At 29.4% G+C, this 71,300-nt stretch overlaps 1 protein-coding gene across 2 annotated transcripts; it reads left to right on the top strand.

Moving 5' to 3' along the window:
- Positions 1-11,359: 11,359 nt before the first annotated feature.
- Positions 11,360-59,163, top strand: LOC109602157 (homeobox protein abdominal-A homolog). Of its 2 annotated transcripts, none has more exons than XM_020018485.2 (3): positions 11,360-12,363; positions 13,634-13,666; positions 56,038-59,163. In XM_020018485.2, the coding sequence occupies exons 1-3, from the start codon at positions 11,703-11,705 to the stop codon at positions 56,439-56,441; spliced, it is 1,098 nt and encodes a 365-aa protein (XP_019874044.1). In that variant the 5' UTR covers positions 11,360-11,702; the 3' UTR covers positions 56,442-59,163. The 2 variants fall into 2 exon arrangements, with proteins under 2 accessions (XP_019874044.1, XP_019874043.1); XM_020018484.2 differs by having other exon boundaries at positions 13,634-13,678.
- The last annotated feature ends 12,137 nt before the right edge of the window (positions 59,164-71,300 follow it).

Below are 71,300 nucleotides of genomic sequence, written 5' to 3'. Positions count from 1 at the left end.
ACAATATTGATATTTATACTTCTAAAAGTGTTTTAAATTTTACATTTAATCTTAAACAATTTCAATCTTGTAAAATGAGTTGATACCGGAAATATTGAATGTGGACCAAATTGATGTGTAAAATATTAATATTTAGCAGGTGGTTCAAAGAGACCATCTTAGAAGATTTTTTTCTCACTGAAGAAGTGGACATTTTTATAAAAATTGAGGAAGTGCTCAGTTGACACCTTTAATATCTTTGATCAGTCAAATGTAGCATTTCAAAAATCTTGATGTTTATAAAAATAACACCGATAGAAGGTAAAAAAAGTGACAATATTGATATTTATACTTCTAAAAGTGTTTTAAATTTTACATTTAATCTTAAACAATTTCAATCTTGTAAAATGAGTTGATACCGGAAATATTGAATGTGGACCAAATTGATGTGTAAAATATTAATATTTAGCAGGTGGTTCAAAGAGACCATCTTAGAAGATTTTTTTCTCACTGAAGAAGTAGACATTTTTATAAAAATTGAGGAAGTGCTCAGTTGACACCTTCAATATCTTTGATCAGTCAAATGTAGCATTTCAAAAATCTTGATGTTAATAAAAATAACACTAATAGAAGATAAAAAAACTAACAATATTGATATTTTTACTTCTAAAAGTGTGTTAAATTTTACATTTAATCTAAACAATTTCAATTTTGTAAAATGAGTTGATACCGGAAATATCGAATGTAGACCAAATTGATGTATCAAATATAAATATTTAACAGGTGGTTCAAGGAGACCATCTTAGAAGACTTTTTCCCCACTGAGGAAGTGGACATTTATATAAAAATTGAGGAAGTGATCAGTTGACACTTTTCATATCTTTGATCAGTTAAATGTAACATTTCAAAAATCTTGATGTTTATATAAATAACACTGATAGAAGGTAAAAGAGTGACAATATTGATATTTATACTTCTAAAAGTGTTTTAAATTTTACATTTAATCTTAAACAATTTCAATCTTGTAAAATGAGTTGATACTGGAAATATTGAATATAGATCAAATTAATGTGTTAAATATTGATATTTAGCAGGTGGTGCAAAGAGACTATCTTAGAAGACTTTTTCCTCGCTGAAGAAGTGGACATTTAGATAAAAATTGAGAAAGTGATCAGTTGACACTTTTAATATCTTTGATCAGTCAAATGTAGCATTTCCAAAATCTTGATGTTTATATAAATAACACTGATAGAAGGTAAAAAAAGTGACAATATTGATATTTATACTTCTAAAAGTGTTTTAAATTTTACATTTAATCTTAAACAATTTCAATCTTGTAAAATGAGTTGATACTGGAAATATTGAATGTAGACCAAATTGATGTGTCGAATATCAATATTTAGCAAGTGGTTCAAAGAGACTATCTTAGAAGACTTTTTCCTCACTGAAGAAGTGGACATTTATGTAAAAATTGAGGAAGTGACCAAATTGATGTGTTAAATATTGATATATGGCTGGATTTAAAAGAGGTCATCTTAGAAAACTTGTGTTCTCTCTCCTTCCTTATCGAAGAAATAGAACTTTAAAGTCTTAAATTTTACAAAAGATAACCAATGATAGAAGTTAAAAAAATGTCAATGGTGTTCTAAGAAAATTGATAAAATAGGCTCTTATTTAGAACATTTTAATCTCAAACAATGTAAATCTCGTAAAATGACATGTCTGTATAAAAATTAAATTTCCCTCATTAAAAATTCAACGACCAATTGAGAAGTGGTTAATTTTTATGCATCTTATCTAAAATTTACATCGTTAAGTGAAACAGTAATGTCGTTAGAAGTAAATATATTCATCAAACTTTACGAGGCACTTTTTTTTATTTAGCCAGCCATTCAATACTTTACGACAAACTAACAAATTCACCAAACAGTAAAATCACATTAAGAACTCATAACTTTAACACGTAAACCGGCGTTGATTTTATGCCAGTAAACAATTCATTTAAGAGCGCACATAAAATAGGGGCATTGTGAGGCGTTTTCGGTATCATTATGACATTCGACGATGATAAAACGGGCCTATGCCACCTCACTTTTCACATGGCCGTTTGCGAGATAAAATCTGGGCGAGAGGCGGCACCCGAAAGATGTCATAAAACTGTAAATGACCGTTTTGTGGTTATTTTACTAAGTACGGTGTCATCCGCAGCCCCATTGCGTTAGTCATTTGCTGCGTCTGGATGTGACGGATCAAGTTCGGTCGGGGCACGCGGTGTTGGACCGGGACAAAGACAAGGGGAGGCACCTATCGGGCGGAATCGCCTCTCTGAAAGATTCAAAAACTGTCGGCGAACGCTTATTTATTGATCGGTGCACGGCTCTTGGAATTTATGTGGAATTTCGGAATTTTTGGGGTCCTTGTGGAAATCTACATTAATTAATCTTTGGAAAAAAGGACAAAGGAAACGGACAACATATTGCATGGGGCTCAACTATGTTTCACATACAATGAATGATTGATCTTAATATCAAAATTGCATGAACAGAAGTTTATTAACAGACAAAATTACATTCTTTAGTACATATAAAAATTATTATTAATTATTTCCTTAAAAATTTCTAATTTAGCATTTTTTTTTTATTTACAAAAACAAGAAACAAAGTTACAAAAGATGTTCAAATCGCTTTTCTAAACGACATCCTTTCTTCAACCCCCATATTGGTTCGAATTTGTCGACATTTTTTTAAATTTCCTCATAATACGCTTCATCTAACTGTTCTCTAACCACAATCGAAAAATGAGTTGGACCTCCACCATGCAGGAATCTCATTTGTTGTCTTCACTCCAAAGAAATTCCATTTCATTGATAAAGTTCAGTGTCCAGAATCCACTACAGTATGAGATTTTTATCACTCCAAACATGTGTATTCTGAAAATTAACAACACTATATCAAGTGAATCCTGAAAAAAACTTTGGAACGAATATTGGGGTTTTCAGACATCTTCTTCAAACTTCAGCATGATGATTAAACAGATTTAAGGCATGTACTCTGTGAACAACTCATGGACCATTTTCTAACAAGAAGAGGACTAATTCCTCCTTTGGTTGACTCTGCACACTCTTCTCTGTAATTCTTCTTGACTTCTCTAGAAGTGGATACAAACATTTGTCTTTAGGATATATTCTACTGAATATAATTAAAGTTTTTCTTTACTATTTAAATGTTTAAATCTCTTTTAAATATTGAAGATTTTAAATTAAAATAATTATCTTATATTATTTAAATTGTTTAAAAACGTCTCCCTAGAAATATTGTTAGTAACTTGTCCATCTTTAAAATAAACGGATTTTTAAACATTTTGGAATAATATTGATTAATTAGAATACTTTAATGCAGAAGTAATTAATGTTAAATTTAAGTTTGTGGTTAAACTTAAATTTAATTTAAAGAAATGTTTAATAAGGACAGTACTATTTATTTCAAATTTAATATCAGAGGGTTCTAAAATATTAATTAGTCATTTTTTTCTATTAATTCATACCTATCATGAACATGAATATACCCCCATATTATTTTCTTTCATTAAAAAGTTTCAATTATTTCAAATTGTCATTTTGTCTGATTATTTCAGAGGTGGAGTGAACTTGCCAACTTTGTTCATATATTCTGTTCACAAAGGTGTGCTTAATTACAGTCGCTTTTAATTTAATTACCGTTTTTATGTTTATTTTATGGTCGTATGTTAGATAATTAATCACTAACCTTATATTAGTATTAATTTGAATATGTCTTCCTGTTATCAAAATGTTTTATTGCCAACTAAAATGTGGCTTTTGCAATTTCTCAAATATTTCTCTAAAATCATTAGGTTAGATTACTATTTTATGTAACTAATTTAACATTTATGGTATATGTCAAAAACTATTTGAAGTAAATATACAAAGTGTTTCTAAAATAGATGGTCAAAAGTTGTAAGCAGTTAAAACATTTTCTTCTGAAGACAATACAGCCCCTCAAGTATAAATTTCAAAAATATTTCCATAACCTTTAGTCCAATCATGTTTAAATTTGATATGCTTTATACTAAAATACATGATTTCAATTTAATGTAGTCTATAATAATACAGTAGCTTAGATTCTGGGGGTTTATCCTCTTTAATTGGATTTTCTTACACACCACTGAGTATTTTTTAAAATTATTATATTTTATACTATTTATAGTATTTGTATAACTTATAAGGACAAAGGTGCTCGTGAGTAATTTTGATTAACAGAACCGTTTACAATTTTAATGTTTAGAGAAAATTAATATAAACATTAAAACTGAAGTATCTCGAAGACGACTATATTAATCGAAATTAATCAAGAGCATCTTTTCTTACTAAATTATCTAAAGAATATGAGAAGGTTAATAATTTTAAAAAATATTTAGTGGCGTACGAAATAGGACGAAAAATATATAGAACTCCTCATAATCTCATAATCTACGACACTGTATAATTATTGAAAAAGTTAATTATATTGAATTCTAGGTATGTATTTTAAGATAATATATACCAAACTTAAAGTCGATTGGATCAAAAGTTACGGAAATATTCAACCCCCTAAAATCTACCCCACTGTATTATTAAGAAAAAAAATTATTACATTGAATTTTGGGTATGTATTTTAAGAAAGGATTTTTATATTAATTGTATAACTTTTAAGAAAAAAGGTGCTCGTGATTAATTTTGATTAACAGAACCGTTTTTGAGATATTTCAATTTTAATGTTTAAAGAAAATTAATATGAACATTAAAATGGAAATATCTCGAGGACGACTGCATTAATCGAAATTATTCAAGAGCATCTTTTTTTACTAAATTATGTAAAGAATATGATAAGCTTAATAATTTTAAAAAATATTCAGTGGCGTAGGAAATAGGGCGAAAAAAGAGTAGAACACCCCAGAATCTACGCCACTGTATCATTATTGGAAAAGTTTATTATATTGAATTGTAGGTATGTATTTTAAAATAATATATACCAAAGTTAAAGACGATTGGATCAAAAGTCACGGAAATATTCAATCCCCTAGAATCTACGCCACTGTATTATTATGAAAAAAAATGTATTACACTGAATTTTAGGTATGTATTTTGAGATAGGTTTTCTATATTAATTGTACAACTTTTAAGAAAAAAGATGCTCGATATTAATTTTTGTTAAATGAACCGTTTTTGAGATATTTCAATTTCAATGTTTAAAAAAAAATAACATGAACATTAAAATTGAAATATTTTGAAGACGACTGTATTATTCGAAATTAATCAAGAGCATCTTTTTCTACTAAATTTTGTAAAAAATATGATAAGCCTAATAATTTTATAAAATATTCAGTGGCGTAGAAGAAGGACGAAAAAAGTGTAGAATTCCCCAGAATCTACGACAATATATCATTATTGAAAAAGTTTATTATATTAAAATATTTTGAGATAATATATACCAAAATTAAAGACAGTTGGATCAAATGTTACAGAAATATTCAACCTCCCTGAATCTACGTCACTGTATCATTATGGAAAAAAAATACATTGAATTTCTGGTATGTATTTTATGTATATGTCAAATTTAAAGACGATTGTATCAAAAGTTGTGGAAATATGAGTAAAAAACAATTTTTGAAATTTAAATTTGAGGGGCTGTATTTTCTTCAAGAGGAACTTTTAGCAAAAATTGCTTCCAAATAATAGAAACACCTTATATAACGATTTTCATCGTTTTATATATATTTTTATTTCCTATATTCTTGTTTTAAATTTAAAAAAATTGCTATTGATGTTGTTAGATAGAAATAAAACCACCCTTAGAATTAATAAGTGGATTTAGTTATCACAAATCATTATTTTTAAAAAATATATTTTCTTCTTTATTTGTTACACTTCTTTAAAAAGTAATTTGATTTAAACATTTATTCTACACAACACTTTTATTTAATCTAAGCTGAGAATGGAGTAACATCGTCTGTTTTATACTCTGTTTCAGGTTTGCGATGTCCACCAAAACGGTAAGCGTAAATCAATCTCATTCATCCTGTCCACACGTGCACTCTACATGTATTTACATGTATCGTAATGCATATTGTCACGCGGGGTTGTTTGTCGTTGGTCGCATGCATGCTACACGCCGTATCGCACATCAAAGCAAAGCCACCCGCATAGCGACGACAATAAAGCAACGACAATAACAGTATTAGCATGGACGAGAGTATCTCCGTCCGTATTTTGATGATGGAAAAGGTGTGATGCACGACTGTATTCCGGTGGCTTTCGGTCCATATTATGGGCCGTTTAACATGGATTACGTGACGATAACGCCACGCGGATAATGCTAGACGGAGGTCATTTCGTAGACCTCAACTTTGTATTGTCAAGTGTGTGCTGTGTTAAGTGGTCTGTGCAAAAGTCGGATGTTGCTAAAGAGGCTGTTAAAATTATACATGTTTTCTTCCCGTTTTCGCCGAGGAACAAGAAAAAATGGGCTTGTTGAAGTTCATTAACTTCAAATGGATTCAGCTGATTTATTTATTAACAAACCACCTACAGAAACTAAACATCATGATTTTCGAAATACCTTTGGATATAATCACTGAGAAAGGAAACTATTCTACATTTAGTTTAATGGTTATCGTTAGTGATCATTAGTACTGGATCTACAGTACTACTGGATTGATGAGACAGAATGTGTCTAGAGTCTATAAGTCTAATAACTTGTTTATTTTTTTTACACACTACACTTTCAGGCACTTTTTAAATGGTATAATATTCTAATTATCAATAACTTTTTTCTTTACTTTTACTTTTTTGACAGTACTGTAAAAACTTTCAACAAACACTTTTTAACTAATTTAAGATACCTTTTTATTTTTTTTTTAATTTTGAGATAACATGAGCCAATTTTTTATCTTCTTAAATTGATGAGACAGAGTCTTATGGAGTCTATAAGTCTAATAACTTGTCTATTTCTTTTATAGGCTGTAAAAATTTTCAGGTACTTTTTAAATGGTAAAACAATCTTTTTTTATAATTCTCAATAACTCTTTTATTTATTTACTTTTTTGACAGTATTGTAATAACTTTCAACAGACACTTTTTAAATAGTAAATATACCTTTATTCTATCTAATATATCTAGTCTATAAGTCTAATAACTTGTCTATTTCTTTTATACACTCTAAAAACTTTCAGATACTTTTTAAATGGTAACACAACCTTTTTTTATAATTCTCTATAACTTTTTTATTTATTTACTTTTTTGACAGTAAAAACTTTCAACAGACACTTTTAAGTAGTAAAGATACCTTTTTATTTTTTTTTTTAATTTTGAGATAATATGAGCCAATTTTTTATCTTCTTAAATTGATGAGACAGAGAAAAGCAGCCTATCTAAAGTATCTAGAGTCTATAACTTGTCTATTTCTTTTACACACTGTAAAAACTTCCAGATACTTTTTAAATGGTAAAACAATCTTTTTTTCTAATTCTCAATAACTTTTTTATTTATTTACTTTTTTAACAGTATTGTAATAACTTCCAACAGACACTTTTTAAATAGTAAATATACCTTTTTATTTTTTTTCTTAATTTTGAGATAATATGAGTCAATTTTTTATCTTCTTAAATTGATGAGACAGAGTCTATAAGTCTAATAATTTGTCTATTTCTTTTACAGGTTGTAAAAACTTTCAAGTACTTTTTAATTCGTAAAACAATTTTTTTTCTAATTCTCAATAACTTTTTTATTTATTTTCTTTTTTGACAGTACTGTAAAAACTTTCAACAGACACTTTTTTAATTTTGAGATAATATGAGTCACTTCTTTTATCTAAATTATTGAGTTAATATAAGCCACTTTTTTATCTCAAATATAACCCATAAATATATGTATTTACCTTTAATAAATAAATATATTAACATTTGAAATTCATTTATGCTAACTTCAAATTAATTGTGTTTTTTTTTGAACTAGTATTTTCTAAAACAAAATTTACAAATGAATTATTATTTTCTAAAACGAAGTTTCCAACAAAAAATTAACATTATTTTAAATACATATTTTTTAAATTTTGAGTTAATATGAGCCACTTTTTTATCTCAAATAGAATCCATAAATGTATTTACGTCTAATCTGATGAAAAAACAAGCTTTATGATACAATAAATTATCTATAAAAACATTTGAAATTCGTTCATTCTAACATTAAATTAATGTCTTTTTCGAATTATTATTTTCTAAAACAAAGTATGTTACAACTGACAATCAACAATATTATTAAATCACAACATTAAATATTTAAAAAGTGTACAAATTTAAAATGTTTTACTAGAACTGCATTAACTGTCCAAGGTCTAAATTCAGTGTCTATCCAAAGAGGGCACTACATGTCTTTCAGTCCACAATTTTCTCAATTTTGTACTTCTGTGCTTCCTGTGAATTTATAAAACGTGATAAAATTCAGACACTCTTAGACGTTCAGCTGTAAATTAATTTTTAAGGTTAAAATTTAAAATATTGTTTAATTATTTTTGAAAACTATTTACTAGTTTTATAAAGAGTCAGAATAAATTACATTTATTAAAACGATAAATATCATTTGTAAATTTATTTCATATACTCACCTTGTTCCACACTGATCTAAAGGTATTCGCTTAAAAATACTTCATCGAATCGTTCACCGAAATCTCTGGCCGGGCACACAAGAATTTTCGAATTAATTCAGAATAATAACCCCCCCGATTTCTATCGCGTTTTGTTAGAATAATCTGAAAACGAGTTTGAAGTAGCTTCATAAATATCTCTCGGAACGAGTTTAGAACGTCCCATCGGGATTTTTTCTTATTTAAATGGTTCCTTTTATACTGACATCGTCATTCACATAATTGTTTTTATGGATTGTTAGTTATAATATTAAACACTAACGCGGTGTTCGAAATTGTCCAAATGAGGAATAATCGACTGATTTTATAATGGACAACTTGTTAAATAATTTAAATAAAACTGGATATGTAATTTTTATTAAAATTGTGGTTCTAAACAAAAACTGCTTTATTAAGTTGAGTGCATTTCCTGCATTTATTAAAATCAAACAATAAATTACATTAATGATCAATATTTATTTGGGTTTTTTGTCCCTTTGATATTTTGCAACACACAGTATCTAATTTATAGACCCAAACATAGTTTTGTGCAGCATCTCGTCACTTAATCAAAATTTTTATACCTGGCAAGGCAAACACCATAATATTTCAATAAACTTCGCTAAACAGCATTTATTTCTCCCTTCTCAAGTCCTTCAGTGTCCTTCAAACGGTCCATGGGAAACTTATATTAGACGCAATCTTTTGTGTCTAAATTAGTTCTCGGTTTAGTTTATACTTTCTTTTTTGTTCTTTTTTATTAAAGAGACGCATCTGAAACAAATTGGAAGAAACCCTTTAAGGTTAATTTAATACATATACAATAAAATCAATATAATTTTTTGAGGAAGTTTTTGAAACATAACATAGAATTTATTTATTTAAATTAATTTCACCATTTTTCTTGTAAAATATTTCATCAATGAAATGAATTTTGGAGATTTGTTTTAATTTTTTTTTAATATTCTCCAAATCATTGAAATATGAAATAGTTTTTAAAAGGATTAATTCTACACTAATTTTTTACTGATGTTTTTTTCGGATTTGTTTTATTAATGATTTTTTAAAAATACTTTTATTTCATTAGTAAAGTCAGTGAGTAACAAGAAACTTTTGAAAAATTGTTTCTATATTTTTACTTCTTAGTAAAATATTTCATCAATAAAATCACTTTAAAAATTATATTTGTTATTTCAAATTTAAAAAATATATTTGTATATTTTTTTTATGATTTTCTGATTTATTTTATTTAAATATGACCAATTAATGGACATCAAAACTAAATAAGAATGTACTGTAATAATTCACAAGTAAAAAACAATTTTAAAATTTGTTTTTTAACTTTTTTTTTTAATTTTCTTCACAAGGAAATAAAATTTATTAATATTAAGGTTTAGTTCTACAGAAAAAAGTAACCTTCATCATTTTTTGTATTTTCTAACTTTTGTACAAAAAATATATTTCCTAAGGTTGAATTTTTATTTAAGAAATATTTTACAAGAAAAGCAAGAAACGATTTATTTTTTTAAAATTAATTATCACAAAATGAGCATCTTTCACTATTTTTTTTAAATGTATAATTTATTCTTCCTTGTAAAATATTTAATTGAAAAAATCACATTTTTTTTATGATGTATCGTGTTTTTCTTATTTATTTTATTTAAATATGACCAATTTACTGACATTTAATTAAAATACACAATTAAACAAAAATGTTCTTGTCGTTTCTTAATAAAATAATTCACAAACAACAAAACAATTTTAAAATTTAGTTTTTATCTCTTTATTTCTTAATTTTTTTCACAAAGAAATATTAAAGTTTGTAAAAGGTTTACTTAAAAAAAAATAACCTTCATCATTTTTATATTTTCTAACTTCTATATCAAAAATAAATTTTCAAAGGTTGAATTTTTATTAAAGAAATATTTCACAAGAACAGCAAGAAACGATTTTTGTTTTAGATCTGAATACAAAATGTAAATTTCAAAAAAATGGGGCACTGACTCAAAAAGACCGATTGGACAACTTTATTAGACTAAAAATTCTCTAAACAATAATACATAGTTAAGTATTTTCATGTTATTTAGTTAGTTTTAGGCGATTAATCAATGTTTAATGTTCATAATTACATTACAAGTAATTAAAAGGCAGAAAACATACTTTAATGTATGTAGGTGATTTTGAGAAACACCTGTAGTAAATGAAAATTAGTTGCACAACATTGAACACCGACAATTAATGTAATTTTTTAATTAAATGTTCACTTTAAAGAAAAACATGTCATAAACATCATTTAACTTCTATTAAAACACCTTTAATAACATTTCTTAAAATACCAAAAACATCCTTAATTACTTTTTTTTTAAATTCCATTTAATTATGGGATTGCATGTCTTAAAGTTTGTTGACCTTTATATTATTATAGCAGGGTAAGTCACAACTTTATCCGTGTAGATCACACAGGTGTGATCACACAGATAAAACCATCGTTAGCACAAAAAGTGCTCGTACGTAAGTTCTTAGGGTTTTTGGCAAGAGCAACGCGAGAACGGACGAGAGTGTGTTGCGCCAGAGATGCGCCGCAGGCCGGCCAGGAGGAAGCAAGCCAGCATCCTCGGCACGGAGCATCGGAGATGAGAGACGTTTGCGACATGAGGCCGGCTTTTGTGAGAGAGCGTGAGCTGGTGTCGGAGGGACGTGGTGTATCGAGCGCCGCGTGCCTTCCGCGGCCGCCCATTGGTCGGATCCGCACCTGCTCGGATTGGCACGGTCGTGGAGGGGCGCCATTAGCTCTCTAGTACCGTGGATAAGGCATAGAGGGCCATAGACGAACATACATGGGTCATAAAGGATTCGAAGAAGTAGAGGAGAAGGACGCGTAAGAAATAGTCCGCAATAGGGTTTAAACGACGTTGTTGTTGTTTGTTGATATTGCTGAGTGGCCGCCGGTCGTAAAAAGCGTGTGCTACAGTGATCATTATACCGACGATCTAACCGGACTATGATAAGTGCGCGACGGTACAGTGACTGGAACCTTGCACGTCAGCAATGAGTTCCAAATTCATCATCGATAGCATGCTTCCCAAGTACCATCAACAGTTTCATCATCAGCAGCTGTTCCAAAGTCCCGCCAGCACCTCGTCCATCGAAGCCAGCCTCGCTTCCGTCGTAAACTACAGCTCATCGGGCTCGCCGACCGGCTCATCGCCACAACACTCCAGCAGCAGCGCCTCATCCACATCGCCCGCCTCCAGGATGTATCCGTACGTGTCGGCGGCCACGGCGGCGGCCCACCACCATCACCAGCAACAGGCCGTGGCTGCGGCAGCCTTCAACGCCGCCGCGGCCACCGGTTCCATGGTACCCGGTGCGTTTCCGACCAGTGCCAGTACCGCCGCATTGGCGGCCGCCGCCGCCGTCGACGCCGCCACCGACAAGTCCTGCAGGTACACGGCCGGACTGGCCGGCAATGTGGCGCCCACCGATTCCATGGTTAACTACACGTTGGGCCACCACCATCAGAACGGTGCCGCCGTGTCGGCCGCCAGTTCGGTGAGCGCCGCTTCCGCCTCCATGGCGGTGGCGGCTCAGTTCTATCACCAGGCCGCCAGTGCCGTTGTGGATCCTCTCAACTCGTGCTCCCAGCCGACCGCTCCCGGCGGACAGCCCATACCGGACATACCCAGGTATCCGTGGATGTCAATCACAGGTAATCAACGACTTTTTTTGCTCGCATGCCTTTGCCTCCCGGGTAATTGACGCAATAACTAGAATACGGTCACGTTGTCCGATTTCAAGGGAAGCGTTTTTATTTTTATGCTCCCATAAAACCTTTTACAATGTCTAAACACCTAATAATCATAATCGTTACGACTGCATTATTGGTGATAATAGGCGATAATATTTTTATTGCATTCACCAATATTTATAATAATCATATTTTGACGGGCCTCAAATTTTCACACACATTAACTAATTTAATTGTGCAATTAATACCTAATTTAATTGGGCAATAACTATTAGGACAATGCCATATTACAATTATGACGACAAATTATCGACGATAAGACACGACATTTTAACCAAACATTGCTACGAAGAAAAAACATGATTTAATTGCACAAATGCAACAATTAAAGCTTTAATTAATAATATAACCGCCATTAAGGTTAATTTAATAGTTATTATACATATTTTCTATCTAAATCAATGATTTAATGGTTGTTTGCAAATAATAATTACTTTTTTTATATATTAATGGGGCAAAAAAGCTTCTAACTCAGCATACAATAAAAAGCTTTGCTTTGTGTCATATTTAAACAGAGAATTATTCTCCACTTAAGTCAAGTTTTATTTTATTGCGTTCATTAGTAATAAATCGGGACAATGGTTTAATTATTCTACTTTTAAATAAATACCGAGCTTAATCCGGCCTGTAATTATAATATAACGATGAAAACGCATGCGTGTCTTAACTGCTGAAGTCAATTATGGGCTTTCGAATAAAATTTATGGATCCACTAACAATAAAATTAACCGGCGGACGGACAAAACGGGACCCGTCCGGAGTCCGACGGTTTCCCGGTTCACAAACTTGGTACAGAAGCCCGAAAAACGTTTGTTGTAAAAACAATGCACACCGAAGTCGATTAATTGTCATAAAACGGCTTTATGACGTGTAAATCTGGCCGCGTAGCCGTCGGCCGCCGGCAGCCGTTTTTTCCGCCGATGCCTCCGTGAATTTTAAGAATCCAATTGCTGAAAATATGGCAATAAAACGACACTTAATGGCTACTTAGTGGCGTATAACAATAAAATTTAAGCCATAAAACTTGTGTTCTACAATTTAAATCAGATATTCCATCAATTGCAACTACGCGGGCTACGTGAACTTTATATCAAAGAGGCGGCTTGCATGAAAAAAAGCTGCGGCGCCATTTTATTTCAATATTCATCGTTTTTCTTGTGTTTTTTTTTAGACTGGATGAGTCCCTTTGATCGGGTCGTCTGTGGTGAGTACAATGGTAATTTATTCAATTTTTTATTTATTTTATTAGCTTAGGCCACTAACTTTAAGTTTAAGTACCCCTTAGTAGTACTAACTTTGGTTTAATTGTTTTCGCAATGCGCATTGAAGTTTATTTTAATTTCTGTTGTTGCTGCTACAATTAAATCAGTCAATTTAACTGAGATATCAAAGAAAATCTTTACGTTTTTATGAATAAGTTGAGTGAAGTTCGGTACCGTCGGAAACTAGTAGTACAATAGTACGTATGTAAATTAGCTTTTTTGTAAACAACATTGGAAGGTTTGGAAGCGTTTTATAATTCAACAAACAAAGACCCACAAGGTGAAAAGAACAAAATGGTTTTGGCCACAAAATGGTACTTACTACTCAAACGTAATTGACCTCTTCCAAATTGATTTGCTTTTGGCCCCCTTCTAGTTAGTTGATTTGACTTCTTGCCACCACCATGTGTATAATAACCGTTATCAAAACGTACTTGTAACATAAACGATTTTGTTTGGGAAAACAATTTTTTGTTTTTGCCTTAGCTATACGTGACTGACCTTGTAGAATTTATGCACATTTAATTCCATAGTGCAACAAACAAGACTCTCTTAATCTAGCAAAATGAATTTGTTTATGCTCGTTGAACTGGCCATTCTAAAAATATATTCAAATTGAGTCGCACTCTGGGTCAAAAACCCCCTTCTTCACGAACCACGCAGACTACACACTTCGGGGAATTTACTAGACGAACGAATTGGAAAAAAAGTCGGGGCAGATTAGTCGGAAATTATGTAGAGACGCGGGACTTGACGCTAATCGTCTCTTCGTATTTTGTTCGCTGAACCACCGTCGAAATAATTCTCATTTCTTTAACAAAATCCTCTGTGTTTTTTTTGGGTTAGCCTTTGGTCACGCTTTCGAATTGTAACAACCCTTTGTCAGTTTTAGAGTTACGAACAAAAAGGGTTTTTTTAGAAAGCGTGGATTTGAAAGTTCAGGTAAAAAGTACGATTTAAAAAAATAGGGTGAAAGTCACTTTAATTTTGCGGTAAATTGGTCACTTAACAGTTTTATGTTGAATTATACTTTTTTGTAACACTATTTTTCTACAAATTTTGTGATTTCTGCGTCTGAAGATGAATTCGAAACTTATTGTAAACGTTTAGATGGCACCTGAAAATGTGAAAATACAACAAAATTATATATTAAAGTTTTAAAAACAGTTTAAGCTTTCAATTAACAGAATTTGCTATTGAGTCTTCTAAACAATATAAAGTCTTTTTTATCATTCTTCTGAAGATATTGTAAACGTTAAAATGTAAAAATAGACTAAAATTAATCAAATGTCCTTTGAACTTAAAGGCAACTTTTAACACAAAATAAATGTGAAATTTAACTTTAATTCTAAAGTCTGTATAAAAATAAATTATAAAATTGGACGTTAAGTTAGTAAATTTGAAAAAGTAGAAGGAAATATTTAGATATATCTTTAAAATATGAAAATTAAACAAAATTATAAATTAAAGTCATAAAAGCACTTTAGTTTTGAAGCAGCAAGATATTGTAAACGTTTATACAGCTCTTAAAAATGAAAAAATACAACAAAAGTCAAATCTTAAATGTACTTTAAGCCTTTAAATGAATTTGTCATTTTAACTTTAAAGGCACTTTTAACATAAATCTAATTGTGAAATTTATCTTGAACTTTAAAGTCAGCTTTAAAATAATTTATGAAATTGAACGTTAGGTTGGTAAATTTGAAAAATAGAAATATCTTTAATCACTTTTAAATTTAAAGAAATCGTATAAATATGTAGGGGGTTTTATTTTGAACATTTCAGAATATAAAATCAATTAAAATATGAAAATCTAACGAAATTATAAAACAAAACCCCAAAGGCACTTTAAACTTTTAAATGACAATATTTGACACTGTAGCTTTGAAGGAATAAAATAATGTAAACGTTTATACAGCTCTTAAAAATGTAAAAATACAAAAAAATTCAAGTCAAATCTTAAATGTTCTTTAAGCCTTTAAATGACAGAATTTGTCATTGTAACTTTAAAGGCAACTTTTAACATAAAACTAATTGTAAAATTTAACTTTAACTGTCTTAAAATTATTTGTAAAATTGGATGTTATGTTGTTAATTTTGAATAATCAGAAGTAATTTAAAATATTTTTAATAATTTTCGTTAAAAACAACAAACCGTTAAATTTAAGAAAATAATATAAATGTAGTGGGGGTTCGTATTATAAACAATTCAGGATATAAAATTAACTACGTTTGAAAATGAATACTAAAATGTATTGTAAATATTTAGATGGCCCTTGAAATTATGAAAATGCACCAAAAATATAAAATCACTTTAAAGCTTTCAAATCAATTCGTCATTGGAGCTTTAGACATCAACATTTCAGGATATAAAAAAAACTACATCCAAAATTGAATTCAAAAATGTATTGTAAATGTTTATATGGCTCTTTAAATTATGAAAATATGGCAAAAATATAAAATATTCTTAAAATGACTTTAAAGCTTTCAAATTAATTGGTCATTGGAGCTTTAAACATCAACATTTCATGATATAAAATAAACTACATCTGAAAATGAATTAAAAAATGTATTGTAAATGTCTAGATGGCCCTTTAAATTATGAAAATACAGCAAAACTATAAAATATTCTTAAAATCACTTTAAAGCTTTCAAATCAATTGGTCATTGGAGCTTTAAACATCAACATTTCATAATATAAAATAAACTACATCTGAAAATGAATTCAAAAATGTATTGTAAATGTTTAGATGGCCCTTTAAATTATGAAAAATAGCAAAACTATAAAATATTCTTAAAATTACTTTAAAGCTTTCAAATCAATTGGTCATTGGAACTTTAGACATCAACATTTCAGGATATACAATTAACTACATCTGAAAATGAATCCAAAAATGTACAACAAAATTACAAAATGATCTTAAAAGCACTTTAAAGCTTTCAAATGATTTTGTCATTGGAGCTTTAGACATTATGAAACCAATTGTGAAATTTAAAGTTATTATAACTTCAAAGCTTAAAGTTAAAAGTAATATATTGGAATAGTCTGAATATTGTGGGGGGTCCTATTTTGAACATTTCTGGACTTGCCCGACGAAATTTATTATTACAAAAGGGTTCGATTTGCATAAAAAATAATACGTCGTGCAAAAAGGCGTCCGTTAAAACTAAAAAGCCGTTTTAATTTGTTGCACCGATGGCTATCGGAAAAATTATTATTCCTCCCTCGTAGGTTCTCCGGTGTCCCAAACAAGTCTCCGGCACAAAAAATGCGCTTTTTTACGTTCGACATGATATATGCACGCTGTGTTGTTCATTGTCGAAGACTTATGCACCGGCGGACAAAGGCCATTGGGCCGTTTCTTCGAAATTAATTATGCAGTTAGTGTCAGACGTCGTCTCTCCGCAGCGAGAAAAAATATTCATTCCCCACGTTTTGTGTGGCTCCGGTACGTATTTATTTACTAAAGCGCGGCGGGACCTTGAACCGGGTTCAAAAATGTTTTCAAATTATTTTATTATATTTATGTGTCAACGGGTTACGGCATTTATCTTGCATTATTGCCGTTAATTGACTATTTTGATAGGCAAATTGCTTATAAAACACCGTAACGGCGCGTTTTATTTCTCCTAATGGCCAATTCGGTTTCAAAACATGTAATTTTTGCTAACTTCACGTGATACACTTCGGAGTTTCTTCTTGAGTTATGGCTCGAAATATTTTTAGATTTCTTCATTCTATTTATATTTCCTGAACTTAAAAATATCTCAAAATTAATTGTATAACAACAAACGTATATCTTAGTCACAACAACTTTTTTTTGTTCTATAATTTAAAGGTTATAAATATCTATTTTATTATCCTTTATTTAATTGAAGTTATTCATGTTACATAATTTTTCAATTTTTACTTACAAAATCAAATTTAAAAACTGTTTATTCATTCCTAAAACTTGAGGATTTGAACTATTTGATTTTTAAAAGCTTCTCAAGTTTCAGGTTTTCAGCATTTAATTAACCAAGTTATCCCTGTTGCATAATTTATCAATTTTTACTTATGAAACCATATTTAAAAACTGTTTATTTATTTCTAAAATTTGAGTATTTGAACTTTTTAATTTTTAAAAGCTTTTCAAGTTTCGAGTTTTCAACATTTAATTAACCAAGTTATCCATGTTACATAATTTTTCAACTTTTACTTAAAAAATCATATTTAAAAACTCTTCATTTATTCCTAAAACTTGAGGATTTGAACTATTTGATTTTCAAAAGCTTTTCAAGTTTCAAGTTTCCTTCATTTAATTAACCAAGTTATCCATGTTACATATTTTTTCAATTTTTACTTACAAAATCAAATTTAAAAACTGATCATTCATTCCTAAAACTTAAGAATTAAGAAGTTCATTTTCAAGTTTCGATTTTTCAACATTTAATTAACCACGTTATCCACGTTACATAATTTTTCAATTTTCACTTCCAAAGTCATATTTAAAAACTGTTCACTCATTCCTCAAATTTGAATATTTGAATTTTTTGATTTTTAAAAGCTTTTCAAGTTTAGAATTTTCAACATTTAATTTATCAAATCATCCAACTTATATAATTTTTCAATTTTTACTTACAAAATCATAATTAAAAACTGTTCATTCATTCCTAAAAACACATGAATATTCGAACTTTTTGTTTTTTAAAAGCTTTTGAAGTTTCGAGTTTTCAATATTTAATTTACCAAATTATCCAAGTTACACAATTTTTCAATTTTTACTTACAGAATCATATTTAAAAACTGTTCATTCATTCCTAAAATTTGAATATTTCAACTTTTTGTTTTTTAAAAGCTTTTGAAGTTTAAAGTTTTCAATATTTAATTTACCAAATTATCCAAGTTACATAATTTTTCAATTTTTAATTACGTTATCCAAGTACATAATTTTTCAGTTTTTACTTACAAAATCATAATTAAAAACTGTCCATTCATTCCTAAAACATGAATATTCGAATTTTCTGTTTTTTAAAAGCTTTTCAAGTTTCGAGTTTTCAACATTTAATTAACCAAGTTATCCATGTTTCATATTTTTTCAATTTTTACTTAAAAAATCCTAATTAAAAACTGTTCATTCATTCCTAAAACTTGAATATTTGAAGTTTTTGTTTTTCAAAAGCTTTACAAGTTTCGAGTTGTCAACATTCAATTAACTAAGATATCCAAGTTATATAATTTTTCAATTTTTACTTACAAAATTATATTTAACAACTGTTCATTCATTCCTAAAATTTGAGGATTTGAACTTTTTTTGATTTTTAGAAGCTTTTCAAAAAGCTGTGAGTAAAAATGCATTTTTTTATTTATTTTGCCGACAGACGTCCCCAATTATGATTCAATGACAACAACTGCGGCAATTTTCACCATCAAGATGCGCAAACGAAATTAAATTTAGTGTATTACTTGAAATAAAGTAAAGCCAAACTTTCGCATTACATTACCTAAATGCAAACCGAGAGAACTACATTAACTGTAACTTATGGATCGTAAAATATATTTTTGACATTTCATAAATTGAGATTTGTGCATTAAAATGTGCGGCATATGTTTAATATAAGATCTAAGCGGACTTGTATGGGAAATGGTGCCAATGAAAGATGGTTAATATGTTTAATTGGTGGATTAAAAATTGTGGGTGGTAGTCGTTCAATGAACTGGAGGACTTGCCAATTAATTAATAATCTAAAATATTATTTTCTGATGATCTTTCATTGTTGTTGTACGTTATTAACGTGAAGGCATTAATCTATTTCCTGATAAGAATGTAAATAGAGCCAACTAAAAATAGTTATAACGTGAAAACTACCATTGTAACAAATTCTAAATATATTGCCCACACGGAGAACTATTTATAAAATCCAACAATACTGAAAACAACTCGTTGTAACCGTGAAATTTAATACATGATTGTAGAGGCGCATTTTGCGTAGGTGGTGCGTAATTGGAGAAAAATCACGTGTACGGGGAAGTGTCATTATGTTTTATATTATTTATACCAGGACACCACATAAATAGCTCGAAAATTTTTATAACAATTAACAATTAAATATTCTCATTTGTCCGTTAATTAGGTGCTTTGAATGTTGTAATTGAAGAGAAAACACTACAAAATAATTTATGTTCATCAACAATAATACATTTACATAACGTAACTTTTCATCCTTCAAGGTATAAAAAATGAATTTATTTATGTTTCAAAATATATAACCTGTATATTTTTAAAAAACCTTATTACACATTCACTGTGTGATTAAAATTGATTGATCGAACCTTTTCTTTGAAAATTATTGATTGTAAAACAATAAATCTCTTTTACACATTGAACAAGACTGAAGTAAAATAAATATTAGCTTTTATTACATTTTAAATTATTCAGAAACAACTTCTTTCTGAGTTGTTATGACATTTTTATAATCGAAATTTTGATTCTTAGATTTTATTACATTTGTTTTAAATATATTTTGACACAATTCATTTAAATACTTATTTAGAATATTATTATTTTCAAATTATGTACAAATTATATATTGTAAAGAATAAAGAAATCTGTTTGTGAGACTATTTATATTTCTATTCAATTTATGATATATTTTAATTATAACTAAAAAAATATACTTAGCGATTAAAAATGATTAACAGAATAAACTATTTCTGACGTTGTATCTCATTTTTAAATTCAAAATTTTGAAAGTTACCTAATAAAATTATTAATATTTATTACATTTAGAGGAGATTAAACTTTTTAATATACATTTTGACAGAATACAGTTAAATATTGTCCAATATTTTGGGAATATTATTAATTTCAAATTGTGTACAAATTATATATTGTATAAAGAATCCCGTTTCTTTTATTCTGTGACAGTATTTCTATTTTTATTCAATTTATGATATGTTTTAATTATTTAACAAAAATATACTTAACGATTAAAAATGATTAACATAAAAAATACTCTCTGAAATGTTATCCAACTTTTGGAATATGCCTAATAATATTCTTAGATTTTATTATATTTTCATGCCAATTCAATTAATTTAATTAATTTCAAATTTTATTCAAAAAATATATTTTATAAGATTAAGAAATCTGTTCCTATGTCTAGTGAGAGTATTTCTATTTCTCTTCAATTTGTTAAATAGTTTATTCAACAAAAAATACTTAAAAATGATTAACAGAAAAAGGTGTTCTCATCGTATATAAATATTCAAAATTTTGAATATTTCAAAAATATTGGACACCATATTTAAACTAATACTATCAAAATATGTTAAAAAATGGCATTAAAATATAATGTGTGAAAAGTATTTACTGTTATTATTTTTTAAGAGAGTAGTATGGTCAATCATATTTAATCACACAGTAAATTTTAATAATACGTACAATTCTGGGCAAAATAAAGAATTTTACTTGTATTATTTAACTTTTCTGTATATGTGTTGAAGTTCATTTTATTTTACAAATGCACAAAAAATATACTGTGATATCAAAACTGATTGACAGAGAAATTACTGTCGGAGATGTGACGTCTCATTTTTAAATGTGTATAGTAAGTATTTATAACATTATTAGGTATAGTTCAAGATTTGAAAATGAGAAAAGTAAAACTTCTTCTTTTCTTTTGAACATTATATTTTATAATAATATAAATTATAACTCTACAATTATTATAATTATTTATTATAAGTTTACTGTGTTTACAATTATAACGTATCACTTTTGACAAATGGTGGCTTAAAATGTTCTAGGTACAAGTTAAAACAGTTGACATTTATTTTTATTCCCAAATAATCACTTTTGATCACACATTTTTTACAGGCTACATAAATCAAACAGATAAAAGGCATATAAAAATAGATTTATTCATATTTTATAATTTATGATTTATACAAAATTTAAAAAATATCTAAATAATTACTGTGTGATCAAAAATGATTGACTAGAACCTTTATAAAAAGTAATTTATTTATGTATTTAGGATATTGTAGGAATAAAACAAGCAATAACAGCTTGATTTATGTTTTTTGATGCCATTGAGGACACTTATCTGGGAAAGCAGTGTTTTCGGTCAATCATGTTTGATCATACAGTATATTTTTTATCGAAAGGTTGACATAAAATATAAATTGAACAGGAACGGAAGCGTATAACGATTACTTTATCTAACTAACTAAATTCTGTCATGTGTAAACGAGGAAATTCATTAGAGACGTAGAAAATTTAAATCCGTGCTCTAATGCAAAGTGGTGATTATCTAAAAAAATTAGAAACGATTGCCAGGATAATGTTTATTAATAATACAAACGACATCGTTGCTCTATTTGTTTTTCCACTCAGTCTAATGGTCTGTTTATTAGTATAAATTATGGCGTTTTATGTTACAATTAATTTATGTAGTATATAAATACGGTTCGTGCGTGTTTTTTGCCCGTTATCCCCCCACAATAAATTATTTGGATTTTGCTTAACAATGAGATAATCGCCTGTCTAAATTATGTTTAGTGTTTGTCGTTTCCATTTGTTTAGTTGTAATTATTTTGAGTACACGATCAACCACCGACTTAATTAGAATGCCACCGTTGCCATCAACGTTTCCAGAAATGACTGTTTATTCGAAAATTATGCGCCGATCGAAAGTCTAATTTATACGGTTCAGCTAGCTGGGAATCTGAAGTGAATAATAAATTTTGGTTTATTGAAATTTCCGAATTTTTGTTAAATCGTTTATCGATCACATCCCGCCATGTATAATTCAGAGGCTTTGATAATTATAAAATTTGGCTAGACACTGAAAATTTTAAATTTTAATTCCCCCCAGTAATGATAATAATAATAAATGATTGTTTGTTGAGCTTTAATAAATTACGTAGTTGCTGCTAACAAGCCGCTTGTTTGGGAAGGGAAAAAAACAAAATTGGACATCTAATTAACGAATGGCAACGGGCAACGTAGCGGACAATCGGAGAAGGTGAAAAACACAATTCCCAATTTAGGCGGGATAAAGGAGAGAAATGAAACATGGCCAGCTTCAGCCGTACGGCCGTGGCGCATGAATCAAGCCGGGCGCAAGAGGCGGAGGGAGGAGGGTTCAGTAATTTATACCCCGGTTCCTGCGATCAAGCTTGTTCTGTGTGTGCAACGACGGCGCGGGGGGGATGGGCGGGGTGACGGGGTTCAGGTGGCTATAAAATACTTTGAAGAGGGCTCGAGAGACGTCCCTGGATAACGTTGCCGTGGAGGGCTTCGCACCGCGTGCATCTAGTGCACGATGGCAGATTGATGCCGCCGGCCCCATCGACGCACTACTCGGCCGATTTATTTTCACTTTACCGGCCCTACTTATTAATTCTAGTTGGGTGCGGATTTTTTCTTTACTGTAAATCATCGATTCGTTGCTCTTGCATTAGACGATAACGAGTATTTATGCCTTTTAGACGGCGGCCATTAAATATACACGGCGTATCCACTTGAATATTTTACGGGCGACTTACGGTTGCTGGGGTAAAATGTTAAGATTCAATATTCAAGAAAGTTATTAATTTCTGAGCGGTGTGATAAAGTCATTTTATTGGTTTTCTTTCTTATACTTTTCTGTTTAAATTACCAATATTAATGTGTAATGTAAAGCAAGTTCATTGATACTTATCAGTGATCATTCATCTTAACAATTTTCAATTGATAATTATATTAAGATTTATCTTAATATTTAGGTATAACTGTTTATTTGTTTATTTTCTATCTAACACCTTGTTTTAATATTTCTTTAAAATAAGCAAAAGTAACAATTATCTCTGGATGATTATAAAAAAAATGATTTACATAATTATATTAATTAATAATTACGTTAAGATTTCTGGAATAAACCAAATATAATACAGAAAAATTGTTTTATTAAATATTAAATTAAATAAATATATTATTACAAGTCAAAAAATTCATTAATCTGAGCAGTTAAAACATCTTCAATAATGAAGAAAATCTAAATGACTGTTTTTTTCTAAAATATATCCTGAAGAATAAACTCTACATTTAAATTTTAAAAATTGTTTTTAGTCATATTTCCGTAACCTTTGTATCTTGAAATATATACTTTTAATTCAATGTAATAAATTTTATTTATTACACACTCCATTTTCTTCGCCACTGACTATTTTTTAACTGTTAGTCTGTTGTTATTTGCACAATTTAGAAGAAAAAAGATGCTCTAAATTAATTCTGACAAATACATTTGTCAATATTTACAATATTTTTTAATAAAGCTTAATAAAGCTTTTTATGTTTTTTGTACAATTTAGAAAAAAAAGGGACTCTAAATTAATTTTGATAGATACAGGTTTTTTGAGATATTTTAATTTTAATGTTTGAAGAGGATTAAAATAAACATGGAAAATTTCTAGTTTAAAAAATATTCAGTGGCGTAGAAAAGAGGACAAAAAAAATTTCAATATAAATTCTTAAATTAAACTAATTATTAGAATTTTCTTGAACACTTTTAAAACTTCACATTTCCTATTTTATTTGATTGTATCTTATTTACTAAAATTTTAATAGATGTATGTATATTGATCAATTACAAGAGACAGAGATTTTGAAAATTGTAAAATAATTTATTTTTATTTTTTAGCCAGTTTTTGTTCTTCCAAATAGGTTAAAAAAAATCTTACAACTTAATATTTTTTAAAACTATTAAGCTTTTTATGTTTTTTGCACAATTTAGACAAGAAAAGGACTCTAAATTAATTTTGATACATACAGCCGTTTTCGAGATATTTTAATTTTAATGTTTGAATAAGATTAAAATAAACATTAAAACTGAAATATCTAAAAAATGGTTGTGTTAATCAAATTTAATCAAGAGCACCTTTTTTCTAATTAGTGCAAATAATATGGAAAGCTTAATAGTTTAAAAAAAATAATTTCAATATCAATTCTTAAATTAAACTAATTATTAGAATTTTCTTGAAAAACACTTTTTATTTTATTTTATATTATTTTACATTATTTACTAAAATTTTAATACATTTACAATAAGCAAACTTCAATAAGCATTAGTTATGTATATTTATCAATTACAAGAGACACAGATTTTGAAAATTATTAAATAAAGGCTAAAATAATTTATTTTTATTTTTAACCAGTTTTTGTACTTTCCAAATAGGTTAAAAAAATCTTACAACTTCCTTACTTGGGGGAATTTAATCATTGTGAAAAAATGTATATTAGTATAATTATTAGAATTTTCTACAAGAGATAGATAATAGATTCTGATAATGTAAGATAATTGAACCCATTTTTATAAAAAAAACTAAAAATTTTAAAAACCTCTCATTTTCTATATTTTTTTATTCACAGCATTTAATAATTTTAATATTGATTTGAATTGATAATATTCAATATAAAATACTAATTTTACATTTAGTTTTACTAAAATTGTAATAGAATTGACGGAAGTCAAGTTCAACAAATATTGTGGAATAATAATAAATAATATAAAACAATATAATAATTCTGCAATAAATTTATTATATTATCTTTAAATGTACATATTTACAAATTGGGATAGATCAGTGTTTTATATCAATGAGTTTGGTCAGTGTTGTTTAGTTTTATTGCCTTTATATTGACTACAATCGCCCATAAAAATAGTAATAAACTCGTACGCCGTTTTCATATTGAATGCAATGTTTAATAACAATGTCAAGCAATTTGTAAATTTTATTTTGAGCACGTCCTATTAATAACAGCCGTTCCAAAACGCCGACAAAGGCTTTTACATCAGCCTGTGGCCATTCAAAATTCAAATCTATCTCGCTTAACTTGCTTATTCAAATAAAATCGGTTTTTTTGAATAACTGAATTTTTAGTTTAATATATATATATATATATATATATATATATATATATATATATATATATATATATATATATATATATATATATATATATATATATATATATATATATATATATTAAAAAAAATTATTTGTGATTTCCAACCTACCATTTCTACTAAATTATGTGCTTGTGTCGTAATTAACTTCTGAGTGTTAATATAGGTCACTGGAACTAAAACGCGATAAATAAAACCGTACCGTCTGAAAGTGAAAACTGATACCACACACAGTCGTACTTAAATAATGAGTTAAGCGCCTAACCCAGTACTGATTTACCAGAAGTGTTCCGTACTCATGTTTTTCGTCAGCAGCAAATTTTCGGAAAAACAAAAGCTCACTATGGCGGTCTGGTTTATAACAGTTTGACAAGACAATTTGGGTTTTATTGCGCCAATATCCATTTTGTATTATTACATTGTACTTTTGATTAAATTGTTGAAATTATTTTTGAGGCAATTTGCTTTTATGCGCTAGTTGTGTTCGGGCAATTCGTTAACAATGGGGTTCCGAATATTTCGCCGCGGCGTGCCGTTTAATAACATCGTCATGGCTTTTAAAAAAAATAACCGTTCGGCCCAATACCGCAACGTAATAAATCTACAATTTATTAAAATAGACCGCATAAAAACATAAAATGACATAACAACTTTGGTTGACAGTAGAAGAATGATTTTACGCCCCTATAAAATTCGCTGTCAACATGCCATAAAATGCTCAGAAGCACTCCGTTCAGATAATTGGTGAAGTATACTCCCATAGAGTTGACCACAACCGAGTCTAAAGGGATGATGAGTTTGACATTTAATTACTCTTTAATTTAAAAATGCCAATAGAAAAGAAGTTAACCTGAGGTCAATAATTAGGTGGGATTTAATGTTTCTCTCTGGACACTGTTTAATTTTTGTGACAATAGTAAAGAAATTTAACAGTTCTTTATCTGTGATCAATAGTTAGGTTGGATTTAATGTTCTTTCTTGATAATCTTTAACTTTTTCATAGTATCATACTCCCATCGAGTTCACCAAGTCCAAATATAAACAGATGGTGAGTTTGACGATTAATCTCAAAATTAAATGTGACAATGGAAAATGAATTAAATAGTTTTTTATCTGTGATCAATGGTTAGGTCATATTTAATGTTTTTTCTTGATACTCTTTAATTTTTCCATAATATGATACTCCCATTGACTTGACGAAGTTCAAATATAAATAAATGATGAGTTTAACAATTATTCTTAAATTTAAATGTGACAATAGAAAAGAAATTGACCAGTTCTTTATCTATCATCAATAGTTAGGTTAGATTTAATGTCCTTTCTTGATAATCTTTAACTTTTTCATAGTATCATACTCCCATCGAGTTCACCAAGTCCAAATATAAACAGATGGTGAGTTTGACGATTAATCTCAAAATTAAATGTGACAATGGAAAATGAATTAAATAGTTTTTTATCTGTGATCAATGGTTAGGTCATATTTAATGTTTTTTCTTGATACTCTTTAATTTTTCCATAATATGATACTCCCATTGACTTGACGAAGTTCAAATATAAATAAATGATGAGTTTGACAATTATTCTTAAATTTAAATGTGACAATAGAAAAGAAATTGACCAGTTCCTTATCTATCATCAATAGTTAGGTTAGATTTAATGTCCTTTCTTGATAATCTTTAACTTTTTCATAGTATCATACTCTCATCGAGTTCACCAAGTCCAAATATAAACAGATGGTGAGTTTGACGATTAATCTCAAAATTAAATGTGACAATGGAAAATGAATTAAATAGTTTTTTATCTGTGATCAATGGTTAGATCATATTTAATGTTTTTTCTTGATACTCTTTAATTTTTCCATAATATGATACTCCCATTGACTTGACGAAGTTCAAATATAAATAAATGATGAGTTTGACAATTATTCTTAAATTTAAATGTGACAATAGAAAAGAAATTGACCAGTTCTTTATCTATCATCAATAGTTAGGTTAGATTTAATGTTCTTTCTTGATAATCTTTAACTTTTTCATAGTATCATACTCCCATCGAGTTCACCAAGTCCAAATATAAACAGATGGTGAGTTTGACGATTAATCTCAAAATTAAATGTGACAATGGAAAATGAATTAAATAGTTTTTTATCTGTGATCAATGGTTAGATCATATTTAATGTTTTTTCTTGATACTCTTTAATTTTTCCATAATATGATACTCCCATTGACTTGACGAAGTTCAAATATAAATAAATGATGAGTTTGACAATTATTCTTAAATTTAAATGTGACAATAGAAAAGAAATTGACCAGTTCTTTATCTATCATCAATAGTTAGGTTAGATTTAATGTCCTTTCTTGATAATCTTTAACTTTTTCATAGTATCATACTCCCATCGAGTTCACCAAGTCCAAATATAAAGAGATGGTGAGTTTGACGATTAATCTCAAAATTAAATGTGACAATGGAAAATGAATTAAATAGTTTATTATCTGTGATAAATGTTTAGGTTATATTTAATGTTTTTTACTTGATAATCTTTAATTTTGCATAATATAATACTCAGATTGAGTTGACAAAGTTCAAATAAAAACAAATGATGAGTTTGACAATTATTCTTAAATTTAAATGTGACAATGGAAAATAAATTGACCAGTTCTTTGTCTATGACCAATAGTTAGGTTGGATTTAATGTTTTTTCTTGATAATCTTTAATTTCTTCATAGTACTATGCTCCCATCGAGTTGACCAAGCCCAAATATAAACAGATGGTGAGTTTGGCAATTAATCTTAAATTTAAATGTGACAATGGAAAATAAATTGAATGGTTTTTTATCTGTGATCAGTGGTTAGGTCAGATTTAATGTTTTTCTCTTGACAATCTTTAATTTTTCCATAATATAATACTCCCATTGAGGTGACTAAGTTTAAATATAATCAAATGATGAGTTTGACAACTATTCTTAAATTTAAATGTGACAATGGAAATGAAATTGACCAGTTCTTTATCTGTGATCAATAGTTAGGTTGGATTTAATATTTTTTCTTGACAATCTTTAATTTTTCCATAGTAAACTACTCCCATCGAGTTGACCACGACCAAATATAAACAGATGGTGAGTTTGACAATTATTCTTAAATTTAAATGTGACAATGGAAAAGTAATTGAACAGTTGTTTATTTGTGATCAATAGTTAGGTTGGATTTAATGTTTTTTCTTGATAATCTTGGTATACTTCCTCTGAATTGGCCATTGCCAAATATAAATAGTTAATAGGTTTGACATATAAATTTTCATCTATAATTGTTGTTAAATTTTAAAATGATAACAGGAAACAGTCCCAGTATGCTCAAATCTTATCTGACCACAACCAAATACCTAAATATACCTAAAATTACTTAAAATATCTAATACTACTAAAGCAGTTGATGAGTTTGACCTTTAATTATTTACACATAATTGTTGTTAAAATTTAAAACCACAATGGAAAAGAAGTTGAACAGTCTTTTATCTGTGATTAATAGTTAAGGTTGGATTTAATGCTTTTTCTTGATAAACCTTAATTTTTCCACAAATTTAAATAATTTAAAGGTTTGTATTCTTCATTAACGATAAAGTTCACATAAACACAAATATCCAGTAATTAGGCATTTATAAGCTGCCTTTATGCGTGATATACATACGTACAAACATTTTGTCTCTTTTCTCCAATATGAATTGCAAATTTCCATTAATGTGTTATTGGTACTTTACTCATTTAAAATTATATAATTATAATACAACCGAAGTGCTTTTGAATACATTAAATATTGCAATTTATCAAATCTTATCCTCGTTGTAGATTTAAAAGGTCAGCCGTCACTCTTTTAACTTTATATTTTACAAGTATGCTTGATATGTCAACGAGTCTGTTGATGAGTAATAAATTGTTATGTTAATTATTACTAAAGCTCTAAATTTAACATGTCATAAACGTGTAACGAAGGAATATGTGGAGAAATAGTCTCACATGTTTTGTTGGGTTCATGTATATGTGGCTGTCATACAATTATAAAAATGGAAATCAGTAAAATCCGTCTGTTTATGAAAAGCTTTAATCGTTTCACATTTAAATACAATGCAATTAATAATTAGTTATTCTTATCTTACTTAATTATTAATTATTTCTTTATCAGGTATCTCCGATCTATAATTCGATATACATTTTAATTAATTATTCCAGTCCAACACTCGCGCATAAATTCAAGTTTTATATCCATGTTGAATAACTAAGTAGATGTTCTCACAGGAAAGGATTTACTATGTGTAAATGATAAAGGGACGTACTTACAATAAATGCATCAAATGACCAATCAATATTATCTGTATTAAATCAACAAAACGATCCCGAAATAAATAGCAAAAAACACACAATATTATATTATAATTTTTGTATGTGTGTGTGTCCGAAAATGATACGAAATGAGGTCCAAGACCCGAAAGTCGCGCTTCCTGAAACGGTAGGAAGGGATGGCTGTCATAAAACCCGATTTTTATGGCTTTTCGATGGCCTGGCAATAAAAATTAAACTACTGTGGAATAACAGTACAATGATTTACAAAAATGAGACCAAGGCCAAAGGACCGCAGAAAGGAAAACGATCGTCTTCTTAAATTAACATTTTTTATTAATGTACGGTGAATTTTGCATACCTTTTTTTACTACTCGATGACTATTTTTCTTAAATTAGCGGGAGTACGTATAAAAAGCATTTAAAAATCCATTAAACCGACAGAAAAGTTGCAAAATAAATATATTATTATTATTTTTTTTTAAATTGTTAAAAATATATTATATATTTTTTATTCTAAATGTTGTAGTCAAAAATAATTTCTATTTGTATGTTTTTATTTACTTTTTACTGTTTTAGTTATTTCTATGAATATATAACACATTAAATCAACATAAATTTTCATAAATAACAACAAACAGTTGATATGTAACTCCTTTTTTTTTAATTATTAAAAAACTACTACATAAAAGAATTATTTTATTTTATATGTATTTATCTTGTTTATTCTGTTTTATTTACTTTTATAAAAATATAACACATTAAATTGGCCAAAAAGTTTATGGAATAGACAGTTGGAAAATAAATATTCCATTTTCTTGTTAAAAAACAGCTAGATAAAAATAATTTCTATTTAATTTTAATGTTTTTATTTTGTTTTTACCGTTTCAACAATTTTTATGATTTTATAGCTCTATAAATCGACAGAAAAGTTTATGGATACACATAGTTGGAAAAATAAATGCATGATTACTTTTTCTTTTAAATTTTTTGAAAAACTACCATATAAAAATAATTTTTATTTTATTCTGTATGTTTTTATCTTGTCTGTACTGTTTAAATTATTTTTATGACATGACATTAAATCTCCCAAATGTTTATGAAAACACACAGTTGGAAAATAAACATTAATTCATCTTTTTTAAATTGTTTAAAAAACTACTAAACAAAAATAAATTCTATTAATTCTATTTATATGTTTTTATTCAATTTTGACTGTTTTATCTATTTTTGATAATATATAACACATTAAATCAACAGAAAAGTTTATAAATGACAAAAAAAAGTGGGAAAATAAATAAATGATTTCTTTTACTTTTGATTTGTTAAAAAACTACTCTACAAAAATAATTTTTATTTTTTTATTCTATATGTTTTTATCTTGTATATACTGTTTTAGTAAATTTTATGACATGACACATTAAATCGTCAAAAAGATTATGGATACACATAGTTGGAAAATAAATATTATTACATTTTTTATGAATTGTTACAAATTACTAGACAAAAATAATTTCTTGGAAAATAAATGCATGTTGACTTTTCCTTTTAAATTGGTTAAAAAACTAATATATAAAAATAATTTTAATTTTATTCTATATGTTTTCATTTTGTATATACTGTTTTAATAATTTTTATGACATGACACATTAAATCGTAAAAAATTTATGGGTACACATGGTTGGAAAATAAACATTATTCCATTTTTTTATGAATTGTTAAAAAATACTAGCCAAAAATAATTTCTATTAATTCTATGTATATGTTTTTATTAAGTTTAAACTAATTTTGATTATATATAGCAAATTAAATCAACAGAAAAATTTATAAATGACAATAAAGGGTTGAAAATAAATACATGATTTCTTTTGTTTTAAATTTGTGTAAAAACTACTATATAAAAGTAATTTTTATCTTATTCTGTATATTTTTATCTTGTTTATATTGTTTTAATTATTTTTATGAATATATAGCACATTAAATCGACTAAAATGTTTATGGTTAACCGACAGTTGGTCTGTTTTCTTTTGAATTGAAAAAAAAAAGATAATTTCTATTGTATTTTCTAACATGTTTATACAACTCTTTTTATGAACTTGGAGCACATTAAATCAACAAAAAAGTTCATTTATAATAAGGCAGTTGGAAAATAAACATATTATTCCATTTTATTTTGAATTGTTAAAAAACAGCTATAAAGAAATAAATTGTTTTTTATACAATATTGTTTACAATGCTTTAATTAATTTTTTGAATAAATTTTAACTCATTAAATCAACTGAGAAATACATAAACAACTATTTGAAAATAAATATGTTAGTATTCCAATTTTTAGTGAATTGTGAAAAGAAATCTTTATAAAAATTATTTCTATTTTATATTTTTGTGATTTTTTATCTTGTTTTTGTAATAATTTGTCTATATAGCACATTAAATCGATAGAAAAGTTCATAAATAAATTGTTTAGAAAGTAAATATATGATTATTCCTCTATTACATAAAAATTAAGTAAAACGTTATTAGCAAAATTCAGCACCCCTATCTATAAAAAATGGCGTTAGGTTAAGTATAGATAAAACTAGTTCTCGGAAATCTCCACTACCTTTTCGCCAGTATGTATATTTAAAGTCAATGCCGCCGTGTAAAAAGAAACAACGCTTTGTGTTTGTATATAGCCATTACTTTTCGAGTGTAAACGTGATAAAATTTACAACAGCACCGCCGTTACGGTAAACATCTTTCCGGCGCAGCAATCGCTTTCAGATATTCGACGGCGGTGCACCCGTATCGGGAGAGGAGAGAGAAAAAAATTGATTCAGAGCCCGGTGTTTATTATGCCCGAAAAAATGTTTAAATCGCACCGATAAATGTTTCATAAATGAACGTTTCAAATAAGCGCCCGTAAATCACGGCCCTCGGGCGTAAATCTGTCCGGCGAATTTGTTTTTTTATTTAAAATTTTCGCCCGTTTGAAGATTTCAATTTACAGTTTACAAGGAGGAAACTGCGCCTCGCGATCCGGCTTTGACCGTCCTAAATAATCGGACGGTTTGTTTAATAGATCCCAAATTTCTGTTTGATTTATTATCGGATTTATGCGTTTGTGTGTTTAGTACGTATTTGAGTTTTTGACCAACCACAAACAGTGCGTTAAAATAGACGTAGAATACAAGTCTGTAATTAGTTAATTGGTTGAATTTGCCAAATGGTTACAAATGCGATCGTAAAGTAGCGCCATAATTTTTTTATAGGCACTAAAATGGATGAGAACTGATTATAGAACTACAACTACTAGTTTTTATGTTCACATAAAGTGACACCTCGTATTGGCCATTAAACCTGTAAAATGACTTCATACGAATACAAGAGGGGGTTGGTCCGGCGTCCGGTGCACCCTTTTCCAGAAAAACGGGGCGAGTAACCGCTAATAACATAATATGGTTGGAAGGAAGGACGATTCGTCGGGCCATTGTGTCGTATGATAATCACGTATGATTTGAATTACCGGGAGTGCAGCGGGGATAACAAAAAGAAGATCCCGGGGGACGTTCGGTCCAGAAGGGGTCCGTCGTAAAAAGAAAACGGTCTATACAATGGCCATATTCCCGTTATGCAAACTATGGTCACTATCTCTTGTATAGGCCATTTGGTCCGTGATGGACAATCGTCGGTTAGATAGCTATTGCCGCCAGGGGAACCGTCCAGAAAATTATATCAACCTCGCTGGGGTGTCGTGTGTTAAAGGGGGCGAATGTTTACGGCCGTCATTCCGACACTTGCGGCAAGTAGATTGTGTTATTTCCATAAAATTAACAACAAACAAAAACGCTTCATTTTCATCAGACCTTAACCATACCGTACATTTCGGGGGGTCGTGCCGACCAGTTATTTTCACCTTCCATAAAACCCTTTTATCTAGCTGATTTTCTCACATATTAAAATTTTCTACTTCATTTAATTCATTCTCTAAATTCAGACAATACACTTAATTAAATATCTTCCCACAAATTATTAAACGGGCCCCAAAGAAGCCTTTACATTTTATTGAAAATATTTTTACTATTAATGGGAAATCAAAATATCACCAAGTTTTGTTTTTATTTATTTCATATTTTAATAAATTAAAATTCTTTCATCCATTTGTTTTGTTTTCTTTTTTTTTCAAAATATTACTTGTATTTTAGCTATGTATTATGTAATTTGACAAATTCTTGATGTTTTTGTTTTTTTTTATTTATTTAGGTAGTTGGAAAATTATTAAACTTCAACAAATTCACTTTATAATCCATCTTAGATTTTTTACTCTTGTTTAACTTGGCAGTTAAAAAAAAATTTTAGTTATGTGATAATATTCTCAAAATAATTTAGAAAAATATTCAATTTTAGTTATATTTTACATTTTTTTAAAATCTGCCCGATTTTAATAAGTAGTATACTGAAATGGACATTTTTCTTTCAATAAATTGTTTAATAATCACATTTTTCAGTAGATAAAAGTCCCCTTTAAATTAAAAAATGTTTAAATTCCATATTAAGTTTTTTATCTTTGTTGATTTATTGAGAAATCATTTTCCGTTAAACAAAATAATTAAACTACAACAAATTCCAATTTTAGTGACTTTCAGACTTTTTCAGTTTTATCCATGTATGATTAGAATTCAAAACATGTTTGCTAAATTAGAATAAAATGAATATTCTTGAAATAATTTAGACAAATATTCAATTTTAGTTAGATTTTATAATTTTTAAAAATCTCTCCAATTTTAATAAGTGAAATGTATATTTTTCTTTCAATAAATTATTTAATAATCACATTTTTCAGAAGATAAAAGTCGCCTTTAAATTAACAAATATTTAGATTCCATATTGAATTATTTGTCTTTGTTAATTTATTTAGAAATGATTTTTTGTTAAACAAAATAATTAATCTAAGACAAATTCCAATTTTAGTGATTTTCAGACATTTTTCAGTTTTATTGATGTATGATTAGAATTTAAAAAAATGTGTGCTAAATTATAATAAAATTAATAATCTTAAAATAATTTAAAATTAGATTTTTATATTTTTAAAAATCTCCCCAATTGTAACAAGTGGTATACTGAAACATATTTTTCAGAAGATAAAAGTTGCCTTTAAACTGAAAAAAATAGATTTTTTGTCATTGTTGTTTACAATTTTTTCATTCAGGATTGTTCTATTTAATTTTGTTTTATTATTTAGAAATTATTTTTAATTAAATAAAATAATTAAACTAGAACAAATTCAGATTTCAGTGATTTTCAGGCATTTTACTTTTTTACTACTTTTTATTGATGTATAAAATAACTACAATTTTTTTCTAATGTTAATAAAATTATTATTCTAAATAATAATTTCAAAAAAAAAATTTAGTTACCTTTCATAATTTATTAAAATCTCCAAAATAGAGATAAAAAGTTTCCAAGATTCCAATTGAAATTTTTGTCTTTACTGCTCAACAACAATAATTATATTAATATTAGTTTCATAAAAACTTCATAATTTTTTTAAGAAACTGAAATTTCAATTTTTCTTCTAATAAATTTTTCAAGAATCACATTTTCAGGAGGTGAACGTAGCTTGTAGAGTGACAAATGATTAATTTAAACATCCTACATGGAGTTCAAAGACATTTCGAATGTTACTCTCTAATTGGTAGTTTTTCATTGTCGCAGAGATCGTCAGTAATCCCCCAAACTCCCGAAATTAATTTGACCCGATGTTCTCGATGAGTTACTGCCTCATATCCATTAGGTGGCATATTGCCAGGCAATGCGAGTCGCTCGACGGCGTAATTAGAAGGGCCCACCCTCCGTACCCGTCGCCGCCCCCGGAATGTAATTAATAAAGAATTTAGCCTGCCGCACCGACGCTGCGTCCCCCGCAAAATTGCTCGCCGAATGTCTCGGAATTTGCAAATATTAAAATTAATTTTTATCGCGGCGAAAACTTTCAAGCTTCAGTCCAGGGCTTAATTGCCTGTAAATGGACGTGCCTCTAACGGTCTGGATGTTGCCGGCAATTTTCGAAATACAGATTTATTGAACAGTTAAAATTTTCCTCGACTTGCTAAGAATGTCACTTCCCGAAGTGTCGTTTCATTCCTTCCATTCCTCTTCCGGAAGAACACCCCCGCTTCGAAATTAAATTATTGTTGTTGCTGGCGCAGTGGTGCACTGGGGAGGAAGCTTTTTAATAAAAATTTTCCATTGTATCGCCGATATCAAATGTGGGTTGAGCCAATAACTAGAGTGGTTATGGGATAATACAACATGATGGTGAGGTGTGATCCCCCCCAAGCGACCTACCTGTAATAATACGATCTACCTATTGGGGAAATTTTCGATTATGGCACTTCCGTCGAGATAACCGAATCTATTAACTTAAGAAAGTCAGTTTAGTGCATCGTTATCTTTCACTCACGAGTATCAGTCAAATTTTTATGGTGGAAATATTGCTCGTAAATGAAGCTGGAATTAACTCAGGATAAAAATCAATGATTAGGAAGAAAGTCAAATGGATGCATTACCTACATAAACTGAAATCTGATAAGCAACAAAACACGTTCTTCAACAATTACATCCCATATTTTTTATTGTTCATCCAAGTATCAAAGTTGAAACTAGGAAATTGTTTTATGAGTCGTTATGTTACAGCGAGTGCAAATTTTTTATGGCTGGTATATAAGCGCCTGTACATATTGTTATTTTGTTAAAAATGTGCAATAAAAACGTTGAACAATTGTTTACGGTAATTACGTGTAAAATGGTAATTAAGTAAAACTGTTTACAATTAGGACTAAACATAAACATGTTTAATTTATGCTGCTTTAAAGATATGCACGTACATTAAATCCTTTTGTGGTGGTTTCAATTCTCTTTATTCTGTTTTTAACTTGTTGAAGCTGAAACAAGTAAATCTTGGGTAAATAGATATATTTGAATGAAAAATTCTTTCGTTTACTCATTCATCAACTTAAATCTCCCATTACTAAATGTTGGAGGTCTTCTTGGAATGACTTAACTTCCAAATTTTGAAAAGTTTTCTCTTGGTGTACATCTACATTATGTGAAGATGTCGGTTTCGTCTCAAATAAATGTAACCAGGAGATACCTTAGGCAATCTTTTTGTGACTGTTTCAATTCTGTTTATTATGTCTTTAACTTGTTGAAGCTGGAACAAGTCAATATTGTGTGAATTCTTTCATTTACTCATTCATCAACTTAAATATTCTATTACTAAATATTGGAGGACTTCTTGGAATGACTTAACTTCCAAATTTTGAATAGTTTTCTCTTGGTGTACATCTCTACACTACGAGAAGAAGTCGGTTTCATCTCAAATAAATGTAACCAGGAGATACCTTAGGCAATCTTTTTGTGACTGTTTCAATTCTGTTTATTATGTCTTTAACTTGTTGAAGCTGGAACAAGTCAATATTGTGTGAATTCTTTCTTTTACTCATTCATCAACTTTAATCTTCCATTACTAAATGTTGGAGGTCTTCTTGGAATGACTTAACTTCCAAATTTTGAATAGTTTTCTCTTGGTGTACATCTACATTACGAGAAGATGTCGGTTTCGTCTCAAATAAATGTAACCAGGGGACTGTTTCAATTCTGTTTATTATGTCTTTAATTTGCTGAAGCTGGAACAAGTGAATACTGTGTGAATTCTTTCGTTTGCACATTCATCTTGGAATGACTTAACATCCAAATTTTGGAGTTTTGGATTCAAGAGTAGCATCTATATTAAGAGAAGAAGCCAGTTTCATCTCCATTAGAAGATCCTTTACTGGTTTATCTTCTGTGATCGTCGTCCAAAACTGAAGTCTTCAGCTTTTTGGATGTAAACTCCCAACTTGAAGATTTGTTGTTGATGAATCGCTTGTGTAATGAACATGCAAGGATTTTCAATCACCTTGTTTAGGAAACACACCAAAGTCGCTTTTAGGAAATGAGCTTTCGTGCCGTTGGGCAATCTCTGTTGCTGGAAATCCAGTCAGGTCCGACAATGGTCGCATTAGAGGAAACATTCGGTCGTAAATGTCTGGTCCGAATCACGCACACGATGTGCCCATTAAAAAACACGTTACGTCTTGATTAAAGACTTGATAGCGGGAAGATTATACAACGGCCGTATAATGTGGGTTAGAATGGTTCGGTGCGTTACTCGAGAACATGAGCATTGACTGCTGTAAGGATACATAAACACGCGTAAAGGAGCCATTCCGCGTAACTTTATCGCCATTTTGCCACAGTTTAAAGCGGGCACAGTGCGTTCGAGGTACAAGATAATGACGGTTGATAGTGTTACTGGCTCTGTGCGGATCCCTAAGTGCGGGGCGGTGTGAGCCAATTGCCAAATTAGATTTGAAAATATGATTCAAATTATGGCGAGGCACAAAAGCCGCCCCTTTAAGAAAACGGCGGAAACGTCTCTCGCCCGCTTCTTTGAGATTTACATTTTCATATAGTCGGGGAATAATTTTTACTGTGTTATCTACTCACCCCGGACGTTCGCACGCCTCACTTTTTCCTGTGTTTGCAGGATTTAATTAGAATTTACCTTCGTGCCTTAAATACAACCAATTTTTTTCTAGCCATCTGATTTGAGTACTTGCGGAGCTGCTTTCTTTAATGTAATTGTCTGAACCGGCCGTAAATTACGTACAAAACCAGAAGCGTATGTTAAATTTATGTGTCATGTAATGAAGAATTTACGACGTCGTTAAGGCCGAGTCGTTTTTCAAGTTTTCCAGTTTTCACGTACTTCCAGCAAAGCCCGAGATCAATCAAGCTTTCTTTACTCTTCAGTATCTAAACAAGAATGATAATGGTTTCGTAAAATTGTAAAATAAACTTGGGGGTTGATTAATTAATAATCGGAGAATCTGACCCAGATGATAAACAGATAAACGTTTCATCATGGTATTAATAATAATGACATTACCGTGGTGAATTCTGTAATAACACAATTTGCGGACACATAAACGTTTCATTGCAATCCTTGTTAATGGGCTGTTAACGTGGACAATTGTTTATGTGGCTGATACGTGGCATAAACCTAATTTAAAAGGTGGCAATTTGATGGACGAATAAAGGAGGATTACGAACGGGGAAATGGAAAAAATATTAATAAACTGGCGGGGAGGAACAATTTAATAAATTGGTGGACATGCGTGCCGTGTCTTGGGGAATAACATGTTATGAAGTATAAAGACGATTACCCTCAATAACGGACTAATATTATCAAATTATCGCACGCGCTTCTCCTCGCACAGCAGGACAGGCCGACACTCTATAACAAGGCCCATTACACGGCATTAGCTTTTGTAACCGCACTAAGCCAGGTACTTTATGATGTCATTAACGCTCAGAGTTAGCGTGACTTACCGAATTTCTCTATGCCTTTCATTTACATATCGCATCAGTTTACCCAACGTGCTCACCCCCTAAATGAAACACTGCAACTCACAAGCGGGAGTGTAATTAAATTTTCAGATTGGATCTAGGTTCTTGTTGAAAGAACTGAAACAAGATTTTGGCAGGCCCAGATAAATCGATATGTAAGAGCATGTATATGGAACCATAAAATGGAATTTGTAAGAAATTAAAATGCTCAGTGAATGTCTTTTTCTAGTTTTGCTTTATACAGATAGCGAAAAATTCTCCTCAAGTAATCGCAACATAAAATGCAGTCTATATTACTCGGAGTACTTTGGCGAAATTGAATCTCCGCCAGTTAAGATGGAACTATAGATAAAATTCCGTTAATGATGCCCCCGTAAAGAAAACTAATGTTAAACGTTGAAAATAGTCGACGAGGAAACGGGGGAAAAAATTCAATGTTTAGCAGTGTTTCACCATTTCCCAGACTAATTTATCTGAGGAAATGGCGTTGGCTAAGTTGCCCTTATAACAGCTCGCAGAAAAACTTTCGAACTCATTAAGTCTGAAAGAAAAGGCCGAATGGAGTTGTTCGAGTGGCGAAAAGTTTCCGGTGGCGCGGGGGGCACAAAAAGGGAAATAAAATATAAGTTATGGGTTTTAATCTCGACTGGGGGATACGGCCGAACTATGCCGTAAATATCGCTCCCGCTTGGCGGGTATTGCAACATATACATTTGTTAGTGCGGATACCGGGGTGCATCCCGCTGCAATTCCTTCAAACCGGGGGAAAACTACCCTCATTGCCGTACCTTCGAATTTTAATTCCAGTCCCGTGCAAATCATCACTGATCACCAAGAATAAACTTTTCAATATCCATGCCAATCCATAATCAGCCTTTCTTTAGGTCGGCCGTGAATAATTCAGACCATTCCACAAAAGGCGTCATAAAGAATTCATCCGTAAAAATCCCAATAATGAAATAATTAATGCAAAAACAACATTTTGGCGCCTTCATGAAAATCTGCGCCTCGAACCTGTGTAAAATTTACGAATCTCGTTTGAGAGGTTATTTTCCATCTGAACGGGTGAGTTTTATAGAAAGAAAATGGGCGTGATGAAAATTTTAACGGAACATGAGATGCGGTGGAAACTAGTTATGCAGATGAAATTTCAGTTTGTACGTTAAAGTTGCATCAGCATGGCCGGCCCCCGACTACAGATTAATATTTAACCAGGGGCGTGTGGTTTGAAGCTGCGAAACGCTTAGTTTTAAATGAACATTAAAATTCTATTATTGTGTTACTGTAACTTTGCTCAAACCAATTAAAGGCGACATAATTGATTTATTAGCTAAATTGCGTCTGGACCACGCCTAAAAAATTAAATTTTCAGTCCGGATGATTCAGCGCAGGAAGGGGTGCAGTAATTTCACTTTGGTCGGCCATGTTGTAATTGCTGTGAGCGGAGCCCCCATTGTTCAATAATGCATGTGATTTATTTCGAGTGGGCGAGGATGGCTGAATTTCTGGCCACCTGAGTCCGTCTGGGGTGTAGGGGGGCGAGGGACCGGGGACCAGACAAAGGAGCCATGTCTCGCCTGATTAATGATTATCTGCGGTCGATGGAGGTGTTTTTTTTTATTCTTTGGCGTGCGAGGGAAATGCCGGGCCGGACCGTCACAAATCACGCTCGCCGGGTTTTCGGAAAAGTTTAATCTTAACCAACATTCCCATTAATAAATAAGCAGTCTCTCACCGCTTCGTGGCCGTACAATAAATCATATTCAAGATGTTTAACCAACTGGATGCCTTAAGCATCCATTATAATCCCACAGTCGATCCAAGGTTACAAACTGAAAGGACAGCCCCTTTGGAAAATGGCCCTCCCAGTTCCACGATGAATCAGCTTGACTTGACATTTAATTTTTTAATTCCCCATCACTCCCACAAAGTTTTTAAATTTATTTAAAATTCAGGGGACAGGGAGGGTGCACGTTATTGGACGCGTAAATCCCAATTACGTCAGCTCCAGACTGCAGCTTCCGAATAACTATTTTCTAATCACGGTTCGTTTGTTTTTTAAATTCGATTTCCGAAGGGGAATATACACCATCACAGTATTTTGGGGGGACCCAGCTCCGACATTACTACTAGTAACTTAATTTAAATTACAGTCGGCATTTCCAGGTAACTGTAAAATCAGATTAGTGAAATAATATGCATGATAATTTCTTCCGAGGCAATTATCATTATTAAAGTGAACCCACGGCACTACAACTTGGAAGTGGTTTGCGTGCATGCAAGTTTCGACAGAGAATGCAAATTTATATTAAATTTATTTACTGTAAATTATGGAAAGGCGAATGTAAATCCACCTTTCCCTTTTTATTGGTGAATTGCGTATTTCAGGATTGGTTTTAGTTTCTATTTATAATGGACTAGATAGAAACTTACATTGACTGTGCAAGGAAGCTTTTCTAAACTAGTTTTCCATTGACATTTTAAATCAGTACAATTCAAAATTCTTTAAATCATTGAAAAGTTCAAAAATTAAACAACTATTAATTAATAATAATTTAGAATTTTTATGTAGATGCTCATACCTTTCTCATATTATTATTTTCATAAAAAAATGTGGTTCAAATATTTTTATAATGACAAAGAACAGATTAATTAATCATTTTAAAATGTTTTAAGTAACCTTCTTCAAATTTTTTGAATTAAAAGTGATAAACTAGAAACTTTTGTAAAGTAAAGAAATTTTACTTTTTTAAACTAAGTTTTTCATTGATATAATACCTATTTTTCTCAATTATTTTAATAAAAAAATAGTGGTTCAAATATTTTTATAATGATAAAAAAGAGATTAATAAATCAGTTTAAAATGTCTTAAAAGGAGGAAACATTTTTTTAGTAAACATCTTTAAATTCTTTAGAAAGTGCTCAAAATATGTGAAAATTTTGAACTAGAAATTTTTGACTATACAAGTTTTTTATTGATTTCGATATTTTTATCAATTCTTTTAATAAAAAAATGGTGGTTACATATATTTTTATAATGATAAAAAAGAGATTAATAAATTATTTTAAAATGTCTTAAAAGGAGGAAAATTTTTTTTAGTAAACATCTTTAAATTCTTTAGAAAGTGCTCAAAATATGTGGAAATTTTGGACTAGAAATTTTTGACATACAAGTTTTTTATTGATATTTGAAATTAGCTTCATTAAAAATTCTTTAAATCATTGAAGATTTCAAAAATTAAACAAACCTATTTTTTCATAATTATTTAATAATTCAGTATTTTTATGTAGATTCTCATACCTCTCTCATATTACTATTTTCACAAAAAAATATTTTTATAATGATAAAAAAGAGATTAATAAATCATTTTAAAAAGTCTTAAATGGAGAAAACATTTTTTAAGTAAACTTCTTTAAATTCTTTAGAATATGCTCAAAATATGCGAAAATTTTGATCTTAAAAATTATGGACTAGAAATTTTTGTAGACTGTGCAAGTTTTTCAATGATATTTGAAATTAGTTCCATTAAAAATTCTTTAATTCATTGAAACTTTAAAAAATTAAACAAACCTATTTTTTCACAATTATTTAATAATTCAGTATTTTTATGCAGATGTTCATGCTCTTCTCGTACTATTACTTCAATAAAAAAAATAATGGTTCAAATGTCTTTATAATGATAAAAAAGTGATGAGGAAAGAAATCATTTTAAAATGTCTTAAATGGAGAAAACATTTTTTAAGTAAACTTCTTTAAATTCTTTAGAAAATGCTCAAAATATGTAAAAATTTTGGACTTAAAAATGTTAGACTAAAAACTTTTAACGACTTTGCAAAGAAATTTTCCTCTTAAACTAGTTTTCCATTGATATTTGAAATTAATTCTATTAAAAAATTTTTAAATTATCAAAAATTTCAATAATTAAACCTATTATTTCACAATTATTTAATAATCCAGTATTTTTTATACCTTTTATAAAAAATATCAAATATTTTTATAATTACAAGAAGGGATTAACATTTTAAACGGAGAAAAATTTTTGTAAGTAAATTCTCTAGAAAATGCCCAAAATACTTAAAATTTTTGGACGTAAAAATTTGTTTTTATCACTTCGTCATCAGTTAAATATTTTTTACGAGAATAAACACAATATTTTAAGTGAAAAAGTAAAAGTTTAATAAATTTAATTAACATAATATTTAAGATTAATTAATTAAATTTTAAATAATAAAAAATATTTTCATTTTACGATCCATTTAATAGATAAAATCTTAATATTAATGTTGATTTTTTTAAAATATTTTATCCACTGTTAAATAATATGTAGATGTAGTTAATTTACATTTTAATTATTTTTTTTAATGCACATATATATAATATTTATTACCTAATAATAATTATTTTTCTTAAAATTAATTTTGACTAATAAACAGTATTTACAATTGTATATATAAATTGCAATATATTAATAAATGCCCCTCACGTGTTTTCCAATTTTCCAACTAATCAAATTTAATATGTTTACGACTGAACACACGACAATTGAATGAACAATAAATATTAACATTACAATTGTTATTAACAGCTTGTGGCAGATTCATTTAAATGGTAAGATGATTAGTTTTGAATAATATTAATTAATGATTTGTCACGAATAATTGGAAAAACTTAATTTATATTTAAATGTGTGCACAAACAATAGAACAGTTTTCCTTTAAACAAACAATAGCTTTTGTTATGTATGTTTTCGTTAACACGCATTAAACACCCTTCAACACATTATGTTGTTAAAATCAAGACTAAGTGCAATAACAATAAACACATACCTATTAAGAATGTAGGCAGTGCAAACCAAAGCAAAAATAAATGTTATTTAATGCATTTGAATAATTCACTAGAAACAGCTTGTTGAATGTAATAAACTAAAACAAATAATCGATGTTATCGTTCAGGCCTGAAAGATATTATTTCCCATTAACTATCAATTGTAAATTGTCACAGATGGACTCGGAATGGGAATATTCCAGTTAATGGTCTGCTATACAGTTATCGTGAAAAATTATACCAGTTTTGCGGTCACTTGAATTTATTTAAATTACCTAAGCCGTTGCTGATCCTTCCTTTGGTATTTAAATACTTTAAAATATTTATGGAAGGACAAATCAACAAGTCAGGAAATTTCTTTTGAATCTTGATAAGCTGCGTTCATTTTTAATGGGGTAACCCATTAACTTGTGCAAAATTAAGGTGTGTTTGTGTTTTATACATTATCTTAATGCTAACATTCCGTCAGCGGTTGAGAAAAAATCAACATTTGATCCACGGGGTTGTTTATCGACTAAAATTCCAATTACCTAAGCCATATTCGTTTCAGTTAAAGTGTTTACGACCAACGAAAATCTTCGGGAGGCCGCAAAAAATTCGATCGAACCGAGATAAAACAGTCCCTAAGTCCCCGAGTCTTAACACTGATTAATGAGTCACATGGCGACCGAAAGTTTTCTGGGGGGGCACATTCTAATCTATGTTTTCACGCAATGCCCACCCCTTATTATCTCCTCAGCAAACAACTAATGGCCGACATTTAATTACATTTACACACATTACTGATCAGCCAATAAATCAGGGATTTGATCCATTTTGTAGCAGGTTTATGCTATTAATTTAGTGCGTTTACGATTCGAATAATACCAAGTGGCGTTTCGGCCTTTTTAGGGCCTTTTTATAGTTCCACCAATTTTATTGTGCGCCTTTGTTTTTTACTGCGTTCCTGAGCCTAAATAATTTTGATTTACGATATCAATTCGTCAGTCAAGTAAACTTGACCTACCGATTAAACTGTATAATACAAGGCGTTAAATTTACTGCTGATTTTATTACTTAAAAGTGCATTTACATGTAATTAAGTTATTTAAATGGAATTCCTTGAGACTAGACGTTTACTATCCACTTCTAAGACAATTAAAGAGTTTATTACGAATTTGACTCTTCGTGTCTTAATCAAGAAGCTTTCGGTTGAGTTGTTAAAAAATCATTTAGGGGTGAATTCTTGAAGACAACATTGTAGCACAAATAACCTGTATTACTTCGATATTGATTATTTTATCTACCTCCTAGCAACGCCAGAAACATAAACCTTAATTTGACTCTGCTCAATAGTCGGAGTGTGAAATTTATAAGATGGGCCCCTACTATCGATTCCAGCTTCGATATCGGCAAGTACCTGCTACAATACAACATTTTAAGGATTACTATTTGTTTCAGTTAAATTGGATCTTTGACTGCCACAGCAATCACAATATAATACTCAGTACAAATTGTGTAGGTAGAGAATAAGGGATTCCGAATTTCAGACAAAGAATCCCCCCTAACATTTACGAGGCTCCCGGTGGCCATTCCGGACTGAAACATTCAAGCATTGCTTCCGAGATATCGATTTTTAACGGAGGGGACCATGTCTCGTACCATTTATTGTGTGTGGCGGTGAATTGTACCGATAATAACGACCAATGCATATGGGACCATTCATTCCAACATCCGTATGGGGAGGCACGTAGTGTCTTAATAACAATTGGGGGTAATTAGAGCGGGCACCTCAACGACGAGGAATCATGTAAATTATCACACTTAGACCCACTAAGTCAAGATTCATTAATGCTTTCAATTGATTTATCATCCCCATTCAGACGCACAAATTGTAATTTATCTCCGTATGCAATTGCATCTTTTTTTGTTTTAAGTAGATGTTGGTGTCCTACGCAATAAACAGTTCTATTAGCCCAGTCCTTGATTTAAATTGCCACGATTGCATACTTGATCTCAATTCGCTCATTAAGAAACGTGTTACTATCGAAATGCACAGGTCAGACAACGCATAACCTCCCTTCACGATTCCCGGTTGCATTTATAATTCGACAGTGGCAGTTCGAGTAAATTGGCGTCGTCCCCGCATAATTTAATCCTGGAAGACTGGCGCCCATTAAGGTGTCACCTTCCGCGATACTGTATGGATATGATAACGATTCGGATGTTGATCCAATTATGGAGGATGCCTCCCCGCAGACCGATCCTCGCAAATTAAAAGCGATATAGGAAATAATTCTGCACGTTCTGCAACACACAACATTCGGCGGCGCAGTATGTTACAGCCATCCGATTGGATTAAAACCCGTGTGAGGAATTGGAAATGGATTTTCGGGGTGGAACGAGCTGCCGGCGGGAATGGCAAGGAGAGCGGGAGACGAATGAAGGAAGTGATAACTATAAAAGTAACGGGCAGAAGGAAATGAAAAGTGCGAGGCAAAGGTGGAATGCAAGGTCGGGCACGCCATCTAGACGCTACGTTTGCACACTTTACGAGCCCTTAGATTGGACGGGTGGATGTATGGATGGGTTTTTACCAAAGGGTGAAATGCCCCCCACATTTCCCATTTCTTCTCCGCAATCGCCGCATTTCCCTTATCTACCCATTAATTAAATTTCCGTCCTTCTACATCATCATTTTTCCACAAACTGATCATCACCAACACCAACCTAATTATGATGTATTAAATGGAAATCTTGGACTACAAATACAAATTAAATGGAATCCCGAAGATTAAGTCCGAACAGTCTCTAATATGCAACATAATTAAATATTTGAGCCCGCATGGCGGCCATCCACTGCAAAATTGCACTTCGCATTACGATGCGAAACCGCACAATATGAGTGAACACATATTCCGCCTTTATGCGCGACACTGCACACAATCCCACCCCCGTAGGCCTCCGCGAGCGAGCAAATGAAGATAACGCCGCATTACGCTGTGAATGCGCTACACTCGCAATTCCGGCATTTTGAAGCTCCATCCGCAGTTGCACGTACCGCACGTCGCCCATCTTCCCCCAACACGCGGAAGCGGGATGAAAGTATTTAACCGGTGGGTTCCAGTCCGGGTTGTTTACGGTGCACTCTGTATGCAAGGGGCCGTTTCGCAGTTTGGAACGGCGCATCTCGCTTGCTGTAATTGGTATGTGCAGCTGAAATTTCCACGATTCGGGGCGGCGAATGCAGCTAGTGAGTTCTTTCCACAATCAGCGTGCCCGTTTTTGTTTATTGTTGTTCAGCTGAACGGTTATGGGAATGGTTTTTACGTCGGAGGCGTTGCGAACTTTTGCACTGTTTAAATTTTACTGTGAAACTGGTCAATGCGACCCCTTACTTGGTGCTGCACTCATTGTTCCTCCCTTGGCTATTGCTAATTTGTTTTTTACTTTACCAGATTTCAATACATGCCAAGGCAACTTAAACCAAGTGGTTCGTTGACTGAAAATACATATTGGTGTTTGTTAATTTGACATTAAAGTAAATTCCAAAAAATTACAAAAACGTCAAAAATGTTATCACGATTCTACTTTACTTGTGTTCATCAATCAGTATCTCGAATTCCCCGAAATGTCTCTCCAATTGTTTGGTGCACACTGTCTGCTTAAAGAATTGTATGTTTTTTACTTAATTATCCCATTGCTACTTTGTATTTTGCTTTCCAAGATTTACCTACTTATTTAGACAACTTAAACCAAGAGATTCATTAACTGAAAGTACATATTGGTGTTTGTTAATTTGACATTAAAGTAAATTCCAAAAAATTACAAAAATGTCAAAAATGTTATCACGATTCTACTTTACTTGTGTTCATCAATCAGTATCTCGAATTCCCCGAAATGTCTCTCCAATTGTTTGGTGCACACTGTCTGCTTAAAGAATTGTATGTTTTTTACTTAATTATCCCATTGCTAATTTGTATTTTGCTTTCTAAGATTTACCTACTTATTTAGGCAACTTAAACCATGAGATTCATTAACTGAAAATACATATTGGTGTTTGTTAATTTGACATTAAAGTAAATTCCAAAAAATTACAAAAATGTCAAAAATGTTATCACGATTCTACTTTACTTGTGTTCATCAATCAGTATCTCGAATTCCCCGAAATGTCTCTCCAATTGTTTGGTGCACACTGTCTGCTTAAAGAATTGTATGTTTTTTACTTAATTATCCCATTGCCAATTTGTATTTTGCTTTCTAAGATTTACCTACTTATTTAGGCAACTTAAACCATGAGATTCATTAACTGAAAATACATATTGGTGTTTGTTAATTTGGCATTAAAGTAAATTCCAAAAAATTACAAAAACGTCAAAAATGTTATCACTATTCTACTTTACTTGTATTCATTAATCAGTATCTCTAGCTCTCCGAAATTTATCTCCAATTGTTTAGCCTACACCATCTACTTAAAGAATTGTATGTTTTTTACTTAATTATTCCATTACTAATTTGTATTTTGCTTTCCAAGATTTATCTACTTATTTAGGCAACTTAAACCAAGAGATTCATCAACTGAAAATACATATTGGTGTTTGTTAATTTGACATTAAAGTAAATTCTAAAAAATTACAAAAATGTCAAAAATATTATCACGATTCTACTTTACTTGTGTTCATCAATCAGTATTTCGAGTTCCCCGAAATGTCTCTCCAATTGTTTGGTGCACACTGTCTACTTAAAGAATTGTATGTTTTTTACTTAATAATCCCATTGCTGATTTGTATTTTGCTTTCTAAGATTTACCTACTTATTTAGGCAACTTAAACCATGAGATTCATTAACTGAAAATACATATTGGTGTTTGTTAATTTGACATTAAAGTAAATTCCAAAAAATTACAAAAACGTCAAAAATGTTATCACTATTCTACTTTCCTTGTGTTCATCAATCAGTATCTCGAACTCGCCGAAATTTCTTTCCAATTGTTTTGTGTACACCATCACTTAAAGAATTGTATGTTTTTTAATTAATTATCCCATTGCTAATTTGTATTTTGCTTTCCAAGATTTACCTACTTATTTAGGCAACTTAAACCAAGAGATTCATTAACTGAAAATACATATTGGTGTCTGTTAATTTGACATTAAAGTAAATTCCAAAAAATTACAAAAACGTCAAAAATGTTATCACTATTCTACTTTACTTGTATTCATTAATCAGTATCTCTAACTCTCCGAAATTTATCTCCAATTGTTTAGCCTACACCATCTACTTAAAGAATTGTATGTTTTTTACTTAATTATTCCATTACTAATTTGTATTTTGCTTTCCAAGATTTATCTACTTATTTAGGCAACTTAAACCAAGAGATTCATCAACTGAAAATACATATTGGTGTTTGTTAATTTGACATTAAAGTAAATTCCAAAAAATTACAAAAATGTCAAAAATGTTATCACTATTCTACTTTACTTGTGTTCATCAATCAGTATCTCGAATTCCCCGAAATGTCTCTCCAATTGTTTGGTGCACACTGTCTACTTAAAGAATTGTATGTTTTTTACTTAATTATGCCATTGCTGATTTGTATTTTGCTTTCTAAGATTTACCTACTTATTTAGGCAACTTAAACCAAGAGATTCATTAACTGAAAATACATATTGGTGTCTGTTAATTTGACATTAAAGAAAATTCCAAAAAATTACAAAAACGTCAAAAATGTTATCACTATTCTACTTTACTTGTGTTCATCAATCAGTATCTCGAACTCCCCGAAATTTCTCTCCCATTGTTTTGTACACACCATCTACTTAAACAATTGTACGTTATTGGCTCAATTATCCCATCGTAGTATCTCCATGCGGGTCGTATTGTTTAGACCCTGAAATAAAAACATGGCTGTTACAATTAGTCAAGAAATAATAAACGTTCATTGATTATTAAGAGTTAATAACCGGTAATACATTGATTCAGATAACTACTACATTGTTCTTGAATTTTTGTGACTCCTAACGGCAAAGTGTCATGCCACAGTTCATTCATAATCGTGTTCTTTCTCGTTTGGAATTCATTAATGTTAAATTTTATGGGTGAGTTGTACTAAACAATCGATCCAAACAAAACGTAGATTTATGGTTATTAATTATGCGTTATCTTAATAACTATTAGAATTTTAACCAAGTGAAAACGTTAAAGTAAGAGGAAAGAGTTAAAATGTGACTACACTACCATTAAATTATAATTTAAATCCATCCAAGGAGGCATAATGACGATTCAGTTGTCGGTAGCAAAGTATGCAAATGAGGTGCTTGTAATAATAGAAAATATTCTTATCTGGATTTCATTAAGGATACAATCAAACGAGTGACTATTGTCGTTTGGTGGAATCACGTTTGCAATGTCTGTAAGAAAATTGTTGGCTTTCATTTAAATGCCGTTGACGTCCTTTAATTTCTTTGAGAAAAAATCCACTAGACTCCCGGACACCGTTTGAATAATGCATTGTGTGAAAGAACTGGAGAACTGATGCCTACAACAATTACCCACCATTCAGCAATTATTTCGTTCACTAAAGGTATTATTTATAATTATCTCATTGGGGCACACCTGAAATCATTTTCAGAAATCCTATATAGTATGGTGGCCATTGTTGTAATATCTTAAGACCCCAGTTTTGTGTGCCATGTCTTATTTTCCTTTTCCTATTCAGGTAATCTTAAGTTATGGACCATTGTGCACCTCCAACTCTTTGCTAGGAGATTTATTTAATGGTTACACAATATTTTCTGTTGGCAGCCCAATATGTAAGATTAGAATAATAAATAAGGTTCTTACAAAAAATGGACTTCAGAAGTAAAAATATTATTCCATGGTTAATTGAAATTTTCCTAATAAGGGAATAATTAAAACAAAGTGCGCCCCCCAGACACTTTTAATTAACAATTAAATTTTTAAAGTTCGCTTCAGCAAATGTTTGCTGAAATTAAATACATTGCGGTGAAACATCGCCATCCGGCTTGGTGAGTGGTGTTTCCTGAATTCCTCCTAATATTATTAATTCTGGTCTTAGTTCCAGCACAATACATTTAAATTCCAGAGATCCGAGCCGCCGGCAATGTTCTCTTCCCTTCGCCAGCCCCACGTTTTCGGTTCGGCTCCGCAGGGAGACACAGTTGGGGTTAACATCTCGTTATGTAAAGTGTCTGTTTACAAGAATAACTTACGCATTTGTTTTGCCCATAACTTTTAGTCGTTTGGCAGTTCCAGTGGAAATGATGATGGCAAACGGCCTCGCCACATCCAACTTACAAGCCATTTCTAATCTTTTAACGGTCATCAAGTGATTTGCGGAATTGGTCGGCTTTTTCTGACGCTTTGATCGTTTGAGCTTTACGGTTGGGGCTGCATCTACATAATTATATATTCGTATTAATATTTGATATTACTTTTAATTGGACTTTGAAATTCACTGCCAAACATCATGGACGTCAAATGAATTGGTTCTTAGACATTGTACCCTTGACAAATGTTTAAAACGTTTTCAGAAAATGGTTATTGAGACTCAGATGTAATATCAACGGTGTCACGGATCCTGCACCGGCTGCAGACTTTGTCGGAGGGGTGTGGTGAATGAAAAGGGACAAATTACGTGCATAGAATTTCTGCGGACGATATTTCCTGAATGCTACCGGGGACGTTCCTGCTAACTGTGCCATTATCGAAATTCTAACCCATATTGGCCTCCAATATTTGTGTTTCCCTTTGTTCAGACCTATACGAAGTTATTACCATTATCCATTACTACAAGCAATGGAGTCATTAATGATAATTTATGTAAAAATGTGAAGAGTAGCTTTTACAATCTAAATCTTTGGCTTTATGTTAAATCAACATATTGTTCATATAAATGTCATCCAGATATGACATATGTACATGTATAATATGTAATAAAATAACAAAAACATGAATACATAAATATTAAGTTGCTACTAAGAATATTTTAATCGTTACAATTTTTGATATTTCATTTATTTATTGTTTGTGCCCAATTATTACAAGAAACCACATTTTAACTGAAGATTTTCATACAAACAATGATTTATTTATTGTTAATTAAAATGGAAGGTGCAACTTACTCTTACTAATGAATTGAAGACTTAAGTTTTCAAGATGAAGATGTTAGGTTAGGTTAGACTTCACTCTATGGATGGAGGTTTGAGAGAGTTTTATTGAACCAAACTCTCTAGATGTAACAACTCATTATCTTAATTCTTCCATTCTTCTCCATTTATTCATTGTTTGTGCCCAATTATTACAAGAAACCACATTTTAACTGAAGATTTTCTTTCAAATAATGATTTATTTATTGTTAGTTAAAATGGAAGGTGCAACTTACTCTTACTAATGAATTGAAGACTTAAGTCTTCAAGATGAAGATGTTAGGTTAGGTTAGACTTCACTTCATGGAAGAAGGTTTGAGTCCATTTTATTGAACCAAACTCTCTAAATGTAACAACTCATTATCTTAATTCTTCCATTCTTCTTCATTTATTCATTGTTTGTGCCCAATTATTACAAGAAACCACATTTTAACTGAAGATTTTCTTTCAAATAATGATTTATTTATTGTTAGTTAAAATGGAAGATGCAACTTACTCTTATTAATGAATTGAAGACTTAAGTCTTCAAGATAAACATGTTAGGTTCGGTTAGACTTCACTTCATGGAAGAAAGTTTTAGTCCATTTTATTGAACCAAACTCTCTAGATGTAACAAATCCTAATTCTTCCATTCTTCTTCGTCTATTCATTGTTTGTGCCTAATTATTACAAGAAACCACATTTTAGCAGAAGATTTTCTTTCAAATAATGATTTGTTCATTATTAGTTGAAATGAAAGATACAACTTACTCTTATTAATGAATTGAAGACTTAAGTCTTCAAGATGAAGGTATTAGGTTAGGTTATACTTCACTTCATGGAAGAAGGTTTGAGTCCATTTTATTGAACCAAACTCTCCAGATGTAACAACTCATTATCTTAATTCTTCCATTTTTCTTCATTTACTCATTGTTTGTGACCAATTATCACAAGCTGAAGATTTTCTTACAAATAATGATTTATTTATTGTTAGTTAAAAAGAAAGGTGCAACTTACTCTTATTAATGAATTGAATACTTGCACAACAACTCATTATCTTAATTCTTCACATGTAAAAAAAAATAATGAAGTTTAGGTCTAATAATATTGAATTAAACATATTAAATAAGGCCAGGTGTAGGAATGAATTTAACGAATCCAATTGTAAAAGCTTTCTCTTAGTTCACCTGTGACAACTGAAAGACTCAGGAACGACGCAGGGTTTAATTCGATCCACCCTTTCCGAAGCCATCTAAAGCTTCCACTTTGATTTGCATACGTCCATTCAAACAGCAGATGACGCCGCCTTTAATTAAGAAGTTAACGAGATCTTTGTGAAAACTTTTATTCATTTTATTGATTACTAATGTTGTTTTGTGCAATCATCTATTTTTATGTCATAACTTAATAAGGTGTCGATTTTATTGCAACAGAAAACACATAAGACCAGTTTCTAGTAGACAATAAATCACAGGCTCATATATGAAACGACAGGAGTTGAATTTCAAAACATCGATAAATTTTAAAGCTGTCGTGGCGCATGTTCGTTTAAGAACCGAAGTATCGGCTAAACGGCACCAAAAAAATGATTTATGCCAGTTCAGCAAGTAATTAACGATTTGGGTTAATTTTATGTAACAGGATTAAGTTCTTGGGAAGTCTAGATTGGAAAACACTTTGTTAATGGCAGCCTTGACATATGGATTATGTTCATTGGTATTTTGGCTTGTAAAGAAATATATCAGTTGGCTGAAATGATTTATTTAAGCCAGTCTTGTATCCACCATGTGTGTTTCCATTAGAGTATTTGTGTATATTATTGGATTCCGTGTCATCTATTCAGTACAAACTTGTGTGCGCAATTACCCATTGTCCAAAATAATTGAACGCACATCTACATCAATCTTTGTACACAATACCGGACCATAAAACCGGTCCGAGTCCACCATTCCGGCCCGATGGAAAACCAAAGATAAGTCATTATGTCAGATTATTAACGAGACCCTTTGTCACTGACAAAACAGTCGAGATAAGATACCGCGAAGCGGGTCCCAGGTCTCCGCCGATGGAGCAAGCCAACATGGCGGACGCGCCGCGTTGCCATAGTGACGACGGGTCCCTACGCCGCGGGGTTTCACCCCGTCCGAGGGGTGGAGAGCGGGCACGCCGTAAATCACCTCCAGAACTCCGGAACGTCACCCAGAAGTGATTTAGTGGGACGTTAGCTATTCGGGAACGGTAATTAATGCAAAATGCCCGCATAAAGTAATCTAGCTGGCTCCCGGCGATTCAACATCACTGGGTGTCAAGGGTGATGAGACCGTTTTGATTAATCACACCGAAAATTTCACCTAAAACATCATTTCTTTGTAAGACTAAAACCTAACGATATTTTCAAATATATTAATAATTTTAATTGGTATCTCTAACGACGGTATAAAATTAGTTCCTGTTAAATTTCGACTTAAACCCGTGCCAGCTAAATTTAAGTACGCACGTTGCATGAGCGTTTAATTCGTCCCCCAATTAGAATTTTCATAAAATAAAATTTATGGGGCCACAAATGAACAATTAAACCGGAACCCCTTCATAACTCTTGATTAATTTTATTATGGAAACAAGCGCGAATAATTCCCGGACGGGGTTTCGGAAAAAATAACGTCCGCTGAAAATTCTAATATCTTTCAGCCATTATTTACAGCCATATTCAAATTAAAAGTGGATTAGGGCTGCACGGTACTAATTTGGGGGTGTGGTGCGGAGGAATCCGAAACGAATACCAAATAGGGGTTGGAACAGTTTGCTAAACTTTATTAATATGCAAAATAGTAGTGGGGTAATTCCCCGTCCAAATTAACTTCAGTAACTTATTGTCTTACTGTAACTCATCAAGTTGTCCAACAATTTTTTAAAACACAGCTTCTGGTGATTAATTCATTGCATATAAAACTTTTATTTGTTGTACTCAGCATTTTAACGATTCTTTCAAGAATTGTCCCAAAGAGGTCATATTTTATTTTACAGTACTGTGACAGCCACTTAAAAAATTCAAAGTGCCTTTAAGAAACAACGGACGAAACACTTTTTTGTCGAGGAGAAAGTTCAGCATATAGTATTTAAAAAAAAGGGTTTACAACATGCTTTTACATGGCACTAAAAAGGCAACTTTCTATTTTATTACCTACGCGCTTAAAAAACTAAAAAAAAGGGTTCCAATTGTTCCGCTAACTTCGGAGAATTTAGTTGGCGATTTTATTACGTGAGTTGCAGACTTTCTTTTTTATTACTTCAGAATGGATGCTGGAAAAGGGTTCGACAGGGTGAGGTGGTTATTGTGAATAGATACACAAGTCCCAGTTAGAAAGTGGCCGTAAATCAAATCTTTTTATACATTCAGACCTTTTTTGCTTCAATTAAAATAGAGTGGAATAAAAATTATTTGCTTAGTTGGACAAGTTTCTACATTTTCGTTTATTTGATTTGCTTGACAATACTATAGTTATTAAATTAACTTCTCAAAACGAAGAGTGAATTGTTCTTCTTCCAAGTCTTTCAAGACTTTGTCCAATTCTTTTGTTTTAATAAGATATTTTGCTCATAAATTTCAGTTTTGAGTAGTTATGATAGTTATTTTTGTTGTATATGTTTTTAAAATGATTATTCTTCTGTTGCAGGTCCAAACGGTTGCCCAAGACGACGCGGCAGACAGACCTACACCAGATTCCAGACCTTGGAACTGGAGAAGGAGTTCCACTTCAACCACTACCTGACACGCAGAAGACGAATCGAAATCGCACACGCTCTCTGCCTGACGGAACGACAGATCAAAATCTGGTTCCAGAACAGACGGATGAAGCTAAAGAAAGAACTGCGGGCGGTCAAGGAGATAAACGAGCAGGCCAGACGGGAGCGGGAGGAGCAGGAGAGGCACAAACAGCAACAGCAGGAGAAACAGCAGAAGATCGAGCAACAGACGCACTCGTCGATCCATCAGCACATACACGACCCGATGAAGATCGGCCTGGAGAAGACGGGCAGCTCGGACCTGCTGAAGGCCGTCAGCAAAGTTCCGACATAAAACGTGGATGGCCGAGCTGGATGCATCAGAGACTAAAGTTGAGACAGTGATGTGTTGGGCTAGAATTTGTGTTTTTAAATCAATTATTGGACCCACTGGAAGGTTTCCCTTTTATAAACTATGCAACAAAATTCCGGGATCACCCCCAGGTGGAGGTCCCCCGAATTTTTTGTGCAGTGTATATAGCTTCGTTATACTATTTGTGTTTTATTCGTTGTACATAATAGTAGTGTGTTCACGTTGATATTTTATACTTAAAAGTAATTTTATAGTATTTTTTTTATTTAAGTTGTTTTATCAATCAGTTTTTCTGATTTAAATTTATCAGTGTTTTGTTACGTAACATTGTTGTGATTAATTTTTTATGCATTCTTAAATGCACTTCCTTTATTGTTTTCTGTACAGGGTGTTCCCCAGCTGCGTTTTACCCACCATTTTATTAATTTATACATAATTACAGACTCCTTTTTTCGTTGACCTGGTGCGCCTTGTACAATTTATTTATATAAAAAACCGAATAGGCGTTAAAGGTAGATTATGTACTTATGTATTTTGTTGTATTTATCTGAAACAGAATGGTCTATTTTTTGAAGTAACTGTTTATAAGTCTGCCTTTACATATTCGGTAGCCGTACTAAAAGGATGTTTCAATTTCAAATTGTTTTCGGATATCCTAAGTTGCCTGTTGATTTCTTGTTCGGTTCTTTTATCTTGTGCCAAGCTTTTTGAAGCAACCAGCCATATAAAAAAATGTCAAACTCAGAAAGTTGAATATATTTTTACATAGGACGGTTTTCACCAAAAATAATAAAAAAAAATATTAAATGATACAAACACGGCCGAGTTTTTAAACTCTTAGTACTATTATACGTAATTTGGTGTCAGGGTAGAGACCTACAAATAACATTTTAGTAGAATTAAATAAAAACGAAATTAACTCTTTAGTAATAAATACATAATATGCGTAATTCCTTCTATGATAAAAATAGCTATTACTGTATCTCCCTCGTCTATTTGTAAAATATTTTCTTAGACTATTCGATGTTGTTTTTCGTGTGAAACTATGTAATAGTTGATCAGGCCATCGAGCCCACTTCACAATTAGATACGTAAAATTGTACAATATTTTCCAAAAAAAAAAAAATAAATCACAAATTGTAAATGTAAAAGATAAAGTTATGTACATTTTTTTTTTGTTTAATATGTAAAAATAAACATGTATACGCGAATTTCGTTACTTCTTCGTAACTGCTATGCTATTCCTCCGAAGACAAAATTATGAGCAACATCACCGCCAAGTTTCCCAACATTTAAATTATGAAAATGCTTCAGCGATGTTCTCCCCGATATCCCGGTGATGTCTGGATCAAGACCATTTTAATCCTAGATTAATATTTATATCCACAAAAACTCGTATCCATTTAAAATCAAATTGGTCCAGGAATCGTCGGGATTGTTTTTGTCCTGTGGATGACTACGTACGCCAATTTTTTGGTTTTGGATAGTATGTTGTAAAAATAATTGGGCTATTAAAATTGGATGATTTTCTTTACGTCATTGATATTGTACAGAATACATGTGTATATATTAGTTAGGCTCTGTAGTCGTATTATTATATTTAATTCCCCCTAAAATATTCGAGCAACATTGGACTGATTAATGCTTTTAAGAAACAAAAGCTTTTTAGAGGTAGTTAGAGACAGTTTAGAAATCAGTATATTGTAGTACAAGTACCATTTTACTTGCCGTTTATTAATTTATTTTTTTATTCCCTCGACCATTTCGTTTGCTAATTAATTAATATTCCGGCCTTCTTATTGTACAAATTCCATTTCAGTTTTAGGATTTTACAAAATTCAACATCAATGTGCAGTACTGGATGTTTCCAGTCGTTGTTGTACTTATGCAAGTTGTGCATTGTTCAATTTTGTAAAACAGATTGCAGCTCTCTTTAGCCTGTGATAGAAACTTATAACTTAAAAAAAAAACGATAGGTTTATGACTCTATTTATGTATTGTACAAAATGACAAAACGGCCGCCGTCACATGAGGTTCCGAAAAAATGTTAAACATTGTTGTTAATGTGAATAGTATGATATTGATAGTGCAATAAACGACTTGTTTAATTTATGTTTTTATTTTTCTGCCAAGTTTGTTGAGTATTTATTAGTTTAGTTTTCGGAAAGAATGTGCAATGCCTTTTTATTATCGTTTTTGACGAAACGAGAAAACGATTCAGAGCATAATTTTGGTACAAGTGTTGTTAAGTTTTCGTTTTGCTGTTCGGAATCGATGTGATCGTGGTCCGGGCCCGTTCGACTCCGGCTATAAACCGGAGTGTAGTTCTTTCGATTGTCAATTTATGATTAATTTTGTGAAAAATTATTGTCATATCATTTTATCACAGTATGTTTATAATTAAATTAAAAGTCTGTATGATTGTAATTAATCGTAAAGTAAGAGAAATGTTTATAAATATCGTAAGTAGTATAAGTGTACATGTTTCGTACTTGTATGACGTAGAAATCCTACTTCATACCTGCTCTCAAAAGCCGAATTATTCTTGAATGTACTATAATAAACAGTTGACTGTACACGCTATATCTATATATAGTGTTACGTTTGCTTTGATGCCATGTTTCTTATAATAACTGTATAACCTTATAATAATGTAATTGTACAGATTGTCTGAACTGAATAAATATTTCTTTGGAAAAATAAATAGATGTATTATTTTTAATATTATTCTTTGATTAATCCAGCAGGAAAATGATAAGTATTACATAAGTTTTTATAAAAATATGTATACCCCCTTTAATTGACAAATAAGTACCAATTTAATAAAAAAATAATAATAATATCAAGTCACTCACATTTTAGTACAGCTGAAATAAATATTTTTGTAATATTTATGACTTATTATGATGTGTCACTGTTTTAATTTTAAATTATGACTAAAATACGCATTACTATTGTTTTCATATTTACTCAGAAAACTAATCGATAATATTATGATTTATACGTTAATTACAATCTCTACTTAATTAGACTGAACCTTGGATATTTTTATTGATGAACATTTAAAAGTTTTAGGAAAATTTATATTAAAACTGATATGCAAATAAATAAACTATATACAGACTGTAATTTTCTATTGCTAATTAAGTTTTTAACCGATGTGGCAAATAATAATGACAGTTTGATTGAATATTATTATTTATGACTTTATCAGTTTCAAATTATTTTATTTATTATATTATATAAATATACTATACATAATATAAAATACAGTAAATATTTTTATAACCCACAGACAGATAGACAAAACAACAAAATTCCATCATTATGCTATTACCAAATCTTATGCTTTTTTGTCTACATCTTGTTTAATTATAATAATACAATTTTAAACTTTTTCGATATATATATACAATATCAATGACAAGTTAATTTAATACCTAATCAATCAAATTAAAACTCAAACTTCATACAAATTTTATTATGATGACATTTATAAAATTTTAAATTAGACTTAAAACAAAATTCAATGAATTTTTAATAATAGTTTAATATCATACGTGATACAAGTGTATGTAGATTTATTTTCTTTTCTTTTTCCAATACTTACAGTATTTTAATATACTTTTATTTATTTACATCCATTTATAACTGATTATGAAATAATAAAATTATTCTTTCATTATTCTTTTACCATGTTTTATATGAAATACATGTTTCCAGATTAATTTCTATCACTACTTCTCACCATTAAACAATGTTTGTAACTGTTTAATAATCTTACTAATACAATTTAGAAATGATTGCAGTACTTTAATATAATTTTATTTATATTAAAGTATTTTGAATTGGTTATGAATTGATAAAAATATTCTTTCATTATTCTTTACTATGATTTATGTGAAATATGTGTTTTCAGATTAATTTCTATTTAATTTGGAACTAATTGTTAATAACGTAATATTAATGTTGAATAATAATACTTAACTAATTATTTATTAAGCTTTTAAAATAGATTTAAAACTAAAATGAAAGAATAAGCAATTATTCTTTATTTATATGTTTGTTGAATAATTTTTATCATATTTGATCCATAATACAAGTTTAGATTTATTTTTATACAGCATTTTGATATCCTTACCTACTAATTAATTATTATTATAATTTGATATCTTTATTACCAAATAAGAATATTCTTTCATTATTCTTTTACCATGATTTATTTAAAATCATTTAATAATATTACTAATACAGTTTGGAACGATTGTTAATAATGTAATGCTACTACTGAATATTATTTTACTATTACAGATATAAATAAGTTTATATATTTATTTTTTCTATTTTTTCATGATTTTGAATTTATCTTTACTTATCTACAAAATAATAGCTCTATTACTAATACAATTCGAAATTCATTGTGAATTAATTACAATTATTGAAGTATATTACTAAATAAATTAAAAATTAAAATATTCTACAGAAATCAGGTGGATAATATGTAATTCAAAGATAAATATTCTTCCATTATTCTATTATCACGATTTATGAGGAATATAACATTTATATATTACTTAATTATAACATTTAAATATTATTTTAGACAGCTTGATTGAATAATATCATTTAATCAACCTGTCAAATCAAAATTAAATTAAAATTTAAACATCCCACATAAATGTTAAGATTGTTGAGTACTACTTTACTATTAGACATAGTTGTATTAGACAGATTTCGTCTATTTGTTTATTGTCTATAACATCTGAAATCTCTTTACTTATCTACAACCATTCGGAATTGATTATGAACTGAACAGTAGTGACAATTTGAATAACACTTAATCAATGTGTTAAATTAAAATTTAACGTCCTACAGAAATTTGGTTTAATCTATTAGTACAATTAATGAGAAATACAAGTTTCCAGATTCTTATATATAAATTCAAACTGATTATCATCAATAATATTATTTAATCAATCTATCAAATTAAAATTTAAACATCCCACATAAATGTTGAGATTTATAAACTTGTTTATTGGATAATAATTTACTATTATACAAGTTTTTCATTTATTTATTCTATTTTTTACATAATTTTGAATATTTTTTTACTTATGTATAAACATTTAGTAATACGTCTATTACTAACACAATACGGAATGTCTGCTGAATTAATGACCTTTTGATTGATTAATATTAATTACTTAATCAGTGTGTAAAACTTAAATTTTAACATCTCAGACATTTTTTTTACATGACTGTTTTTTATTTTTTACACGATTATGAATATTTTTTTAATTATCTATAACCATTGAATAATACGTCTATTATTAGCACAATTCGGAATTGTTGCTGAATTAATGATATTTTTATTGATTAATATTACTTAATTTAAACATCTCATAAATTTTGATCTTTGACATTTGTAAGTTTTGAAAATAAATTCGTAGACAAAGAGAATTCAAAATATAAATATTCCTTCATTATTCTATTACTATGATTCATATAAGTTTCAAAAATTGTATATTTCAGTTATTTATAATATTATATATTATATAATTATAATAAAATATACTATTTTAATATCCCCTTGTTTATCTATATCCATTTAATAATGCGTCTATTACCAATGCAATTTGATTGAATAATATTTAATTTACTATTACAGATATGGTAAGCAAGTGTGTAAATTTATTTCTTCCATTTTTAAATTGTTTATCTGCCACAATATGGTAACACATTTATTATTAATAAATTTGGGATTGATTATGAATAAAAATTAATTTTGTAAACTTTCAAAGGAAGAAACAGATAAAACACAATACTACTGTCATCTTTTCCAAATTAAAACCAGTTCCAGTTAATTTAAGAAATATTATTTCTGAAGTAAATTTATTAATTTTCCTGATTAAACTCGTGACATAAATATTCGCACATCGAACAATATAAAAGGAAGGACCATATCACCGCCATAAAAATCGTATTAAAACGTAGTCGTACCGGTGGCATATTACACCGGAGAAACGGTTCGGTAACGGCCATCTATCAAATAAAGCCGGAGCAAGGAAAAAAAAACCTGTAAATTCAGTAATATTCGAATGCATAATGAAAAAGTGGGCATAACAATATGTTTCAGGCACATAACACACACATTCTTTCGGTTTTCTTTTCGCTTTACTACATAATAAGGCCCCTTTTTACTGGGCTGGATGGCTCGTACAGATCGTGTCTGGATGGCAGTTCGCTCAACACCGCCATACGAATCGTATGGGACAACGAAAACTGTCCTGGACTTATATATTTATAAATTTTATGAAAAATATATTCAAAATATTCCTCAAATGATTAGTTTAGAGAAGGATAACGTGAGGTACTGTTTTAGTACTTTTGTAAATTCAATTATAAAGACAGTTCCTTGATGACCCAATTGATTTACCAAATTTAACACTTAATAGTAAAACAATTTACATATTATTATAATTTATATAAATAATAAATTGTCATACTACTAAGGAACAAAGAAATAAAATGTATTCTAAAATAAAAATGAGATAACAGCACCCAATTGACTCTTTATAGGAACTACTTACAGCTGAAACTGAAAATTATTCAAAATAGATTGATAATTAATCAAATTATTATTATTTTCTGTTGTTATTTTAGTAATTAAGTCTTGAAAATAGTGACCTAAATACACTAGTTGAATTTTGAGTGTTTTTAATCATTTTAGACTTGTAACATCCCCCAAAACCCACTGAATATTTTCACAAACCCATTGTCGAATGTTCAGTAGGCTTTTCGCTGTGCAATTGGGGCTTTCCCGAAATAAGGACTCACAGTCGACTAGAGCGTTAGGCAGCGAGAGAATAGACCATGCTGGGACTAAATTGATCAATTCAATAACCGCAATGTGCTACTAAAGTTTCAGCCTCCGCTGTTATATTTATAAGCCAGACTATTGCATACACCGAGATGTGTACTGGAAAATATTACACCGTGTTTTCGGTATTTCCTTATACGGTCGAATTCATGTGCCAATAACACTTTCGCCACACTTTCTACCTTCGCCGTTTCGACCAGATGGATGATGATCATTGCAGCCTTGCTCCCATTGCACCTACGTTTTTATGGTCTGACATAAATTAATTGAAAACACGACCGTTATTAAATGGGTTGTCAATAATTTTTGTGGCACGTTCAATATTTTTATTGAAATCGACTTGTATTTAAATAATCTTATCTTTCCATTTGTTGTACTCATTCTTTCTTAATTGTCTAAGGTGTGGGTCAAATTAAAGGAATCAATAATATTAGTAAAAATATAATTAAATTAATTTAGTTTGTATTTTAATTTGTTATTTTATGAATTTTTTTTATTGTTTCAGGTTTTGTAATGTGCAAGTTAGTGGTAAGTATATTTTAATGAATTCTTTTTACTAAAAAAATGTCATAAATATTGATATTATCATACATACAAACTGCTGAAGTATTTAATATTTGACTCCAAATAATTAATACATTATTTATCATAATTTCATCATATTTTAATTGATATGTATGTATATCATGTACAAAGTGTTTATAAAATATGTGGTCAACATTTGGGAATAGAAGGAACACATTCAACGAAGAAGAAAATCTAAATAATTTTTTTCTGCAGTTTCTGTTGAAGAAGATACAGCCCTTCAAATTTTGAATTTCAAAAACTATTAAGCTTTCTTTATTGTATCGTACAATTAGGAAAAAAAGTGCTCTTGATTAATTTTGATTAACACAGTTGTTTTTGAAATATATCAGTTGTGTGTTTATTCAAGTTTTTTTTCAAACATTAAAACTGAAATATCTCAAAAACTGATGTGTTAATCAAAATAAACCAAGAGTACCCTTTATCTCTAAATTATACAAAGAATATGAAAAGGTCAATTGTAAAAAAAACTATTCAGTGGCGAAAAAAAAAAAAGACGAAAAAAAGGGGAAACCTCAGAATCTTCGCTACTGTACCATTATTAAAAAATTAAAAATTATTATATTAAATTATAGGTAAAATATCATTATTTATACAGATGGAAATTCACCTAAAAACATACGTCCTGTAAGTTATAAATAATTTCAGTAAAAAATGAAAAATCATTTTATTAATTTTTAAAATAAATAAATAACATAATTTTTTATTTAAATACATATAATAAAGAAGAAAATCTAAATCATTTTTGTCCCACTGTTTCTTTGAAAGTTACTGTTATTGTACAATTACAATTAGAAATTAATTAATTTTGATTAACACAGCCATTTGTAAGATATTTCAGTTTTAATGTATATTCCAGTTTTTTTTTTTTTTGAACTGAATTATCTCAAAAATGGCTGCGTTAATCAAAATTAACCAAGAGCACTATTTTTTTTAAATCATACAAAGAATATGAAAAGATCAATAGTAAAAAAATATACAGTGGCAAAGAAAAAAAGGTGAAAAAAGGAGAAAAAAAATATTACATTATATTGTAGGTATGTATTTTAGGATAAAACGTACCAAACATAAAGATGTTTGAACCAATGACTAATAAAAATTTTCTTCAGGAGAAACTTTAGAAGAAAAAAAATATTCAGATTTGTTAATTATTAGACATGTTCTAACTGCTCACAAATTTTGAGTACTCATTTTAAAAACACTTTGTATATAAAATATCATTATATTTTTACAGAAATGGAAATTCAGCTAAAAACATACTTCTTGTAAGTTATATAGAATTTTAAAAAAGAAATTAAATAAAAAAAATAAAAAATTACTTATTAATTTTTAAAATATGAGTTTTTTATTTAAATATAATTATAATAATTAATTATAAATAATTAAGAAAAAAATTGTTAACAGTTAGAACACATTCAATAAAGAAAAAAATCTAAATAATATTTTTTTCACAGTTTTTCTTGAAGAAAATACAGCCCCTCAATTTTCAAATTTCCAAAACTATTAAACTTTTATATTTTATTGTACAATTAGAAAAAAAGGTGCTCCTGAATAATTTTGATTAATACAGCCATTTTTAAGATATTTCAGTTTTAACGTTTATTCCAGTTTTTTTTTAAACATTAAAACTTAAATATCAAATTTTGAGCATCCGTTTTAAAAACATCTTATATATAAAATATGATTATATTTTTGCAGAAATGGAAATTCAGCTAAAAACTTACTTCCTGTAGGTTCTAAAGAATTTTAACAAAGAACTTAAATAAAGAAAAATAAAAAAATCACTTTTTTCAGCTAAAAACTTACTTCCTGTATGTTAGAAAGAATTTTAGCAAAGAAATTAAATTAAAGTTTTTTATTTAAATAATAATAAATAATGGAGTAATAATGTCTTTGTTTTTTAAAGGCTGTTGAAGAAATATAAATATTTTCATATTTTTCAAAGTTCATACCAGTTTTAAACGTCAAACCTATTTATAATTAATTAATATGTACGTTAAGTAACGTTTTTTTAATATAACATCAATAATTTTAATGATGTCTATGCATAGTTATAATAATCACTTATTTCACCAGTATTTTTAAATAATGCATGTATAATTTAACATTTACTAAGTGCGTATTCGCTGAAATATTTGTAGTGGTGGTATATTGCATTTAATTAAAATTATAATTACATATCGTGCAGTCTAACATTTTCTACACCATCCATATTAATGAAATTGCAGTAATAGGTTGGTTTTCTCATAATTAATAAGGTTTTAATTACAAATATATTTAAATACGCGAATAAACTTACAGACAGTTTAATTCCTTGAGTTGATAATATAAATTGATTGGAATTACCAATAAACATAATTTGATCGGGGGTACCATGGGAATAATTATATAAATTGTGTAATTATAATTAACCTGTACTATAAACTGTACTGTGTGCAATGTACACGCATTAAAGAATTTCAAAAGTTCATTTATTTGAAATTATTTTGTATACTTAAAATGCATATTACAATTATTTATATAAAAAAATTAATAATTTTCATACTTTAATAAGTATATATTTTTGTTTAACAGGCTAAAATACTATTTTTTTTTTTTTGAAGTCATATTGCAGCTAAAATGAATTGTTATTGTAGCCAAATTTATGTTTGTTTATACAAGGAGTTTTTAAAATACGTAGTCAAAATGTGGAAGCAGTTACAACATGTTCAATAATGCTGAAAATTTATTTTTTTTCTGTAAAGAATATGATAAGCTTAACATAATTGTTTTAAAAAATACTCAGTAGTGTAAAAAATAGGACAATAATCTATGTCACTGTAACAATATGAAAAAACTTTATTACATTGAATTAGAGGCATATATTTCAGGATAATACAAAACAAATTTAAACACGATTGGACCAAAGGTTACAGAATCAATTTTTGAAATTTAACTTTGAGGGGATGTATTTTCTTCAGGAAAAGCTTTAGAAAAAAATTTTATTTAGATTTTATTTGTTATGTTTTAACTGCTCCTAAATTTTGATCACTCATTTTAGAAACACTTTTTATATTTTGGTTGGTTTAATGTATTGTATTAAATGATAAGACAAATAAATATTAAAAATATCAATTGACATAATAATAATTTTGATATTTGAAAAGTTTTAATGATTTAGAAATTATTTGTATATATTTTCCAATTATATAATCTAAACAATTGATTATGTATATATGTACAATTTAATTTTTCTTCTGAAGACAAAATTCTATACGTAAACTTTCTTTAAAAATGTGTGAACTGAAAAATTCATTATTTTCAAAAATAGTAAATTTTGAACAACAATTTTATTTCATTGTAACAAAAATATATAAAAGCAGGTAAACAATTTGATACATTTGTTCATAAATTCTCACTAAAAAATTTACTCAATCTCCTAAACTAATTAACGTGACTGTAAAACATAAAAATTTACTTTATCCTTACGTGAACGTTGGAAAGCAGCAGCGCAAAGAAGAACAAAAAAAAAAATACTAAAATATAAAAGTATCAACACAATGCTGACTATACAACCTCATGCAATATCGCAGTGATTATTTTGGCTCGTGTGGAAAGCACTAAAGTGCAATATTCTTTGCCTGCTTTCCTCTAAACTAGCGTTTTTGGGGTCAGCTGAATAAAATAAAATGGCAAAATAAAGGATAACAGCCGGATACAAAATTTCCAAAATATCCAACGCCTTTACCGTAAACTACATTTTAATAACAATATTTTATGGGGCTCTAACTCGATGATGTTTTCTTACGAACCTCCATGTGTCGAATATTGCATTGCTATTCTTACGTAGAGTGAGTTTACATTTATTGAGAAACGGTCGACTTGAATTACAAATGGTGTTTAGCGAACTTTGAAATTAATACTCGGTTTTGCAATCGATTTTGTCAAATGGTGTTTATAAATGGTATTTTAATGGCAATTCCAAACGATAATTGCCGATTTAATGCATGGATTGATGGAATGCAAAATATCAACAACTGTTACTATTAGGAATGGGTTGCCTGGTTCAGTTCAAATCCAATACTTTTGGATTGGCCAGGCATTAATTTCAACCAATTTACCTAAATTAGGGGAGCAATTGTCTCACCAATTAACCAATTACATTTAACATTATGCACCAACCCAATTTACATTAAACCAAAAAATGTTTCAACATTAACAATTCAAATCGGCCCAATAAATAACATGGATAAAGGGCCGTGAGAAATTATTATGGCTGCTTGTGGTTAGTTTTCCACTGCCATTACATTACCTAACAACATTTGGCATTCCAGTTCCTCTGACCCTTCAGAAAAAAGAAACCACCGTCACGGTGCGAGGAAGGAACAATGTGAATCTAAAGTAATGTGTTTATTTTTCCCCTCGATGTAAGTTTGGGAGTGGAAGAAAAAGTAGTTTTTGTTAACACGGAATAAAAGGCGACGAGAATATTTTTAAAGTAATTGGTGATATTTTCTCTTCCATGTTTACTCTTATATATAATTCATGTGACAAAAATCTTTTTTGGTTTGTTTGACATCCAATTTTCTTTTCTAATTATTATATGTTGGTTCAAGTAACGTTGTATACAAATCTGGGTTTAACAAATTGTTTGTTTGTTATAATTATATACAATTTTCCCCTCGACGTAAGTCTGGGACTTTTTGTTACTAAAAAAAAGGCAGCAACATTTTTAAAGTAATTGGTGATATTTTGTCTTTTATGATATTTATGGTAATTTGTGTGACAAGATCTCTTACGTATGACGTTGTTATTCTTCTCTAATTTTTAATTTGTTTAAAATTACTCTGATTACCAATCAGACTACTATTTTTTCCATTTAATATTGTTATTCATTTTTTTAATAATTTTTTAAAACATTCTGATCTTTCTTTAAATTTGCAGAAAGCTCTGCATTGTTAATTCATGAAGAATTTTAAATTCACACCAAATTAAATTAAAATTTAATTAATTCAGCATTGCAGACAATTTTATAATAAACTTCGAAAGATTCAATTGAATTATAAACAAATGTTTTGTATATTAATTTTGTTAAAATTTTTAAAAATGTTCTGCTCTGTCTTTAATCTTATAGAAAGCTTCACATAGTTAAAATTCATGAAAACACAAGTAGTTAAAAACACATTAACAGTTTGGGCATTATTCCAGAATTGACAAAGTTAATCAGATTTAAGAATTTTAAATTTAAAATTTAATTAATTCAGAATTGTATATTTTCTTGTAGCCAATTTCATTGTAAACTTCGAAGGATACAAATAACTTTTAAATTATTATTTTCTTTATTCTTTTTGTTTTTTTTTTTAAATACATTCATTCCTAAATTATATTTTAATTAATCCAGAATTATATATTTTCTTGTACACAATTTCATCATAAACTTCGAAAGATACAATTAATTGAATTATAATTTAATGTTTTTTATATTCATTATGTGAAAACTTTTAAAAACATTCTGTCAAAAACACGTTAACAATTTGGACATTAGTCAAAAACAGACGATGTTATTTAGATTTAAATTTAAATTTGTCAAATTAAAATTTAATTAATTTAGAATTGCACATTTTTCTGCAGACAATTTCTTCAAAAACTCCCAAAGATGCAAGTAAATTATAAATTAATATTTGTTATGTTCATTTTGTTAGAATATTTAAAAACCTTCTGTTCATTCTTTAAAATTATAGAAAGATCTACATGTTTAAAATTCAAGAAGACACAAATAGTCAAAAATCACTTTAATTATTTAGACATTAGTGAAGAATTGAAAATGTTATTTAGATTTAAAGAATTTAAATTTACACCAAATTAGTTTAATAAGTTTAATTAATTCAGAATTGCACATTTTCTGCAGACAATTTCGTCATAAACTCCCAAAGATACAATTAAATTATAAATTAATGTTTGTTATGTTCATTTTGTTAAAATATTTAAAAACCTTCTGTTCTTTCTTTAAAATTATAGAAAGCTCTATATGTTTAAAATTCAGGAAGACACAAACACGTTAATTATTTAGACATTAATCAGGAATTGAAAATGTTATTTAGATTTAAAGAATTTAAAATTACACCAAATTAAATTAAAATTTAATTAATTCAGAATTGTATATTTTCGTGTATACAATTTCATCATAAATTTCGAAGGATGTAATTGTATTATAAATGAATGTTTTTTGTATTTATTTTTGAACACTTTTAAAGACATTCTGTTCTTTCTTTAATATTGTAGAAAGCTCTACATGCTTAAAATTCATGAAGACACAAATAGTCAAAAAACACGTTGACAATTTAGACATTAGTCAACAATTGAAAATATTATTTAGATTTAAAGAATTTAAATTTACACCAAATTAAATTAAAAATTAATTAATTTAGAATTGCACATTTTTCTGCAGACTATGTCATTGTAAACTCCCAAAGATACAATTAAATTATAAATTAATGTTTGTTATGTTCGTTTTGTTAGAATATTTAAAAACCTTCTGTTCTTTCTTTAAAATTATAGAAAGCTCTACATGTTTAAAATTCAAGAAGACACAAATTGTCAAAAAACACTTTACCTATTTAGACATTAGTCAAGAATTGAAAATGTTATTTAGATTTAAAGAATTTAAAATTATGCCAAATTAAATTAAAATTTAATTAATTCAGAATTGTATATTTTCTTGTACACAATTCATCATAAATGAATGTTTTATATATTTATTTTGTCAAAATTTTTAAAAATTTTCTGCTCTGTCTTTAATCTTATAGAAAACTCTATATGAAAACAAATGTAGCTAAAAAACACATTAGTCCAGAATTGAAAATTAATTAGGTTTAAGAATTTTAAATTTACACTAAACTAGATTAAAATTTAATTAATTAAGAATTGTATATTTTCTTGTAGACAATTTCATTGTAAACTTCGAATTAACTTATAAATGAATATATTCTCTATTCATTTTGTGAAAATTTTTAAATACATTCTGTTTCTTCGTTAAGATTATAGAAAGCTTTGCATTAGTCTAGAATTAAAAAAAAATGTTTAAGGAATTTCAATTTACATGAAATTAAATTAAAATTTAATGAATTCAGAATTGTATATTTTCTTGTAGACAATTTCATCGTAAACTTCGAAGGATACAATTGAATTATAAATGAATAAAAATAAAAATAATCATAAATTTTATGTTCAAGACCCTCGTCATTGGCTACTGAAATAAAGTTATGTGTGTACTCGTATGTATCAATAATATTGAATATCGATTCAATATTTTTTATTCATGAGTAATTGTAGTAATAAATTTTGATTGTATGACAATGGTGGTGACATACACAACATCGCAGCCGGCATCGAGAGCA

This window comes from Aethina tumida, chromosome 3 (assembly GCF_024364675.1).
Source record: "Aethina tumida isolate Nest 87 chromosome 3, icAetTumi1.1, whole genome shotgun sequence".
NCBI lineage: Eukaryota > Metazoa > Arthropoda > Insecta > Coleoptera > Nitidulidae > Aethina > Aethina tumida.
The sequence above is the reverse complement of the archived record's forward strand: the minus strand, read 5'-3'. Positions and strand labels throughout refer to the sequence as shown.

Coding starts and splice junctions, on each gene's coding strand:
- LOC109602157 (XM_020018484.2), top strand. CDS start 11,703: ATGAGTTCCAAATTCATCATCGATAGCATGCTTCCCAAGTACCATCAA. Junction 12,364..13,633: donor TCCGTGGATGTCAATCACAG/GTAATCAACGAC, acceptor GTTTTTTTTTAG/ACTGGATGAGTCCCTTTGAT. Junction 13,679..56,037: donor CGTCTGTGGTGAGTACAATG/GTAATTTATTCA, acceptor CTTCTGTTGCAG/GTCCAAACGGTTGCCCAAGA.